The following is a 66994-nucleotide window of genomic DNA, read 5'->3' as shown; positions in this document are numbered from 1 at the left end:
CTAAAATGGGCACAAAAGGCCCCTGCGCCCAGAGAGAACAGGGCCTGCTGAACTGTGATGTTCGCCTAGCGAACATACCTTCGCCTAGCGAAGGACACGCTTCAACCTTCGCCCCAGCGAGGTTGAGAGGTTTTGCTACTGGAATGCTCGCTGGGGACTCGCTAGAGCTTCGCCTAGCGAGTGAGTGCTGGCTGCGTTTTTTCACCAAAACAGAATGAATTCGCTACCACCTTCGCCTTGAGCTCGCCTAGCGAATTAATTTGCTAATTTACTGGAGCTTTTCGCCTGGAACTCGCCTAGCGAACCAAAGCTTCGCCACAGCCTCGCCTAGCGAGCAGGCAGATGAAATGCTTGTATTCTTTGGTTCCTTTGCCAATTTCTTTGTGTCTTCATTTTCAATTAGTTCATGTTTTTCCTGCACAATAACACACAAATCAAAGGCACCAAGCTTGTTTATCAATGTAATGCATTCCATGTAAAACAAATGTGGTTTTGACAGTTTTAGCAAGGAAAAAGAGTGAAAGATGCCCACATATGATAGCTCTAATAAGCACTTTTGGGCATCTAACAGTCCATCCAACCAGTTTTTTAGATGCCAATTGATTCCTTTGTATGTGACATGTGTGAGTATACTATCGATGCATTATTCCTTCTAATGTTTGTTTGTTGGTGTGCAGAGTAATGGCTGGAAGAAACTATCGGACAATTGCGGATGCTTTGGAGTTAGTGGCTCAGACGCTGCAAGGTCAGCAGAATCAGGCTGGTGGTGAGTTACGTGGATTGGGAAAATTTCAGAGGAATAATCCGATAACATTCAATGGTAGATATGACCTGAAGGGTGCACGAGCATGTCTCTGGGAGATTGAAAAGATCTTTAGAATGATGGCTTGCACTAAAGTTCATAAGGTGTAATTCGATACTCATATATTATTTGAAAAGGCCGAATACTTGCGGGATAATACGCGCCAGAGACTGGGGGTTGTTGGTACTGAGATTACTTAGGTTATGTTCAGAGTTCATTTCTTGGAGAAGTACTTTCCTGAGGATGTGCGCTGAAAGAAGGAAATTGCGTTCCTCAAAATAAAATAGGGAAATATGACAGTTGTTGAGTATGTTGCCAAGTTCGAAAAGTTGGTGAAGTTTTATCCATACTATATTGGTGCGGCTGTTAAGGGGTCGAAATTCATCAAGTTTGAAAGCGGATTGCATCGTGAGATTAAGCAAGGTATTGGTTATTAGGATATTTGTCGATTTTCTATGACGGTGAATAAGTGTAGGATATATGATGAGGACATTGAAGCAAGTTTTACTCACTATAAGAGTCTTAATGATAGGAAATGGAATAATCAATATCGCGGGAAATCGTATAATGCTCTAGTTGACAAATGGAAGCATGGAGCTTTAGATGAGAAAAGCCAACGGGGGAGAGACTCATGTTTCTGTCAAGTGTTTCAAGTGTGGCGAGTTGGGTCACCGTGCTAATGAATGCAAGAATAACGTTCTGAGGTGCTTCAAATGTAGGAAGACAGGTCATTGTATTATAGATTGCAAGAGTGTTGGGCCGACTTGTTATAAATGTGGCGAACAAGGTCACATTAGTACTAACTATCAGAAGCACAATAAGGTTTAGTCCGTAGGGGAAGTTTTTCTTTGACTGGGTCAGAGACCACGAGCTCAGATAGATTGATTTGAGGCACGTGTTTTATTAATAGTATGTTAATTGTTATTATTGACACGGGTGCTACGCATTCTCTTAGTTCGATTGATTGAGTTGAGATGTTGGGTTTGAAATTGTCTGTTATGGTTGGGAGTATGATTATTGATACCTTAGGTAATAATTCGGTGATGACTTCATGGGTGTCGTACCTCAATGAAAAATGTGGGAATACGACCTAGCGAGGCACGATCGCACGCTCGCATGATAGACTAAACAGAGTCGCCACCGAAATTTATTTATTCCTAAAAAGGAAAGGGGAAATATCGATAAAACCCAAGAAAGAACGACAATGATTATGGTCGTCGCAACCAAATCAGGGTTCGGGAGTCGATTATGCAAGGGGAAGGTATTAACACCCCTCACGTCCGTTGTACTCAACGGGAACCATTAGGTTAGTTGAAATGTTAGGCTTTTCAAGTTATTAAGTGGGAAAGAAAGAATAAAAGAGAGGAGAGTATTTTTTGGATTTATGACGAAGGACTAAACCTAAGTTTTTTATTAGTGGGCCTGACAAGATTTACAAATCCTGCTCCTACGTATCTCAGATAGAGAAATCAAGGATTACGTAGTTCTGGGTAGAAAAATATTTGTTTGTTGGTCGATTTTAGCGAAAGTTATATTGTATTAATCGACGAAAACATTGTTTTACCCAAAACAGATGAGGAGCGGACGTATACCACACATCGAAGGGATTTACAAATCCACATTCGGAAAGACGTCACTTATCTCAACTCAACAATTATGGGCGAAGCATTGCTTTACGTCACCTTAAGACAAGATATCTTTCGTTTACGAAAAGGTTTTTCTAATTAATCGCACGGCGGCAAGAAAAAGTTTGATTGGTTGAATGTATTTTTGAGTAATGGCGAGAACTTGGATGAGCGAGATATCCATCTCAAATCCCAGTTTCAGGAGTGCGCGGTATCCACCACGTTCCATTTCCATCTTATTTGAAAAAGTGTTTGATAAGGATTAAGTGTTTTAAATTTGATTGAGAAAGGGTTTGAAGAAGCCGCATTGACAATTTTAAACAATGGCGAGAGCTAAGATAGGCGAGGCATCCACCTCGAATCTTAATCTCAGGAGTGCATGGTACACACCATGTTCCATTTCCATCTTTATTGAAAAAGTGTTAAGGTAGTTATTAAGTATTTTTTTGAGTTTGAAAGACGAGTACTTATGACCGGCAAGCTCTTACAACTTGTGTCTAATACTCGGGACTACGTTTGGATATTCCACCCAGGCAGTCTGTTTCTTCCAATTTTATTGATAAAAGACGTTTGAATACTTACAAATATTTGGAAGAGAAGACGAATACATGGGGCTTACAAGCTCTTACGACTTGAGCCTAATATTCGGGATTACGACTGGATATTCCATCCAGGTAACCTTTTTCTTCTAACTTTGTTAAGAAAATGATTTGAATAATGGAGTTTTGGGAAGAGAAGATGAATATTTATGGCTTACAAGCTCTTACAGCTTGAGCCTAATATTCAGAATTATAATTGGATATTCTATCCAGGATAATCTTTTTTCTTCGGATTTTATTGAGAACGAACACAGTAATCAGAAACAGATTTCAACCATAAATTTTGACCAGAATCAAAACACTTATCGGGTCCACCATACCCTTTAGGAAAAGAAAAGTACATAGAAGATAATAAAAAATAAAACAAAAAACATCTTTGTGTCCACAGACAACACCCATTTTCCCAGCAATCATAACATCAGTAGCCCTCATTAAACCATCTGGAAGAGAGTGACGGCATCCATACAAGTTGTCAAACTTGCTCTTGATGACAGAGTCATTGACATTAATAGCAGGGAACAAAAGAGTTCCACTGGCTTGCATCTGATAAAGCCTCTTAACACCAGTTGTAGTCTCTTCCGAAACACTAACAAGTCTCTCCGGTTTTCTCAAAAAGCTCTTCAGCTTTAACACCTTCATGGATCAAAAGAGTAGCATCACCATAAACCCTAACACAACAAAAATAAAACGACACCAAATTACAAAAACACTACTGAGAATTTAGATCAAATTAAAATTCAGAGCCACCAGATAGAAAATGCCAGAACAGTCAACATCTAAGAGAGTTGACCAGAATTATCACAACAGGCTTCGAGGTCTTGCCGGAGCCAGATCCAACCTTCTCTATGTCCTTCACAACGTTCAATCCCTCAATAACTTGACCGAACACAACGTGCTTCCCGTCGAGCCACTCAGTCTTGGCAGTGCAGATGAAGAACTGAGATCCGTTGGTTCCGGGACCGGCGTTCGCCATAGACAAGATTCCTGGTCTAGCGTGCTTCTTGATGAAGTTCTCGTCAGCGAACTTGGAACCATAGATCGATTCTCCTCTGGTGCCGTTCCCGACGGTGAAGTCACCTTACTGACACATGAAGTTAGGGATCACACGGTGAAAGGAGGATCCCTTGAAGTGGAGAGGCTTGCCACTACGACCGACTCCTTTCTCGCCAGTGCAGAGAGCACGAAAATTCTCAGCGGTTCTGGGGGTGACATCGGCATAAAGCTCGAAGACGATGCGTCCAGCGGGTTGGCCGTCGACGGTCATGTCGAAGGAAACCTTAGGGTTTGCCATGGTTTAGGATTAGAGAAGCGATTGAATCACAATAATGGGGAAAGGGTTAGGGGTTACCGGTGTGATATGTAGAGTGAAGAAAGGGTTCTTTTTGAAGGTGAAGAGAAATGGTGAGGGGGAAGGTTTGTGGTTGGTGTGTTTGGGGTGGTGAAGACGAATGATTTTGACGGTAGATGGTGGGTTTGCGGCGGCTTGAGGGTTTGCTCACAGGATTGTTGGTGTCGTTGGGTGGAGGTGCGACGGTGGGTTAAGGCTGTGGCGGCGGATATGGTGATGAGGGTGATTGATGGTGAAGGTGAACAGAAGCGCGGTGTTTCGGAAGGTTGCGGCTGTTGGAGTTGTGTAGTGAGCAGTGGAAGTGAGTCGTGAAGGAGAAGAAGAAAACGCCTTTCTTTATTTTTTTTGGTTTTGGCGTGTGGGAGTAAGAGAGACGGATGTGGGTTTTTGGTTACTGAAGAAGAAGAAAGAAGAAAATCTCCCTCAACAGTCATGTGATGCCTGTCTTTTTGTGATCACTCTCTCTCCTCTTATTATTCTGATTGGAAAATTTGAGTGAGGAGAGAACTAAATGGGGGCGGCTGTTAGGTCCTTGGACTGGCCTCCTCCTAACTTCAACATCCTAAACTATATATACTACTTAAACTAGGGTTTCTGAATTTTATAAATGACGAAAAGGACCATCTATTATAATTTTAGCGTAGAATAAAATAAAATAAATAATTAAAGTCAATAAAATCAAACATATTAAAATAATCTAAACAAAACCGAAATGACATTACAACTAATTCTAAATAATTATTTTGAAAATTTAGTCAAAGAAATAAATATAAATGGACTCAAAATAAATAAAAGTCAGACACAAAAATGTTTGAAAAATTAACATGAATGCACAAAAATGATCAGTGCGAAATAAACTTATTGGAAAAATACAACATTTCTTTTAATTTTGAAATAAATTTTGACCGGTTAAACAGGCTAGAGCTGATCAAAAAATGGTCGAAAAATTAGCTGAAAAATAAATCGAGCATACCAGATTAAACTACGTGAAACGTAGATTAATAAAATTGATATCTAGAAGCTTGATTTTAAAAAATTTCGTCCACTGATTTGATGCACATCCGTTGATTAATTCAACTGGTTTGTCTGTAGGTCCGAAAAAATTGTTTCGACTGATATTTTAGGCACTATGCGGTATGGAATGCATGGTATGCTATGTAGACATGCAATAGCTATGATGAATGTATTGAATAAGCGATTCAGGGTCAAAATTGGGGTGTGACAGTTGCCCCAATTTAAGTATCTTCAACTAGAGAATATGAAAGCAAGACACTCTTCATATGATCATAGTGGGAGATAGTTAAATACTAAGAAGACCCGGATTTTGATCCTGAATCCCTATGACATGATATCATATGATATGCGCTGATGCAAGATTCTCTTTTTTGTAATTTTTATCTGTTAGGGATATGGTGAACCCTTAACAGGAGATGCTACCAGACATACCAATCTGTGGGAATGCTGATGGTCCACAGGGAGGCAGACAAATGGCAAAAACCAACTCGCTGGGGAAAACAATCCTGCTGGAGAATCAGACACACACTGAGGAGTAATCGAAGTGAAAGTTGATAAACGACACTTAGAATACAAGAGATTTCGGCAGTAAGTTCACACATGACTTACTAAACCCGAATAAGAAAAATTTCTACAACGGGTTCATACATGACCTGATAACACTGAAACAATCATAGAGAAAGATTCTTCAAAATAGGTTCATACATGACCTGGTAATACTTGAATGAAAGCTCGACAGCAGGTTCATACATGACCTGACAATGCTGGGGGATATCAAGAAGTTTTAACAACATGTTCAGACATGACCTAACAAACTCAGAAAAATTCAAAAAGAGTGTATCAACAAGTTCATACATGACTTGACGACACTGAAATAATCATAGAAAAAGATTCTTCAAAACAGGTTCAGACATGACCTGGTAATACTGGAATAAAGGTTGAACAACAGGTTCATACATGACCTGACAAAATAGGAACATTCAAAGAATTTTCAACAACGGGTTCATACATGACCTGACAATACTTGACTATTCAAAGAACTTTCAACAGCAGGTTCATACATGACCTGACAACACTTGACTATTCAAAGAGTTTTTAACAACAGGTTCAAACATGACCTAACAACACTTGAATATTCAAAGAATTTTTAACAAATGGTTCAAACATGACCTAACAACACTTGAATATTCAAAGAATTTTTAACAACTGGTTCAAACATGACCTGACCATTTGGAATATTCAAAGAGTTTCAATAAATGGTTCAAACATGACCTAATAATGTTGCGGGATATCAAAAGGTTCCATCAACAAGTTCAAACATGACCTGACAATACTGGAAAACATACAAAGAAAATTTCATCAGGAGGCTCATACATGACCTGACATCGTTGGAATATACAAAACATTTCAACAACGGGTTCAAACATGACCTAAGAATATTAGAAAACCAAAGAATTTTTAATCAACGGGTTCATATGTGACCTCAACATTTGGATATTCAAAGAAAGTTTCACTCACAGGTTCAAACATGACTTGACGATTCTGGAGAAAGTCAAAGAATTTAATAACAGGTTCAGACGTGACCTGACAAACTAGAAAACACAAAGAAAACTTCAACCATAGGTTCATGCATGACCTGAAAATACTGACAAACATACATATCAAGTTTCATCAATAGGTTCATACCTGACCTGACACTTTAGAATACTTTTGACAATTCTGGAGATTTCTCACAAGAAATTCATCCAATCAAAGATTTTGGAGATTCCTAATAAGGAATTTATGCAAAATAAAGATAAACGGGAGTCTTCTTATAAGTAGATCATCCACGCAAAAGGCTACGATGATTCTTTACAAAGAAATCAAACAAAACCAACATCATTGGAGTCTTCTAACACGAAAATCCTCCAAGCTTTTGGGAATTCCTCAAGATGATGAGTCATGCATGACTTTCACGGAACCATCAGGAAAGACAGGGTATTCAAACTCTCTGTATGTGCCAACAACAATTGGACTTTTAACCGTAAGTAATGGATTACAACCAACTTTTAACGGATTTTGCCAATAACAATTTGGACTTTGACTATAAGCAATGGATTACAACCAGCTTTTAACAGGTAGGTGCCAACAACAATTGGACTTTGTCCATAAGCAATGGATTACAACCAGCTTTTAAGAGATAGGTGCCAACAACAATTGGACTTTGACCGTAAGCAATGGATTACAACCAGCTCTTAACGGAGTTTGCCAACAACAATTGGACTTTGACTGTAAGCAATGGATTACAACCAGCTTTTAACAGGTAGGTGCCAACAACAATTGGACTTTGACCACAAGCAAATGGATTACAACCAGCTTTTAACAGATAGGTGCCAACAACAATTGACCTTTAAATGATGTTGGCAACAACCAAACTTCAAGTACCAATTACGATTGGATTTTACAAACAGAGTGACAGTGATGCCAATGACAATTGGGTTTAAAATGAGTTCTAGTAACAATTAAGTTTGGAACAATGCCTAGTAACACCTGAATTTTAGGAGACACCAATGAGTCTTGAAATAATTCCAGGGAGTGGCATAGGGGTTCTGGAAGTGCGTCAAAACAAAAATGACATGTCTGGGAATTCATCAGAGAGTAAAAGAAACAAATTCTGGAAATGCATCAGAATTATAAGTGATATTCTGGAAATACAGTAGAATACAGACACATCCGATAATACATCAAGGAAATTTTGGAAATACATCAAAATTCAAGACAAACATATTCGAGAATACATCAAATAGGTGGGGAAACATCTGGAAACACATCAGACAAGTTATCAATAAACAAAGGAGTAATCCGGAAATTCATCGGATAATCCAAAAAGGAAATGAACCTAATGGAAAATTTTCTGATAGGTGCCAATTGGGTTGGACTTGAAAATGACTGCGAAAACCGGATGATGGTTTAAGGGCACCAAAGACAAACTGGAATTAAAGGTCAAAGGATATGGGATCAACAACAAGACCTAGGTCAATGCAAAATGAGCACGAAGTACATTTCGGCTATGCATGATTTGAATTTCTTTTTATGCATGATATATGAATGATCGTGATATGAAAATGCTGACACCTGAGTGGACTGGGATTTTGTAAAGGCTTTTTATGGAAGCTCATGATTCCTTAACACCGAGAACTCAACCAAATATTTTATGATAGATGTTATCAAAGGAGAATTCTATCCAGCTTGGCAGCCACAACTTTAGTAAATGGGATCCTTTTGTAGGATTAATGAATCGTGCTAGCATAATTTCCGGGCACTCGTCTTGAACTCAAAAGTTCTTGACGTATGGCAGAATTTGTTTGAGCAGTTTGAAAGCATGAAGAAAGAGGTTTTGCCCCTCTGTGGCTCATCTTGCCCCAGTCTGTTGGGTCTTTGAAAATGTTCACCTTGAAAGTGAGTTTGAAACAGCTCGACATGAGATTACCTCGAGATGGCTTGCCCCAAGTGTTTGAGACTTGCAGTGGTCTACCCCTGATTAACCAAATCTTGGAAGGATAGACTTTTGATTGACTGTCCTTGGCTTGTTGGACTCAATGAGCTTCTGAGGTGGCTTGCCCCTGTCTGAGTCTTGAAGCAAATTACTCTTGGCTAGATGACCCTTTAGGGTGATTGGCTTAGATTGACCGATACTCAAAGTGATTTTCCCCTGACAAGACTTCTTTCACTTTATCAAGTTCTTCAACTATATATTGTTGGAATTTCTTTGATGCTAAGTCTTGACTCGCAAATAAGATTGTTCTTTCAAAATTGGTAATTTTAATCCAATGCTTATGCAAAAATTTGAAATCAAAGTTTATTGATATGAATGGGTGAAATACAGTGAATGCGTCATTGATAAGAACACAATAGTGATCAAGTCATTCACAGTATGCAAGTTGGCGCCTGTAACACCTCAAAATTTGCCCTCCTCTTCTTGGGACTAGTTTGACACATTGCATTTCATATCTTAGGACATTAGGCATTGCATTTTGCATATCATACGGAAATGAGAAGTTCATCCTCCAAGGTCTTTTCAGAAATGAGAGGTTACATGATTCAAGCCTGAGGGTTTCTGTGAATTGATCAACCATCTGAGGGTTTGCATTTCAATTAGGGTTTCCTGATCCTTCACAGGTCTTGAGCATCATTTTGGTTGCAAGGATATATTACCATCAGCATGGTTCTATCATCATCAAGGGTTTCAGAGTGCATCCTCAAGTTCCTTTGGATTAGGGTTCTGACCTCCGGTCAACCCTGATCAATGACATTCTTTCAACCAGGGTTTCTCAAGGAGATGCAGTATTTTATTGGGATGAGGATCACAGGATCATATTGAAAAGCTTACATGAGTTAGGGTTTCATTATTGAGCAATTTCTTCAAGTGGTAGAGGCTCAAGCTGATCAGGGCATTTCAAGGTCATTTGAGGACCAAAAAGTCAACTGTGCAGTCAACTGAGGGATATGAGGTGGGGAAATGAGTTTCAACACTTCAATCATGTTCAAAAGAGGTCCATTTGTCACTCTAAACATCTATCTTGAATATTTTGAGGTCATGGCAAAAGTTTCCAAAAATGGAAAGTGACCTGTAATTGAAAGTTTCCAAAAATGGCAAGTTTTTGGTCCACATTCAACTTGACTTTTCAACATCAAAGGAGTTTCAAATGGATTTTTGGTGAACATGAAAGTTGAAGATCTTTCTCTCCTCTTTTCAAAAAGTCCTATTTCATGATCATCTGAATGGTTGAGAAGTTATGGCCAAATGATCACAAAGTATACATGGAATTTCAAAGTGGCATAACTTTTGATACAAGACTCCAAATTGGTCCATCCTTTTTGAAAAATACTCCTCATGACCAATATTTTTCAAATCAAGCCTTGCCAGGCATGGAAGAAGCTCATAGGCTCATTTGTTCATACATGTGCATTTTGGAGGGAATTTTGATAATTCAAATTTGGATGATCATGCAAGCAAAATACCTCTTCCATCATGTTTATTAGTTGGTTTTAAGTGAATTTGAAGCATAACATGGTACTGTTCACGTGCTACATGACCATGCAAGCTCATTTTTGCATTTTGGCATTTTACTTTATAACTCACTAATCTTAATTAACCAAAGCTTAATTGGATTAGCAGCATCATTAACACATCATATAAAAGCCAAACCCTAACTGATTTTGCTCATAACATAATTTCAGATCTAGAATTTTCCATTTTTCCTCCATTTTTCTCTCACTTTAATTTTCATTTTTCTTCACATAAATCTTCAATTTCTTTGCATATTCTTGATTATCATGCACTATTAAGCAAGATTCAACCATTGGATTGGACAATTGAGCTGGTTTTCAAGCAGATTCAAGTGCATCACATGTTAATGGAAGCTTGGAATTGAATCAGATCTAGGAGTATTCAAGCGTTTCTTTGTGCACAAAGCTTCAAAGCAAGGTTCAGGAAGTTGATCTGGAGAGTTTGGAAGCTTGAACACGCGAATTCATCCACTGCCATCTCAAGTAAGTTGAAATTCGATCATCACCTTTTGATGTTTTATGTACATGATTATGTAGATCTTGCATTGTTGAGCACGCTGATATGATTAGTTTTGAATTTGGTTAAGATATGATTTAATGTTTTGATCATGAAAAAGTTTTTGTTCGATCTGGAAAATATAGGATGATTTAGATGAATTTGATAGCATATCTGAGATGTACATTGAAAGATCTTTCGAACAGTACCAATTTCATGAAATTCTGGAAAAATATTTGAAGCTCCGTCGTGGACACGGTCGGAGAAGACGACCGGAACTACTGTTCCGGCATCTGGTTATATTACCTAGGGTTTTGGCCACGTACGCTTCCACGTGAGCGTTGGCATGGCTGTTATATTGGCTTGAATTTGCTTGACTGTTCCACGTGTGCATTGACCAGTGATGTGGTTGCCACACGTTTTAATGGAACGCAGCGTTTCATGAACGCTTTTGGAGCCTTTGAGCGCGCATTCGATACTTGGCTAATGCATTTTTTGAATATTAATGTGAATTCTCATTTACCTGGCGTGCCTGTGTTCGAGCCTAGTTATGTGCATATGCTGATTTCATTTGAATTTCTGAAATTCTGGTATCAGATATAAGATGTAGAAGGAAATGTCACGACACTAATATCTGTTAATACACAATGGATAAATAAACAGAATTGAAAAGCAAATCACACAAGCAATTGTTAACCCAGTTCGGTGCAACTCACCTACGTCTGGGGGCTACCAAGCCAGGAAGGAAATTCACTATAATAGAATTAGTTCAAAGACTATCCGTACACTTCACCAAGTTACAGTCTTTCTCACCTAATCTCTACCCGCGCAATTTCTACCTAAGCACTCTTAGATATGAGAACCCACTCACTTCCCTTACAATCACAGACCCGTGATTTTAAACAACAATCCCTTGTGAAAAGAAAATACTTTTCAATTACAATATTCTTGATTTTACTTCACAGTTTCAATCAAGAAGACACACTCTTGATCTTGCTTCAAAGCTTTGATCAAGAAGACAAATCAGTCCAATTCAAACATCAATGGATGACTTGAATGACCTACAGACACAAACCCTAGCTCTCTCTCTAAATTTTGCTCAGTCTTGGTTGTGTATTCAATCAGGTTTTCTAAGTCCCTTTTTATAGAAGTATTGGACACCTTGAAAACCCTAGATATATTTTCCAATAAAATCTTTTCATATCAGCTGTAAAGATCTCCTTGGAAAATAAACAAATCTGGTTGATATCCCTGATAGAATGCGCCAGCTAGCCATATATTCAATCAACCAATGATTGCCACCAATTGTGCAATCACAAAACACCAGACATTCATACTGAATGTTTTGTGTACAAGATGTCATGACATCGGGTTTGACATCTGGAAAAATCCTGCATAATCCAGTTTCCTTTTATAGCAGGGACAACCATATCAGTTACCATGACACTGAGTATGTCAACTGAAACAATCCTGCAACATATGTCTTCCATTTAAGCTCCAGCAGGTACATCCAATATCAGAAGCCTTGTCAATGTATGTGGCATTCTGAAACAATCGTGCTTGCATATGTTCTTCATCTTCAGCAGGTACATAGGATATCTCATGTTAAGACATTACACATGACATCTTGTGAACACTCTTTGTTTTACCAAAATTGCTGCCAACTCTTAGAATCAACAAACTCCCCCTTTGGCAAATTTTGGCTAAAACATATATCTGTCCTTTTTGTTCACAAGGTAAACTATCAGCAGTTAAACCACATCACAGTAGTTTAATCAGCAGCAGAAGCAAAACAATTACTAGTTATGGCTACTAGTAATACACACATGCACAAGGGTACTTCTCCTCCCCCTAAATCTGTGCAACAATCAATAGAATTACTAGTTATGGATGCAACTAGTAAGACACACAAATGCACAATGCACCAGGGTACTTCTTCTCCCCCTCAATCTGTGCATTCAAAGCAGCTACTGAACTTCAGTACCTGTACCAGCTAGAACGTCATACTGACATCTGCTTCAACATCAGCTCCTGTGCACCCTATCAAGCTCTTCTCCCCCTTTTTAGTCAAAATTGACCAAAGGTGAGCAAATTTCATAGCATCTTTACACTCCTTACCTCTTTCACCATACCATTCCTCACAAATCTTCATACTCTTTTTGTGAGAACTAACCACACACCCCTTTGATTGCTATAAATTCTCATACACACAAATCCCCAATTTTCCTCTTAAACATTCAAATTGATTGGCATCCAAAGCTTTTGTGAATATGTCAGCTAATTGCCCTTCTGTAGGAACATGCTTCAGTGCTATGATCTTCTCTTCTACTAGTTCTCTGATGAAGTCATGCGTGATGTCAATATGCTTTGTCCTGCTGTGCTGAATAAGATTCTTGGAAATATTTATAGCACTCAGGTTATCACAGTATAATGTCATGACTTCTTGTGTGACATTGTATTCAGACAATATTTGTTTCATCCAGACCAGTTGAGAACAACTACTTCCCGCTGCTATGTACTCAGCTTCAGCAGTGGATAGAGATACACAGTTCTGTTTCTTACTGAACCACGAAATCAGATTGTTCCCTAAGAAGAAGCATCCTCCTGATGTGCTCTTTCTATCATCAGCACTTCCAGCCCAATCTGCATCACAGTATCCAGTCAACATAGATCCAGATCCATGAGTATATAACATCCCATAGTCACTGGTGCCATTGACATATTTCAGAATTCTCTTCACTTGGTTTATGTGACTGACTTTTGGTTCAACTTGATATCTAGCACACACACCAATGACAAATGCAATGTCAGGTCTGCTTGCTGTGAGATATAGCAGACTTCCTATCATGCTTCTGTATAGACTTTGATCTACACTGACACCATTTTCATCTTTGGAGATTTTTACATGTGTAGGAGCAGGAGTTCTTTTATGGCTTGCATTCTCCATGCCAAACTTCTTCACAATGTTCTTGGCATACTTGCTTTGAGATAAAAAGATAGAGTCTTCCATCTGTTTGACTTGTAGCCCAAGAAAGTAAGTTAGTTCTCCAACAAGGCTCATTTCAAACTCAGATTGCATTTGTCTCACAAAGTGTTCCACCATCTGTTCTGACATTCCACCAAATACTATGTCATCTACATATATTTGTGCCACCATGAGCTTCCCTCCTTCATTCTTCACAAACAGAGTTTTGTCTATACCTCCTTTCCTGTATCCATTGTCAGTGAGGAACACTGTGAGCCTCTCATACCAAGCCCTGGGAACTTGTTTTAACCCATAGAGGGCTTTCTTCAATCTGTACACATGTTTTGGAAGGTTTGGATCTGTGAATCCTTTAGGCTGTTCAACATATACTTCTTCATTTAGGTAGCCATTTAGAAAGGCACTTTTTACATCCATCTGAAACAGTTTGAATTTCAGAATACATGCCACTCCAAGCAGTAATCTAATGGACTCAAGGCGAGCTACAGGAGCAAAAGTTTCATCAAAGTCAACTCCTTCAACTTGAGTATATCCTTGAGCGACTAATCTAGCTTTGTGTTTAGTAACAACCCCTTGTTCATCAGATTTATTCTCGTATACCCACTTTGTACCTATGACATTTACTCCTTCAGGTCTAGGAACCAATTCCCATACTTCATTCCTTTTGAATTGACCTAACTCTTCTTGCATGGCATTGATCTAGAACTCATCAGTCAAGGCTTCCTTGATATTTCTAGGTTCAATCTTCGACACAAAGCAGCCATGTGAGATTACTTCTCTTGATCGAGTAGTGACTCCTTTATCTGGGTCTCCTATGATAAAATCTTTAGGATGATCCTTCTGAATTCTGATAGAGGGTCCTTTGTTGATCTTGTCATCTTCAGGTTCAGCTTGAGGTGGTTCTTCTTCCTTAGTCTTGTATGAGGAGTCAGCTGGAGAATCATTCAGAGATGTCTCGACATCGTCTGTGACATCAGTCTGTTGATCATCAACCACTACATTAATGGATTCCATCAACACATTAGTTCTGGAATTGAAGACCCTGTAGGCTTTGTTGTTTGTTGAATAGCCCAAAAATATTCCTTCATCACTTTTGGGATCCATCTTCCTTCTTTGCTCACGATCAGTTAAGATATAGCATTTGCTACCAAATACATGAAAGTATTTTACTGTAGGTTTTCTTCCTTTCCAGACTTCATAGAGAGTTGTGGGAGTCCCTTTCTTTAATGTCACTTTGTTGTGGATATAGCAGGTTGTGTTCATGGCTTCAGCCCAAAAATGATAGGGTAACTTCTTAGCATGAATCATAGCTCTGGCTGATTCTTGCAGAGTCCTGTTTTTCCTTTCCACCACACCATTTTGCTGGGGAGTGATGGGGGATGAGAACTCATGATGAATTCCTTTTGAAGAGCAAAATTCAGCAAATTTACTGTTATCAAACTCCTTTCCATGATCACTTCTAATTTTGATAACAGGACTTTCTTTTTCCCTTTGAAGTTTCAAACACAGCTCTTTAAAGACTTCAAACACATCAGATTTTTATCTTATAAAATTGATCCAGGTGTATCTGGAGAAATCATCCACCACCACATATGCATATTTCTTACCACCAAGGCTTTCTACCTGCATGGGTCCCATTAACTCCATATGAAGTAGTTCCAGAACTTTGGTAGTTGTGTCATGTCTGAGCTTCTGGTGTGACATCCTTGTCTGTTTTCCAATCTGACATTCCCCACAGATTTTTCCCTCATCAATCTTTAAGTTGGGAATGCCTCTAACTGCTTCTACTGATATGATTCTCTTCATACCTTTCATGTGTAGATGGCCCAATCTTTGATGCCATATCTTCACTTCTTCTTCTTTGGCTAAGGTACACATTGAGGAGTATCCAGTTTCTTGAGAGCTCCACATGTAGCAGTTGTCTTTGGACCTAACTCCCTTCATGATTACTTTATTTTCTTTGTTAGTAATCAGACATTCAGTTTTTGTGAAGTTTACATTCATACCTTGATCCCACAGTTGACTGATGCTTATAAGATTAGCAGTTAATCCCTTAACAAGTAGAACATCATCAAGGTCAGGAACTCCAGGGCAATCCAGCCTACCCATTCCCTTGATTTCACCTTTTGCACCATCACCAAATGTAACATAACTCATGGCATGGGGATGAAGTTCAGTCAACAGGTTTTTGTTCCCAGTCATATGTCTGGAGCAACCACTGTCAAAATACCAATCTTCTTTGGCTGAGACTCTGAGGGAAGTGTGGGCTATTAGACTTGTGACCTTTGTCTTAAGAGCCCATTGCTTTTTGCTAACAGTTTTGTGATGTTTGGACCTAGATTGGTGTTGAGACTGAAAAGAACCAGGAGAGCCATATAGCTTATAACAGAAGGGCTTCAGGTGGCCAAATTTTCCACAGTATTGGCATTTCCATCTTTGATGGTTCCTTTTCTGCTGTTGTGACATCTGATATGACATCTCAGGTTTGCTTTTACCATGGCTGCTCTTAGCCTTGAATCCAATGCCAGATTTGTTTCCAGTTATTTGCCCAGTCTGGAGAATCTTGTCTAGGGTGGCAGATCCATTGTTAAGCATTTTTATATACTTAGTCATTTCGTCTAGTTTGGAATTCAAGAAAACAACCTCAGTTTCCAATTTTGAAATGGATTCCAAATATTCTTTCTTCTCATTTTTCAGTTGAGCTATTTCTTCCTTCTGTCTTTCAACTTGTCTGCACACTCCTGCTCTTTTGTGGCACCATTCTTTGTAGGTAGTGTCCCGCTCTTCAAAGGACCTTTCATCATCAATTGACTCTTCCTCATACCTCCATCTTCGTGTCAAAGCATTCACATGATTTGTAGCTTCTTCAGTTTCACTACCATCAGACCAAGAGGCTACAAGGCTCCTCTTTTGTTTCCTGAGGTAGGTCCCACATTCCTGTTTAATATGACCATATCCATTACACTCATAGCACTGAACTTCTTTGGGCTTTTCTTCAGACTTTGTGGTCTTACCAAAGCTGTTGGATTTATTGATGTCAGATGTGATGTTTTTGACATTTCCCTTAGCTCTGACATCTACCTTTTTCATTAGTCTGTTGAACTGTCTTCCCAGCATTGCTATCTCATTTGCCAGGTCTTCATCAATGTCGTGACCACCTACCTCATCTTCCTTTTCGGTGTTTGACACAAATGCTATGCTCTTGGCCTTCTTTTCAACTCCATCACATATTCCCATCTCAAATGTCTGGAGGGACCCAATCAACTCATCCACTCTCATATTTGAGATGTCTTGAGATTCTTCTATGGCTGTGACTTTCATAGCAAATCTCTTGGGGAGTGATCTTAATATTTTTCTTACCAGCTTTTCATCTGACATCTTCTCGCCCAAAGCTCCAGAGGCATTGGCAATTTCAAGAATGCTCATGTAAAATTCATGAATATTTTCATCTTCTTTCATTCTTAAGTTTTCAAACTTGGAGGTGAGCAACTGAAGTCTAGACATCTTTACCCTAGATGTGCCTTCACGAGTGGTCTTGAGAATGTCCCAAGCCTCTTTGGCTATTTCACAGTTATTTATCAGCCTGCAAATATTCTTGTCTACCCCATTGAATATTGCATTCGAGGCTTTAAAGTTTCCAAGAGCAAGATCATCCTCCTCCTTGGACCATTGTTCTTCAGGCTTCTTCTCAGTGGTGGCTACTCCTTCTTTAGTAATTACAAGATGCACCGAACCTGTTAGCACAACTTTCCAAGCCTTGTTATCAAGGGATTTTAGAAACGCTACCATTCTAGGTTTCCAATAGTCATAATTAGAACCATCCAAAATTGGTGGCCTATGAACAGATCCTCCATCTCTCTCTATTGTACCAGAAAGTATTGCCCCTAAATCTCACCCAGAACCAGAGCAGGGTGCCTACTCTGATACCAATTGAAATTCTGGTATCAGATATAAGATGTCGAAGGAAATGTCACGACACTAATATCTGTTAATACATAATGGATAAATAAACAGAATTGAAAAACAAATCACACAAGCAATTGTTAACCCAGTTCGGTGCAACTCACCTACGTCTGGGAGCTACCAAGCCAGGAAGGAAATTCACTATAATAGAATTAGTTCAAAGACTATCCGTACACTTCACCAAGTTACAGTCTTTCTCACCTAATCTCTACCCGTGCAATTTCTACCTAAGCACTCTTAAATATGAGAACCCACTCACTTCCCTTACAATCACACACCCGTGATTTTAAACAACAATCCCTTGTGAAAAGAAAATACTTTTCAATTACAATATTCTTGATTTTACTTCACAGTTTCAATCAAGAAGACACACTCTTGATCTTGCTTCAAAGCTTTGATCAAGAAGACAAATCAGTCCAATTCAATCATCAATGGATGACTCGAATGACCTACAGACACAAACCCTAGCTCTCTCTCTAAATTTCGCTCAGTCTTGGTTGTGTATTCAATCAGGTTTTCTAAGTTCCTTTTTATAGAAGTATTGGACACCTTGAAAACCCTAGATATATTTTCCAATAAAATCTTTTCATATCAGCTGTAAAGATCTCCTTGGAAAATAAACAAATCTGGTTGATATCCCTGATAGAATGCGCCATCTAGCCATATCTTCAATCAACCAATGATTGCCACCAATTGTGCAATCATAAAACACCAGACATTCATACTGAATGTTCTGTGTACAAGATGTCATGACATCAGGTTTGACATCTGGAAAAATCCTGCATAATCCAGTTTCCTTTTATAGCAGGTACAGCCATATCAGTTACCATGACACTGAGTATGTCAACTGAAACAATCCTGCAACATATGTCTTCCATTTAAGCTCCAGCAGGTACATCCAATATCAGAAGCCTTGTCAATGTATATGGCATTCTGAAACAATCCTGCTTGCATATGTTCTTCATCTTCAGCAGGTACATAGGATATCTCATGTTAAGACATCACACATGACATCTTGTGAACACTCTTTGTTTTACCAAAATTGCTGCCAACTCTTAGAATCAACAATTTCTATTTTCCCTCCATTATTTCATTTCATTTCCATATATTTTCTTCATCTTAGAAAATTCATAATAAATAGTAGAATGATTCAAATTGATCCCAATTTTTTTTCACATTCTTCTTTTGATCTCTAGTTTTTTATAGGATTTATTTCATGAATTGTTTGATTCTGTTTTTTTTAATTGTGAATTTTTGTTTGAACCATGTGCCAAATTGATATGTCATGATGAATGCTTTGTGAAATGCTATGCTTTAATCCAATTGATCTGAATTTTGGCATGCTTGATCCTCACATGTGATATGATTTTTTGGAATTGGTTTGGAATATTTATGATATGCTATCACTGTTTTTGACACATGAACATGTAGTGTGACAATATGTGTCACATTTTTGGTATTGCATTTGTTCATTTTTGTTTACCTATCATTTGAGATCTTCTGGATCTAATTTTTTGCATGGTGTATGTTCATAACATGAGAAGCTTGCATAAAAAATTTCATAGCCATTGGATGCTTTTCTGTTTTGATTTGGATTTTCTAATTTGATTGTCCAACTTTGTGCACATTGTTTGCCTTTGCTTGACATGAATTGTTTGAAGCATTTACCTTGTGAATGGATGTTGGTCCTTTTGAGGACATCTTGTGACATGTTTAAATGTGCATTATGCAAAATGTTGTCTTCTGTTTTGATCATTTGATTTGCTTTTGAACCTAGTCTTTGTACTAGTATTTTGGACATGAACTAACCTTGACTTGTGTTTCAGGTTTGGACACTTAGCATTAATGGTTGAGTTGCTCACCTTTTGAGATGCAAATTGGATTGTGTTCTGACTTCTTTGTGTTTTGTAGGGATTTAAGTTGATGTGTTTAGATCATTGCTTCATTTGATTGCTTGACCATTGCTTATTGAATTGTGTAACAGTTGGACTGTTTGTCTGTTTGTTTTCTGATTGGTTGTCTGAGATACTAACTAGTTAGCTTTTGTACAGGTACATTAGTTGCTTGCTAGCTTTTGCTTAAGCTTTGGATTGTGGTTGATACACCACTGAGGTAGTCTAGCCTTCTTACTCCATATAGTCTGGAAGTCCTGTCACCTTTTTGGCAGGCATTTGGCTGAAGTCCTCCTTATGAGGCTCTGATTGTGTTTGTTTACATTTGTGCCAAAAACCTCTAAATGAGGCATGTTACTTGATAAGTCCTCCTAAGTGAAGAGGCAATTGACAAATAGAAGGGATTAGCAATCAATCCCCTGTTATTCAGTGAGTCGTTCATTATGCTCGCACTACGTGCTGATGCTCTTGAACAATGTACCCAAGATCTTTGTATAGAGTCAGTCAAGTGGAATAGGGTCCCTCTTTCTGGATCCCTACGCTTTCTTTGGTTTGAGCTCACCCAGGCCAGGGTTAAGAGCATAAGGTCTAACCCTCATTACCATATTTGATCAGCTTCACCCTAACTCTCAATGTTAGCGGTTAAGAGCTTCAGCATACCCCTACAGTTTTGGCTTGTTTGTCGAGGTTGATATGACCCCTCTTGACTAAAGCCCAAACATTTGTCTAAGCCTCTTGCATGGATATAGAGTGTGATGCTTGTTCATTTATGCTAGTATGTTTATCTGCTTTCCACTTCTCACCTCTTTTTCTGTAGGAGTCGTACGATTAACTTTCAAGGAAGTTGAACGTATGTAGAGATAGACTTGAGTTGACTCGCTTCCTGTGTGAGTCAAACTCTTGTTAAAGACCTCAACCTAGGGATATTGTTTGCATGACAACTATTAGGCTCGAGTCAGTCTCCCTATTAGTTTGTTGTTTCCCTGGTCTCTGGTTAGGAGAGTGTTTCTCCCCTGTTAAGGGGAACTACGTCGCCCTGATTCTCATTCCATATGAGATACATAGGCAGGAGATCAAGCGAGATCTCTCTGGGCAACCTTTTTTCAACCTTTTTGTTTCTTTTGACGTCTCAGCGTCTCTTTTTGTTTGTTTGGCAACTAGTAGGCTCGAGCTCTAGTCTCCTTATTAGTTTGTTTGTTCATCCTTTCCCCTGTTAAGGGGAACTACGTCGCCCTGATTCTCATACCAGATGAGATACATAGGCAAGAGATCGAGCGAGATCTCTTCGGGCGCCCTTTTCTCTTTTTGTTTGTTTGCATGACAACTATTAGGCTCGAGCTCCAGTCTCCCTATTAGTTTGTTTGTTCACCCCTTTCCCCTGTTAAGGGGAACTACGTCGCCCTGATTCTCATACCAAATGAGATACGTAGGCAGGAGATCGAGCGAGATCTCTCCGGGCGCCCTTTTCTTCTTGTGTGTGTTTGCATGGCAATCCCTATTGGTTCATCTTTGGATATTTGGTTACCTTGTTGGGGTTCGTACGGAGAACCTTTTTCTTTGTTGTTCGTTGGTTAGCGATTGTTACTTGTTTGACGTCGGATGTAAGTCCAGGTATTGGCATTCTGTTTCCTTTTTCTTTGATGCTCGCTGGTTAGCGTGTGTTTTGTTTGGAGTCGGATATAAGTCCATCTATTGGCATTCTGTTTCCTGTTTGTTTTGAGGAGTTAGATATAAGTCCATCTATTGGCATTATGTTTCCTTGTTAAGTTTTTCTTTTGACGTCTCAGCGTCTCTCTTCGGTGTTTTGTTTCGGCGTGCGTTAGCCGAGCTACGAGTGCTCTGATTCTTCCTCTGGATAGAGAAGATACGTAGGCATAGGATGTGATGTCCTAGCGAGCATGTTCCCCTTTCCCCCGAACTACGTCGACTCTGATGTTTGTTTCTGACAAACTACGTAGGCCCAGGATGCGACATCCTGCCGAGTCCGCTTCCTCCATTTTCTTTCACCTGTTTTATTGTTCGAGTTTGTGCAGATTTCTTTGAGCAGTTTTATTAGCAACCTTTTCCTATTCTTTTGAGCGTCGATCCCGTCAAGTACGACGGACGTGAGGGGTGCTAACACCTTCCCCTTGCGTAACTGACTCCCGTGCCTTGTAATCTGTGGTCGTAAGACCGTTCCTTTCCCCTTTCTTAGGTTAATCCTGCGCTTTCTTTCCGTCATAGGATGAATAGCATCGGTGGCGGCTCTGTAATCTGTATTTTTTCCGCCGGTTGTTTTTCGCGTTGCGACAGCTGGCGGCTCTGCTGGGGACTGAAGTTGACCTCTTGTTGGTCCATCTTCCCTAAGCGAGTCAATCCTAGCGCTCCTTAGAGTAGTTTTGGTTGCTTTTACTGCCTTATTTACTGCATTTGTGATTATTATACCGTGATTGTATATATTTGCATATATATTTGCATGCATCATATTATCACAGTGCTGATTCTGGACAGGTGTGGTTCCTATGATTTGGGGTGGGTGTTCTGAGTGGGGCTAAAACCCAGGCCCGAGTATACACCTAGGATTAGCGTGGTCTCACGTTTCCTCACATCTTGGATCAGCATGTTGTTGCGACGTGACACACCACAGCCGGACGAGGTTCTTCTGAGAGAGCCCTTCCTTGTGGAGTATCCACTATGGTTGGGTTATCTCTTTTGAGATGTTGACTTCGGCGACCGTTCTTTCCCGGATCTTTGGTCTAGATGATCTTATGAGAGCTGCAACGGCACACCCGAAAGGGTAAACCCGTTGAGTATCTTGTCCGATTGTCGAGACCATTATCCGCCTTAGGATGACCTTATTAGAATTCACCTGTGAGGGGAGGGTTTGATTCCTACAGTACAGGTTCTGTCAGTGATTTTGTGATGGTGACTTTGGTACAGTTGGATTTATGGATATTTATTTCTGGCACGCCGAAATGCTGTCTGCGGTATTTATGAGCGGGTTCCGTTTATTTCGGATCCCCTGAGTTGGATTTGAGGGTACTTGTTCAGAGGATCTTGTTGCTCCATTCAGTGACTTTCCTGTGATGATGGTGATGTATCCTCCGGTTCCGTTTATTTCGGAACCCCCGAATTGGATTTGTGGTTATTCGGTTCTTCAGATGGTTGTGATAAGTTCAGAGACCGGAACTTCCGTACTGTTGGTGTTCAGATGACTTGGAGGATGGCATAGTGACTTGCATTCATGCATCTGTATCACTCCCATTTTGCATTCATCCGCATCTAACTCATGTCTATCCATACTCAGGGTACATTCTCGATTGAGATTCTGGTTGAGAGACATCCTGATGTCAGAATGTTATTGTCAAATTATATCCGTCTCGATGAAGCCAGAATCAAAGGACAAAATGTTCCTCATACGGATAGACATTGCATTCATGCGTGAGTCATAATAACCCGTCTTCTGTTTTGTAGGTGTCAGTTTCTAACATGTTTGATTGACTTAGGAATCATTGCTCGCGCACACCGAATCATCCTCTGCACATAACTCGTCCACACATATACTTTACCAGATGCAACAAACCCAGACTGATGGATCCATCCAACATTGACATTCTCGAGCTGAAAGAGAAGATGAGTGAATTGATCAACGTCATGCAAGGGTTCGCCCTGGGGCAGAAAATACTCGCCGAGAGAGTGGAGAAGCCTCAGGCTGGGGAAGAATGATAGACATTGCGGTGAAAGAGGATAGGTTTGGGGTTGGCTATCAGCCGGGCCAAGGCTCGTTTGGACAGAGCAAAGGGCGTCGGCGGCCGCTCACGTTCACCAGTGCTAGAATGCTAGATCCAGATCGCATCTGTGCGGTGGGCGAAGAGATCGACAGTGACTGCGAGCTTAACTCGTGGATAAAACCGTGTGTACCAGGGATGGAGATCCAGAACTGGAAGGCCGAAAAGATCATCACCGTCACTTTGCGTGAAGAGTAATATTTCTGTTTTTCAATTCTTTTTGCATGAAAGCCATACGTTTTGCCCGAAACGTAATGGTTCATTGTAAGGGCCACCTCATGTGTTTCATTTTGCATTGTTTGCATCATTAATAAAAGGATGTTTTTCGCATTAAAGGCGGTGTTCCCTGTTTTTCATTTATTTTTGCAGTTTAATAAAAAAAAAACAATAAAAATGGCAACGTTTTTCATTTTTTTCCTTTTAATTTGTCTCGTCCCAACTCTAAAGCAATGCATGAATCAACATTCATGCAGATGCAATCATCCTCCGGATCTCATTGATAACAATCCTGTTACACCCATATATGACTTCGGCAATCCAATCTATCATGCCGAAGAAGAAGGCGAAGAAGATTGTGAATTGCCGGAAGAATTAGCCAGGTTGTTGAAACAAGAGGAGAAGGTGATTCAACCGCATGAGGAGCAAGTTGAGGTTGTCAATCTGGGTACCGAGGAGGTTAGAAAGGAAGTAAAAGTTAGGGCCGCTTTGGAGGTGAATGTCAAGAGTAGAATGGTAGCACCGTTGAAAGAGTATGTTGATATCTTCGCCTGGTCTTATCAAGATATGCCAGGGTTGGATACCGATATTGTGGTGCACAGGTTGCCATTGAGAGAAGACTGTCCTCCAGTGAAGCAGAAGTTGCGCAGAACTCAACCCGAGATGGCCATGAAAATCAAAGAGGAAGTGCAGAAGCAGTTGGATGTTGGTTTCTTAGTTGTCACTAATTATCCGCCTTGGGTCGCGAACATTGTGTCGGTGCCAAAGAAGGATGGAAAGGTGAGGATGTATGTGGACTACCGGGATTTGAACAGAGCCAGCCCGAAAGATGATTTCCCATTACCTCACATTGATGTGTTGGTAGATAATACAGCTCAATTCTCGGTGTTTTCCTTCATGGATGGCTTTTCTGGCTATAATCAAATTAAAATGTCGCCAGATGATATGGAGAAGACAACGTTCATCACACCATGGGGAACTTTTTGTTATAAGGTGATGCCATTCGGTCTCAAGAATGCCGGTGTCACGTATCAAAGAGCTATGGTGACTTTGTTTCGTGATATGATTCATCATGAGATCAAATGCTATGTTGATGACATAATAGCAAAGTCCCAAACAGAAGAGGGGCATTTGGTAGACCTGGCCAAGTTGTTTGACCGGTTGAGACAATTCAGATTGAGGTTGAATCCGAATAAGTGCACTTTCGGAGTGCGATCCGGTAAGTTGCTGGGGTTTATTATGAGTGAAAGAGGAATCGAGGTTGATCCTGCTAAAGTAAAAGCGATAAAAGAAATGCCTGAACCGAGAACAGAAAAAGAGGTTCGTGGTTTCTTAGGTAGATTGAACAATATTTCACGGTTCATATCTCATCTAACAGCCACGTGTGAACCCATATTCAAGTTGTTAAGAAAAGATCAAACGGTCAGATGGAATGATGATTGCCAAGCGGAATTTGAAAAAATAAAAGAATATTTGCAGGATCCTCCGATTCTGATGCCTCTTGTGGAGGGACGATCGTTAATTCTGTACTTCACAGTCCTCGAGGGGTCTATGGGGTGTGTACTGGGGCAACATGACGAGTCTGGTCGAAAAGAGCGTGCAATTTACTACCTTAGCAAAAAGTTTACCGACTGTGAAACAAGATATTCACTGCTTGAGAAAACTTGTTGCGCTTTGGTATGGGCTGCTCGCCGACTGAGACAGTATATGCTGGTTCATACCACTTTGTTGATTTCCAAGATGGATACGATCAAGTATATATTTGAGAAGCCAACATTGACCGGACGGGTTGCGAGATGGCAAATGATTTTGACTGAATACGATATTTAGTACACCTCTCAAAAAGCAATAAAGGGGAGTGTATTGTCTGATTACCTCGCCCAGGAACCCATTGAGGATTATCAACCGATGAGTTTGAGTTCCCTGATGAGGACATCATGTTTCTCAAATCGAAAGATTGTGAGGAATCGATCCCGGAGGAGGGGCCTGACCCTGAATCCGAATGGATTCTGATGTTTGATGGGGCTGTTAACGTGAATGGTAGTGGAGTTGGTGTTGTTTTGGTTACGCCGAAGGGATCCCACATTCCTTTTGCCTCCCGGCTGACATTTGAGTGCACCAACAATGTGGCTGAATACGAAGCTTGCACGGGTATCGAACCTCGGTGCGTACGTCTACTGGGGCAACGCCCTTCTCGCTTGTGTATAGGATGGAAGTTGCGCTACCAGTTGAGGTCCAGATTCCGTCATTGAGAGTCCTGAGGGATGTGAAATTGGAAGAGGCTGAATGAGTAAGGACTCGGTATGAATAGTTGAGCCTGATTGAGGAAAAGAGACAGGCGGCCATTTGTCATGGGCAGTTGTACCAGCAGCGTATGAAGCGTGCTTTTGACCGAAAGGTGCGACCTCGTGTGTATCATGTGGGAGATATGAGGTTGAAAAGGATCCTTCCTCCTCAGAACGGTCGTCGGGGCAACTGGACACCTAATTATGAGGCCCATTCGTGGTCAAGAAGGTTTTCTCTGGCGGAGCCTTGTTGTTGACGACCATGGATGGCGAGAATTTTCCATCCCCTATGAATGCAGACGCAGTTAAAAAATACTTCGTATAAAAGAGACCCGCTGGACGAAAAGAATAAAATAGTCCAGGCAAAAAGGGGCATCCCGGCGAACCAAAAAAAAATGAAAAAAGGTTCGGGCAAAAATTAGGGATAAAAAGGAAAAAACTGTACACCCGGCAAGTCGAAAACCCCACAAGGGCGACTTGGGCAAAAAAGGGTATCCCGATGGACTGAAAACCCGAAAGGGCGGTCCAGGCAAAAGAGGGAATGAAACGAACAACTGCGCCTAGCTTGATCGTTTGTACTTTGGTTAAGACACCTGGATAATCCCCGGCAGAGATCGGTCGGAAGCGTCTTGTTCAGAAGGCAGAAAGTGTGGAGAGTCTCAAGGACATATGAGGTGTAACCGGATTGGAACTTGATGAGATCACGGGTTCTCATTGCCATTAGGATAGATTTTCCTTTTGTGCGCAATTACCTCTTTTCAGGGATTGCTTCCTGTGTATTGCTCAGTTTCGAGCCACCTTTTTCAATCAATAAAATGCATATTCAGTCAAATAATTTTGTTTTTGTTTTTCATTACCGCTTTGATTGCAAAAACATCTGTTTATTTTGATAAGAATCTTTGCATTTTGAGACATAGGGGTCCCTTCCAATGCATGTTTATAGGATTGAAAACTTGAAATCTTATTCGAAAGGTTGAGTGACCTAGGTGTTGAAATTTTGGCACGCCTGGGGCACGTTTTTATCTAACGATCTTTTTTGCAGGAGCTATTGGTTATTTTCACTCACTTGCAGGTTGTGACGTGAAGCTTTTTGACAAAAGATCCTTCGAGTCCGATCAGGGCTGAGAAATTGACGAATGGTGAAAAGACGGCGAAAGAATTGCGACGATCCTAGAGGGTTAATCAAGAAGACTCTTCAAAGTCTGAGGAAGTGGAAAGTCGACAGTATGATTAGATGGAGAATGCCCGTGTTCGACGAGTCGACAAGTGTTCCGTGTCAAATATTCTGTATCCCCCAGCGGATTCGAGATCGTTGTTTACTCGGCAGCCAGGCCTAAAGTGTGCTATTTCCCCTAGCATGGTGGAGATTGTTATTTCCCCAGCAAGTCTAAAGATTGTTATTTCCCCAGCAAGTCTGAAGGTTGCTGTTTCCCCAGCGGAGGTGTGTTGTTAGTTTCCCCAGCGAAGTCCCCAAGCGGATCGGGTTCAGTGGAGGTCATCCCTAGTAAGGGTTGCTCTTTCCCCAGCAGCAGTGCTATTCCCAGCAGAGTTGGAGATTAGAGAGATATCAGGCTCCTCAGTAGAGTTGCTCGTGACGTCCCCTGAGGGGGATATTTCTTATACATTCATCATTTAGAAAAGCATAGTATATTGCATAATAAATTGCGTAGCATTTCCATGGTTATGGAGCATTACGCTGTAAAAAAAAATCATGCATCAACATTGCAAGGATAAACTAGACTGAAGTCGTGGTTACCGTTTGAGAATTGGTTTAGCTGGTTGGAAGATGTTACTCTGAGGAGTTTGGCATCATAATTCTGAATCAACAGTATTCCCCAGTAGTGCGATATTGGAGGAAAATTCCGTCGGGCAGAGATGGAAGTTGGAAGATGTTACTCTGAGGAGTTCGGCATCGTGATTCTGGATCAACAGTATTCCCCAGTAGTGCGATTTTGGAGGAAAATTCCGTCGTGTGGAGATGGAAGTTGGAAGATGTTACTATGAGGAGTTCGGCATCGTGATTCTGAATCGATAGTATTCCCTAGTAGCACGATATTGGAGGGAAGAAATTTTGTCGGGCGGAGATGGAAATGAAGATCGGAGAACGTTACGCGATCAGCGGGAAAATTAGGGTTCAAATGGAGAAAAGGAAGTGCTAGGCATTTTCTGGAGAACGAGGTTCAAATGGAGAAAAGGAAGTGTTGGGCATTTTCTGGAGAACGGGGTTCAAATGGAGAAAAGGAAGTGCTGGGCATTTTCTGGAGAACGGGGTTCAACTGGAGATTGGAGTTGAAGATGGTATCCGGGATGAGGTCCTCAGGATTGTCTTCTGATCATGTGTCACGTTAGACTTTGGCGAGGCCCAGAGAAGTCGTTATGGGTGTCTTCGAGGGAAGAAATACACATGATTACCTTCCTGTTGGGAAGGTGTACCCTTTGATATGTCGCCATCAGAGTGGTGGTTGGTGTTATTTCCGGCGTTGCCAACGGAATTAGCATGGGAAAATGGAGAACGGGGTTCAAATGGAGAAAAGGAAGTGCTAAGCATTTTCTGGAGAACGGGGTTCAAATGGAGAAAAGGATACACGGGGTGTTTTCTGGAGAATGGGGTTCACAACGACGATCACGAGTTATCGTCAAGCGACTGGGGTTCAAATGGAGAACGAGGTTCATTGTTTGGCAGCAAGAGTGACATGAAGTTGTCGGGGTCCAAATGCGGTGATCGGGGATCACTCGCGCGAAAAATCGAAAAAGTTTTGGGGTTCAAGAAAAGCAAAAAAATAAAATAATAATAATTCCTAGCGGAGCGCAAATTGTTCGTCTGTTCTTGGTATTCAACCACTCTTCACCCTGATCATCTGAAAGTCGAGGTTGTTCATATCGACAGGTTCACAGTGGATTGAATAGGGGCAGCTGTAACACCTCAAAAGTTGCCCTCCTCTTCTTGGGACTAGTTTGACACATTGCATTTCATATCTTAGGACATTAGGAATTGCATTTTGCATATCATACGGAAATGAGAAGGTCATCCTCCAAGGTCTTTTCAAAAGATGAGAGGTTACATGATTCAAGCCTGAGGGTTTCTGTGAATTGATCAACCATCTGAGGGTTTACATTTCAATTAGCGTTTCCTGATCCTTCACAGGTATTGAGCATCATCTTGGTTGCAAGGATATATTACCATCATCATGGTTCTATCATCATCAAGGGTTTCAGAGTGCATCCTCGAGTTCCTTTGGATTAGGGTTCTGACCTCCGGTCAACCCTAATCAATGACATTCTTTCAACCAGGGTTTCTCAAGGAGATGAAGTATTTTATTGGGATGAGGATCACAGGATCATATTGAGAAGCTTACATGAGTTAGGGTTTCATTATTGAGCAATTTCTTCAAGTGGTAGAGGCTCAAGCTGATCAGGGCATTTCAAAGTCATTTGAGGACCAAAAAGTCAATTGTGCAGTCAACTGAGGGCTATGAGGTGGGGAAATGAGTTTCAACACTTCAATCATGTTCAAAAGAGGTCCATTTGTCATTCTAAACATCTATCTTGAAGATTTTGAGGTCATGGCAAAAGTTTCCAAAAATGGAAAGTGACCTGTAATTGAAAGTTTCCAAAAATGGCAAGTTTTTGGTCCATATTCAACTTGAACTTTCAACATCAAAGGAGTTTCAAATGGATTTTTGGTGAACATTAAAGTTGAAGATCTTTCTCTCCCATTTTCAAAAAGTCCTATTTCATGATCATCTGATGAATGGTTGAGAAGTTATGGCCAAATGATCACAAAGTATACATGGAATTTCAAAGTGGCATAACTTTTGATACAAGACTCCAAATTGGTCCATCCGTTTTGCAAAATACTCCTCATGACCAATATTTTTCAAATCAAGCCTTGACATGCATGGAAGAAGCTCATAGGCTCATTTGTTCATACATGTGCATTTTGGAGGGAATTTTGATAATTCAAATTTGGATGATCATGCAAGCAAAATACCTCTTCCATCATGTTTATTAGTTGGTTTTAAGTGAATTTGAAGCATAACATGGTACTGTTCACGTGCTACATGACCATGCAAGCTCATTTTTGCATTTTGGCATTTTACTTTATAACTCACTAATCTTAATTAACCAAAGCTTAATTGGATTAGCAGCATCATTAACACATCATATAAAAGCCAAACCCTAACTGATTTTGCTCATAACATAATTTCAGATCTAGAATTTTCCATTTTTCCTCCATTTTTCTCTCACTTTAATTTTCATTTTTCTTCACATAAATCTTCAATTTCTTTGCATATTCTTGATTATCATGCACTATTAAGCAAGATTCAACCATTGGATTGGACAATTGAGCTGGTTTTCAAGCAGATTCAAGTGCATCACATGTTAATGGAAGCTTGGAATTGAATCAGATCTAGGAGTATTCAAGCGTTTCTTTGTGCACAAAGCTTCAAAGCAAGGTTCAGGAAGTTGATCTGGAGAGTTTGGAAGCTTGAACACGCGAATTCATCCGCTGCCATCTCAAGTAAGTTGAAATTCGATCATCACCTTTTGATGTTTTATGTACATGATTATGTAGATCTTGCATTGCTGAGCACGCTGATATGATTAGTTTTGAATTTGGTTAAGATATGAGCATGTGGTGATGATTTAAAGTTTTGATCATGAAAAAGTTTTCATTCGATCTGGAAAATATAGGATGATTTAGATGAATTTGATAACATATCTGAGATGTACATTGAAAGATCTTTTGAACGGTACCAATTTCATGAAATTTTGGAAAAATATTTGAAGCTCCGCCAGGGACACGGTCGGAGAAGACGACCGGAACTACTATTTCGGCGTCTGGTTATATTGCCTAGGGTTTTGGCCACGTACGCTTCCACGTGAGCGCTGTCATGGCTGTTCTATTGGCTTGGATTTGCTTGACCGTTCCACGCGTGCATTGAGCGGTGATGTGGCTGCCACGCGTTTTAATGGAACGCAACGTTTCATGAACGCTTTTGGAGCCTTTGAGCGCGCGTTCGATAATTGGCTAATGCATTTTCTGAATATTAATGTGAATTCTCATTTACCTGGCGTGCGTGTGTTCGAGCCTGGTTGTGTTCATATGCTTATTTCATTTGAATTTCTATTTTCCCTCCATTATTTCATTTCATTTCCATATATTTTCTTCATCTTAGAAAATTCATAAAAAATAGTAGAATGATTCAAATTGATCCCAATTTTTTTCACATTCTTGTTTTGATCTCTAGTTTTTTATAGGATTTATTTCATGAATTGTTTGATTCTGTTTTTTTTAATTGTGAATTTTTGTTTGAACCATGTGCCAAATTGATATGTCATGATAAATGTTTTGTGAAATGTTATGCTTTAATCCAATTGATCTGAAATTTGGCATGCTTGATCCTCACATGTGATATGATTTTTTGGAATTGGTTTGGAATTTTTATCATATGCTATCACTGTTTTGGACACATGAACATGTAGTGTGACAATTTGTGTCACATTTTTGGTATTGCATTTGTGCATTTTTGTTTACCTATCATTTGAGCTCTTCTGGATCTAATTTTTTGCATGGTGTATGTTCATAACATGAGTAGCTTGCATAATAAATTTCATAGCCATTGGATGCTTTTCTGTTTTGATTTGGATTTTCTAATTTGATTGTCCAACTTTGTGCACATTGTTTGCCTTTGCATGACATGAATTGTTTGAAACATTTACCTTGTGAATTGATGTTGGTCCTTTTGAGGACATCTTGTGACATGTTTAAATGTGCATTATGCAAAATATTGACTTCTGTTTTGATCATTTGATTTGCTTTTGAACCTAGTCTTTGTACTAGTATTTTGGACATGAACTAACCTTGACTTGTGTTTCAGGTTTGGACACTTAGCATTAATGGTTGAGTTGCTCACCTTTTGAGATGCAAATTGGATTGTGTTCTGACTTATTTGTGTTTTGTAGGGATTTAAGTTGATGAGTTGAGCTTATTGCTTCATTTGATTGCTTGACCATTGCTTATTGAATTGTGTAACAGTTGGACTGTTTGTCTGTTTGTTTTCTGATTGGTTGTCTGAGATACTAACTGGTTAGCTTTTGTACAGGTACATTAGTTGCTTGCTAGCTTTTGCTTAAGCTTTGGATTGTGGTTGATACACCACTGAGATAGTCTAGCCTTCTTACTCCATGTAGTCTGGAAGTCCTGTCACCTTTTTGGCAGGCATTTGGCTGAAGTCCTCCTTATGAGGCTCTGATTGTGTTTGTTTACATTTGTGCCAAAGACCTCTAAATGAGGCATGTTACTTGATAAGTCCTCCTAAGTGAAGAGGCAATTGACAGATAGAAGGGATTAGCAATCAAACCCCTGTTATTCAGTGAGTCGTTCATTATGCTCGCACTACGTGCTGATGCTCTTGAACAATGTACCCAAGATCTTTGTATAGAGTCAGTCAAGTGGAATAGGGTCCCTCTTTCTGGATCCCCACGCTTTCTTTGATTTGAGCTCACCCAGGCCAGGGTTAAGAGCATGAGGTATAATCCTCATTACCATATTTGATCAGCTTCACCCTAACTCTCAATGTTAGCGGTTAAGAGCTTCAGCATACCCCTACAGTTTTGGCTTGTTTGTCGAGGTTGATATGACCCCTCTTGACTAAAGCCCAACCATTTGTCTGAGCCTCTTGCGTGGATATAGAGTGTGATGCTTGTTCATTTATGCTAGTATGTTTATCTGATTTCCACTTCTCACCTCCTTTTCTGTAGGAGTCGTACGATTAACTTCCAAGGAAGTTGAACGTATGTAGAGATAGACTTGAGTTGACTCGCTTCCTGTGTGAGTCAAACTCTTGTTAGAGACCTCAACCTAGGGATATTGTTTGCATGACAACTATTAGGCTTGAGTCAGTCTCCCTATTAGTTTGTTGTTTCCCTGGTCTCTGGTTAGGAGTGTGTTTCTCCCCAGTTAAGGGGAACTACGTCGCCCTGATTCTCATACCAGATGAGATACGTAGGTAGGAGATCAAGCGAGATCTCTCCGGGCAACCTTTTTTCAACCTTTTTGTTTCTTTTGACGTCTCAGCGTCTCTTTTTGTTTGTTTAGCAACTAGTAGGCTCGAGCTCTAGTCTCCCTATTAGTTTGTTTGTTCATCCTTTCCCCTGTTAAAGGGAACTACGTCGCCTTGATTCTCATACCAGATGAGATACGTAGGCAGGAGATCGAGCGAGATCTCTCCAGGCTCCCTTTTTTCTTTTTATTTGTTTGCATGACAACTATTAGGCTCGAGCTCTAGTCTCCCTATTAGTTTGTTTATTCACCCCTTTCCCCTGTTAAGGGGAACTACGTCGCCCTGATTCTCATACCAGATGAGATACGTAGGCAGGAGATCGAGCGAGATGTCTCCGGGCGCCCTTTTCTTCTTGTGTGTGTTTGCATGGCAACTATTAGGCTCGAGCTCTAGTCTCCCTATTGGTTCATCTTTGGATATTCGGTTACCTTGTTGGGGTTCGTACGGAGAACCTTTTTCTTTGTTGTTCGTTAGTTAGCGATTGTTACTTGTTTGGAGTCGGATGTAAGTCCAGGTATTGGCATTCCGTTTCCTTTTTCTTTGATGCTCGCTGGTTAGCGTGTGTTTTGTTTGGAGTCGGATATAAGTCCATCTATTGGCATTCTGTTTCCTGTTTGTTTTGAGGAGTTAGATATAAGTCCATCTATTGGCATTCTGTTTCGTTGTTGAGTTTTTCTTTTGACGTCTCAGCGTCTCTCTTCGGTGTTTTGTTTCGGCGTGCGTTAGCCGAGCTACGAGTGCTCTGATTCTTCCTCTGGATAGAGAAGATACGTAGGCATAGGATGCGATGTCCTAGCGAGCATGTTCCCCTTTTCCCCGAACTACGTCGACTCTGATGTTTGTTTCTGACAAACTACGTAGGCCCAGGATGCGACATCCAGCCGAGTCCGCTTCCTCCATTTTCTTTCACCTGTTTTATTGTTCGAGTTTGTGCAGATTTCTTTGAGCAGTTTTATTAGCAACCTTTTCCTATTCTTTTGAGCGTGGATCCCGTCGAGTATGTTGGACGTGAGGGGTGCTAACACTTTCCCCTTGTGTAACCGACTCTCGTGCCTTGTAATCTCTGGTCGTAAGACCGTTCCTTTCCCTTTTCTTAGGTTAGTCATGCGCTTCCTTTCCCTCATAGGATGAATAGCGTCGGTGACGACTCTGTAATCTGTTTTTTTCCCGCCGGTTGTTTTTCGCGTTGCGACAGCGCCATCAAGTGATTAACAAAAATCGTTTGGAGTCAGGTTAACACAACCTTGTTATAGTATGCTTTCAAAATAAACTTTGCCTCAATTAGGTCTTTTAAGGATTGTAGCATGGTCTGGTTCACGGTTTTTTGAAACAAAAAAATATAAGGCTCAAAATTTATTTTTTACCCACCCCTTCTTCTTGATGATCTCCAGTTCCTATGTTCAGTTAATTCAATACATGCATTCGACTTCGAAGGTGCGAAAGCGAAAATGAGGATTCAAGGTGAGATTTTCTTGAAATGGCAGTCACCTTATTTTGTTTTTGTTGAGGATTTAATGACCTCTTTTGATTGATTTCCTTTATCCCTGATTTTGCCTGGACCGCTTCTTTGAAGCTTTCGGTCCATCGGGATGCCCTGACTTTTGCCTAAGTCATTTTGTGGTGTTTGACTTAGCTGACTTTTTCTGTTTTTTTTTACGTGTTGACTGCCAGGTTATTGGTGGATGAGGATCAACCAACACTAATTTTAGCTTTTCTCAACTTCTTCGACACCTTAACATGTGCGCGAAGGATAACATGTGGTGGAACCTAATTGGAGGGTGTACATATGGACGATTTTTTTTGAAAGATCAAATGCATGATCAAACTATCTGAACACAACTACCCTTCCCCAGGTTAAGATTAAGGGTTTCAGATCCGAAATAAACACCAACTTCTAGGCTCAAAGTGGTTGACTAGGGATTAACTCCTTATCTCTTCAGTGTTTGGGGATTTGAAATAATGCCTTACATCATCGACAAGGTTTTACTCAAAAGCATACCACAACAATTTCAGGTGTTTTGTTTTCATCATCCTCCTTCCAATCTTTGTTAACACAACGGTTTGATAAACAAAAGTGAATGGCGAGGAGTATTTTAGTTTTTAACATGAATGAAAAACGAGTGAATACGAATGGATCAATTCAAAAGATGCATAAACATTTCATTAATCTTACAAATTCAAAGAAAACAACAATGCTTAAAAGCAATTAACAATCAACATGCAAAGAAACTTCAAAAGAAATGCTGAAACAGCCAAATGGTTGCCAGCTTTAGGGAATTGACTTCTTCAAACTTGATCCATTAACTTATGGGGACACCCCTTGAGATCTTCACACTTGAAATTCTGGTATAGTCAGAGTTCAGATGTTTTACACGAAGTCATGACATCTGATCCAACATTATTCCTAATACAGCAAGACAGTTAGGAAAAATAAAACCCAGTACTCATATGCACACAGTCCCAGATGTCACGACATCTGCTAATCTACCACCATGGACAGAAGAACATCCAGTTTTGTCCATCTAGTACAAAGACACAGTAGAGATCAAACATAACCCTTTTGTTTATTGATCCTGCCCAGTTTTCAGCATGATGTCTCAACATTGATATGAACATCACATGTTCCAACATTACAGAAGGATGAACTGTAGCAGACCAACCAGTCTATCAGTAACAGCAGTCAATAATGAATGTCATAACATTCTGTTTTGCAATCAGACTTCAGGCTATGTGTTAGGTCTGTTATTCCCTTCATAAACAGACTAAAATCAGACTGAGTTATAACATACAGAATATAGTGTGCAGAAGGTAAAAACACCAGTAATTGTTAACCCAGTTCGGTACAACATTACCTACTCTGGGGGCACACCAAGCCAGGAAGAAGATCCATCATTAGCAGTATTAATTCAGAGTTAAACTCCACCGTTTACAACTCCTCACTTAATCCCTACCCAGTGCAATTTATACCTAGGCACTCCTAGATAGAAACCTCCAGTTTCCTTTCCTATCACTACAATTACCATGTAATGCTTAGACAACTTGAACATGCTTCACAGCTTCGTTCAAGAACATAACCACTCTTGCCTACAGGCTTTGAGTTACAAATAATCTCATGCTTTCAAGCATTGAGAAACACCTGGTAACCTTCCCACAGATTGGGAGGTTTACCTCACACATACCCCTAATTTTTACATTGTTTGAGGCTTACAAAACCTAGGTTACAATCTCCTATTTATAACCTAATCACCCAACTGGATTTGGGCCTTCAGAAATCGCAGCAAATCTTTCCTTTGCTGTTACAGAGCTGGCAGAATCCTTCTGCTACAATCATGGTCTTCAATCTTTTATTTCCTAAAAGATCTCCATATTTGGAAACTGTATATTCACCAAATATTCTGATTGAGTCTTCAAGATCTCCTTGGAAAATAAGTAAATCTGGTTGTAATCCATGATTGAATGCGCCAGCTAGCCATATCTTCAATCATCCAAAGATTGCCATTAATTGTGCAATCACAAAACACTAGACATTCATACTGAATGTTCTGTGTTCAGGATGTCATGACATCGGGTCTGACATCTGGAAAAATCCTGCATAATCCAGTTTCCTTTTATAGCAGGTACAACCATATCAGATACCATGACATTATGTATGTCATCTGAAACAATCCTGCAGCATATGTCTTCCATATAAGCTCCAGCAGGTACAACCAATATCAGAAGCCTTGTCAATGTATGTGGCATTCTGAAACAATCCTGCTTGCATATGTTCTTCAACTCCAGCAGGTACATAGGATATCTCATGTTAAGACATCACACATGACATCTTGTGAACACTCTTTGTTTTACCAAAATTGTTGCCAACACTTAGAATCAACAACACTTATCCGGCCGATGGGTTAACGTTTACCACCAAGCTTCCTTCTTGAAAGGCTATGTACCTGTTGTCAATCAACTATTGTACTTTGGCTTTATAAGCGTTGCAGTCTTCGGTTGAATGCCCTTCTGATCTAGCATGATATCCACATTGCACATTTGGGTCATACCCGGGTGGGTAAGGTTGTGGAACCAACTTAAGAGACTTGGGAACCACCAACAAGTTTTGAATCAGAGGCTGCAGAAGTTGGCTATATGTCATGACGATTGGATGACGATGAGCATTTCTTCTTTCCAAGTTATTTTGAGGCCTAAGCTGATTTTGACGTTGATTTCGATATCTTGGGCCTTGGGCTTGTTGATTTGGATGAGGAGCAAACCAGGATTGTTTCTAATGAAGACCAAAAGGTAGTGTTTGCTGGTATGGCACTTTGGGCATTGCTAACTGCACATTTTTAGCCACTTGAAGGTTGGGATCAACGAGCTTTTTGACATTGGCACGATGATCTTCAAATTCTTTTCCTTCAATCTCATCGTTGTATGCAACCCTCTTGGATCCACTACTCACTTCTCCTTTTCTTTCGTTGGTATGGGTCGTGACATTGGAAATCTAAGGCGATATCTCAATGCTCTTACCAGGAAACGATGATATCTCATTAGCCACATCCTTGACCTCTTCCTTGTGGTACAAAACCTTGAGGGGTTTCAGGGGCCCTTTCTCTTTCACATTACTTGGCCCAGAAATCAAGATATATGTACCTGCGCCTTCCTCCTTCAATGCTTCTTGAATGGTTCTTTGTTCTAAACGCGTGTCAGGAATCACTTTGCTGATCAGGGACAAAGGATGGATGAGTTTTTTTTTGTATTTTGTCTGGAAAATGACATGCATTATGATGAGATGCAGATGCAATGGAATGTGAATGAATGCAATGCAAGCCATGCATATTTGTTTTTTCTCAATACACGGGTTCAAAAGTCTGAGATAGTGATGAATCTGATTACTTTCCAAGAATAGGTTCTCACCGGGTATGATCTAGGGTTACAAAGGTTCCCAGAGTCATGGATCCATTAGACTGTTTGCTACCTGCGGCAACTTACTTGCCGGGCGTCAACTCCATCCAAAGAATCTACTCTAAGTGAGGTTCTCGCATCGATCTAACGAGAAATTCATCTCGTAGACCCATACTACACAACCATCTTTCCTAGTTGGACACATGATTAAGGTTCTACAAATGGTCCTTAGAGTCATGGATCCTTATGAAAATATCGAAGCTTACGGCAACCTACTTGCCGAGCGACAACATCCTCTCAAGAATCTACTCTAAGTAAGGTTCTCGCACCGATCCAACGAGAAATTCATCTCGCGGACCCGCACTACTCAACCTTGTCATATCTTATGTTTTTACTCGAGACTGGGGTAAAAAGTCTTTCCCTCAAGGTTTGCAATCCAAGTGCCAGAGCATAATCGAACCAAAACAACAGATTTATATCAATATGACAATAAAGATAGCAAAAGTAAGAAAGAAAATCCACACAAGTAAACAAACAAAAGCACACAAATGACCTAATTAGGCTTGACTCACTTAGGGATCTTAATATTCCCCAGCAGAGTCGCCATTTGTCGTACCTCAATGAAAAATATGGGAATACGACCTAGCGAGGCGCGATCACACGCTCGCATGATAGATTAAACAGAGTCGCCACCGAACTTTATTTATTCCTAAAAAGGAAAGGGGAAATATCGATAAAACCCAAGAAAGAACGACAATGATTATGGTCGTCGCAACCAAATCAGGGTTCAGGAGTCGATTACGCAAGGGGAAGATATTAGCACCCCTCACGTCCGTTGTACTCAACGGGAACCATTAGGTTAGTTGTGTGCATTAGTGTTAGTTGAAATGTTAGGCTTTTCAAGTTATTAAGTGGGAAAGAAAGAATAAAAGAGAGGAGAATATTTTTTGGGTTTTTGACAAAGGACTAAACCTAAGTTTTTTATTAGTGGGCCTGACAAGATTTACAAATCCTGCTCCTACGTATCTCAGATGGAGAAATCAAGGCTTACGTAGTTCTGGGTAGAAAAATGTTTGTTTGTTGGTCGATTTTAGCGAAAGCTATATTGTATTAATCGACGAAAACATTGTTTTACCCAGAACAGATGAGGAGCAGACGTATACCACACATCGAAGGGATTTACAAATCCACATTCGGAAAGACGTCACTTATCTCAACTCAACAATTGTGGCCGAAGCATTGCTTTACGTCACCTTAAGACAAGATATCTTTCGTTTACGAAAAGGTTTTTCTAATTAATCGCATGGCGGCGAGAAAGAGTTTGATTTGTTGGATGTATTTTTGAGTAATGCGAGAACTTGGATGAGCGAGATATCCATCTCGAATCCCAGTCTCAGGAGTGCGCGGTATCCACCACGTTCCATTTCCATCTTATTTGCAAAAGTGTTTGATAAGGATTAAGTGTTTTAAATTTGATTGAGAAAGGGTTTGAAGAAGCCGCATTGACAATTTTAAACGATGGCGAGAGCTAAGATAGGCGAGGCATCCACCTCGAATCTTAATCTCAGGAGCGCATGGTATACACCATGTTCCATTTCCATCTTTATTGAAAAAGTGTTAAGGTATGAATTAAGTATTTTCTGAGTTTTAAAGACGAGTACTTATGACCGGCAAGCTCTTACAACTTGTGTCTAATACTCGGGACTACGTCTGGATATTCCACCCAGGCAATCTGTTTCTTCCAATTTTATTGAGAAAAGACGTTTGAATACTTACAAATATTTGGAAGAGAAGACGAATACATGGGGCTTACAAGCTCTTACGACTTGAGCCTAATATTCAGGATTACGACTGGATATTCCATCCAGGTAACCTTTTTCTTCTAACTTTGTTAAGAAAATGATTTGAATAATGGAGTGTTGGGAAGAGAAGACGAATATTTATGGCTTGCAAGCTCTTACAACTTGAGCCTAATATTCGGGATTATAACTGGATATTCTATCCAGGATAATCTTTTTTCTTCGGATTTTATTGAGAAAAATACGGTTGAATATTTACAAATATTTGGAAGAGAAGACGAATACGTAGGGCTTGCAAGCTCTTACAACTTGGGCCTAATATTCGGGATTATGACTGGATATTCCGTCCAGGATAATCTTTTTCTTCGGATTTTATTGAGAAAAGGATTTGAAGTGAAGTCGTGATGAAACATATTTTGAATCACTATAAATATTAGTGAAGTTTGTGAGTATGATTATTTACATGTGCAAAGGTATAGACATGTATTACTTCATTAAATGATTAAGCACGGTTAAACAAATAAAAATATTTAGCAATTAAACATAAACAATTAATTAATTATGATCTAATCAACCAAACAAATAAAATTTATAAATCAGCTAACTAATATTTTAAATAACCAAATTAGTCAAGAGAAATAATTAAAAAACATAAATAAAAGAAAATTAAAATTAAAAGACTAGAAATAATTTAAAGCAAGTTTCTAGAAACACCATTTCTAGAACTAGGAAAGTTAATGCTACTATCCATTTTCCTAACAGCAAGTTTCTCTCTAAAATGTGAACGACCATTGTTCAAATTCAAAGCAACCTTTGGTGGAACATGAACACCATTTGAAATTCCACTTTCATCATCTCTTACCTCGTTGATCATACTAGGACTAGGATACAACAACAATGATGATGGCGACGATTGTGTGATAGAATTTGAAAGTGAAATCAATGACTTAACATTGTTCAACAATTCAAAGCTCTGAGGTAAGATTCTAACGGAACCCAATTCAAGAACACCAAAATGAGTAGGTAGTAAAACAACTGTTTAAATTCCAACAGATTTATCCAAGAAAGAACGAACACAGTAATCAGAAACAGATTTCAACCATAAATTTTGACCAGAATCAAAACACTTACCGGGTCCACCATACCCTTTAGGAAAAGAAAAGTACATAGAAGATAATAAAAAATAAAACAAAAAACATCTTTGTGTCCACAGACAACACCCATTTTCCCAGCAATCATAACATCAGTAGCCCTCATCAAACCATCTGGAAGAGAGTGACGACATCCATACAAGTTGTCAAACTTGCTCTTGATGACAGAGTCATTGACATTAATAGCAGGGAACAAAAGAGTTCCATTGGCTTGCATCTGATAAAGCCTCTTAACACCAGTTGTAGTCTCTTCCGAAACCCCAACAAATCTCTCCGGTTTTCTCAAAAAGCTCTTCAGCTTTAACACCTTCATGGATCAAAAGAGTAGCATCACCATAAACCCTAACACAACAAAAATAAAACGACACCAAATAACAAAAACACTACTGAGAATTTAGATCAAATTAAAATTCAGAGCCACCAGATAGAAAACGCCAGAACAATCAACATCTAAGAGAGTTGACCAGAATTATCACAACAGGCTTCGAGGTCTTGCCGGAGCCAGATCCAACCTTCTCTATGTCCTTCACAACGTTCAATCCCTCAATAACTTGACCGAACACAACGTGCTTCCCGTCGAGCCACTCAGTCTTGGCAGTGCAGATGAGGAACTGAGATCCGTTGGTTCCGGGACCGGCGTTCGCCATGGACAAGATTCCTGGTCCGGTGTGCTTCTTTATGAAGTTCTTGTCAGCGAACTTGGAACCATAGATCGATTCTCCTCCGGTGCCGTTCCCGGCGGTGAAGTCACCTTACTGACACATGAAGTTAGGGATCACACGATGAAAGGAGGATCCCTTGAAGTGGAGAGGCTTGCCACTGCAACCGACTCCTTTCTAGCCAGTGCAGAGAGCACGGAAATTCTCAGCGGTTCTGGGGGTGACATCGGCATAAAGCTCGAAGACGATGCGTCTAGCGGGTTGGCCGTCGACGGTCATGTCGAAGAAAACCTTAGGGTTTGCCATGGTTTAGGATTAGAGAAGCGATTGAATCATAGTAATGGAGAAAGGGTTAAGGTTTACCGGTGTGATGTGTAGAGTGAAGAAAGGGTTCTTTTTGAAGGTGAAGAGAAATGGTGAGGGCGAAGGTTTGTGGTTGGTGCGTTTGGGGTGGTGAAGACGAATGATTTTGACGGTAGATGGTGGGTTTGCGGCGGCTTGAGGGTTTGCTCGCAGGATTGTTGGTGTCGTTGGGTGGAGGTGCGACGATGGGTTAAGGTTTTGGCGGCGGATATGGTGATGAGGGCGATTGATGGTGAAGGTGAACAGAAGCGTGGTGTTTCGGAAGGTTGCGGCTGTTGGAGTTGTGTAGTGAGTAGTGGAAGTGAGGCGTGAAGGAGAAGAAGAAAACGTCTTTCTTTATTTTTTTTATTTTGGCGTGTGGGAGTAAGAGAGACGGATGTGGGTTTTTGGTTACCGAAGAAGAAGAAAGAAGAAAATCTCCCTCAACGGTCATGTAATGCCTGTCTTTTTGTGGTCACTCTCTCTCCTCTTATTATTCTGATTGGAAAATTTGAGTGAGGAGAGAACTAAATGGGGGCGGTTGTTAGGTTCTTGGACTGGCCTCCTCCTAACTTCAACATCCTAAACTATATATACTACTTAAACTAGGGTTTCTAAATTTTATAAATGACGAAAAGGACCATCTATTATAATTTTAGCGTAGAATAAAATAAAATAAATAATTAAAGTCAATAAAATCAAACATATTAAAATAATCTAAACAAAACCGAAATGACATTACAACTAATTCTAAATAATTATTTTGAAAATTTAGTCAAAGAAATAAATATAAAAGGACTCAAAATAAATAAAAGTCGGACACAAAAATGTTTGAAAAATTAACATGAATGCACCAAAATGATCACTGCGAAATAAACTTATTGGAAAAAATACAATATTTCTTTTAATTTTGAAATAAATTTTGACCGGTTAAACAGGCTATAGTTGATCAAAAAGTGGTCGAAAAATTAGCTGAAAAATTAATCGAGCATACCAGATTAAACTACACGAAACGTAGATTAATAAAATTGATGTTTAGAAGCTTGATTTTAAAAAATTTCGTCCACTGATTTCACGCACATCCGTTGATTAATTCAACCGGTTTGTCTGTAGATCCGAAAAAATTGTTTCGACTGATATTTTAGGCACTATGCGGTATGGAATGCATGGTATGCTATGTAGACATGCAATAGCTATGATGAATGTATTGAATCAGCGATTCAGGGTCAAAATTGGGGTGTGACAATGGGTGTGTTTGAATTATCCGCTGACTATTTATGGTAAGAGATTTGGGACATACCTGGTTTGTCTACCGTTGAATCAAATCAATGTTATCCTTGGAATGAATTGGTTGGATATCAACCATGTTCATATCAACTATTCCGACAAGACGATATCATTTCCAAAGTTTGATACAAGTGATGAGTTTTTTATGTCTACAAATTAACTAAATGACTTCATGAGGGATGATGTTGAGGTATTTATGATATTAGCTTATATGGAGGCTGAAATTAAAGTTGTGATTGGTGAGTTGCATGTGGTGTGTGATTTTTCGGGAGTGTTTCCAAATGATATCAGTGACTTGCCATCTGAGCACGAAGTTGAATTTGCTATAGACTTAGTACCTGTTACTAGTCATGTGTCGATAACTACTTATAGAATGTTTGCTTCAGAGTTGAGTGAGCTGAAGAAGCAATTGGAAGAGTTGCTTGAAAAGAAGTTTGTCTGACCAAGTGTTTCACCGCGGGGAGTGTCGATGTTGTTGGTAAAGAAGAAATATGGTAGCACTAAATTGTATGTTGACTATTGACAACAGAATAAAGTTATAATCAAGAATAAGCATCCTCTTTCGGGATTGACGATTTCATGGATTGGTGTGTGTGTGTGTGTGTGTGTGTGTGTATGTGTGTTCAGTAAGATGGATTTACGTTCAGGTTATCACCATATTCGTGTGAAATCGGAAGATGTTCTGAAGATTGGGTTCATAACAAGGTATGGTAACTATAAGAATTTAGTGATGTCGTTTTGTATGTCTAATGCGCCTGGAGTGGTCATGGAGTACATGAATAGAATATTCCATTCGTACTTAGATCAATTTGTGGTTATGTTCGTCGATGACATCTTGATATATTCCAAGTCTGAGGAAGAACATGTGGAGCATCTGAAAGTTGTGTTATAGACCTTGAAGGTGAATAAGTTGTACCGAAAGTTGTCTAAGGGTGAATTATGGTTGAAGAAGGTGATTTTTCTTGGTCATGTAATTTCTAGTGGGGTATTTTTGTTGATCCGTCGAAGATATATGCAATGTCACAACGGGAGACTCTGAAGTCTGTTACAAAGATCATAAGTTTTGTTGGTTTGGCTGGTTATCACAAGAGGTTTATTGAAGGCTTATCGAAGTAAGCATTGTCTTTAACTCAATTGACTCGAAAGGGTCAAGCTTATGTTTGGTATGTGCATTGTGAATAGAGTTTTCAAGAACTCAATGAGAAGTTGACGTCTGCGCCAATTTTGATTATGCTGAATTTGAGTGAATCTTTTGTTATGTGCTATAATGCTTCAAAGATGGGTCTAGGCAGCGTGTTTATGAAGAATATTCAAGTTATAGCTTACGCTTATAGACAATTGAAAGATCATGAGAGGAATTAGCGTACGTATGATCTGGAGTTGGAAGTCATGGTGTTCGTATTAAAGATTTGGAGACATTGTCTATTTGGCTCCAAATTTGAAGTGGTCATTGACCACAAGAGTTTGAAGTACTTGTTTGATCAGAAGGAGTTAAACATGAGATAGAGGAGATAACTCGAGTTTCTGAAGGATTATGATTTTGACTTGAGTTACCATCTTGTTAAAGCCAATGTTATGTCTGATGTGTTGAGTAATAAGTCGTTGCATATGTCAATGTTGATGGTTCGAGAGTTTGAATTGATCGAGCAATTTAGATACACGAGTTTGGTGTGTGAAGAGACTTTTAACAGTGCAAAGTTAGGCATGTTGAAGCTGACCAATGGTGTTATTGAGGAGATCAGAGAGGGTCATAAGATCGACTTAGGATTGGTTGACCGTTTAGTGTTAATCAATCAAGGAAAATAAGGTGATTTCATAATCGACGAGAATTATGTGACGAGGTTCAGAGACAAGGTTTGTGTACTAAATGTGCCAAGAAGAGTATTATTTATGAAGGACATGGAATTGGTATGAGTATTCATCCCAGTGCCATTAATATGTATCAAAACTTGAAAAAATGTTTTGGTGGTTAGAAATGAAGAAGGAAGTAGTTGGATTTGTTAATGCTTGTTTGACTTGTCAGAAGTTTAACTTTGAACATCAGAGGTCGTTGGTTCTGGTGCAACCATTGAACATCCCTGAGTAGAAATGGGACAATATTTCCATGGATTTTGTGACAAGTTTGCTGAAGACAACGAAGGGATATGATTCCATATGGGTTATTGTTGATAGACTGACTAAATCGGCTCATTTCATTCTGATTAAGGTTAATTATCCCTTATAGAAGTTGGTCGAGTTGTATACTGAGAAGGTTGTTAGCTTGCATGGTATTCCATCAAGTATTTTTGCAGATAGAGATATGAGATTTACATTGAGGTTATGACACAGTTTGTAGGAAGCAATGGGTACTAAGCTAAATTTGAGTTTTGTTTATCATCCGCATGTGGACGGTCAAACAGAGAGAACCATCCAATCCTTGGAGGATCTGTTGAGGGCTTGTGTGATGGAATAATGAGGTGTTTGGGATAACTACTTGTCATTGATTGACTTTGCATACAACAACAATTTTCATTCTAGTATTGGTGGCATCGCACAAGGATTTGTATGGTAGGAGGTGTATGACGCCTTTATGTTGGTATGAATCAGGTGAGAGTGTTGTGCTTGTACCTGAGATCATCCATCAAACCTCTGAGAAGATCAAGATGATCCAAGAGAATATGAAAGTGTCACAGAGTCACCATAAAAGTTACCATGATAAGAGGAGGAAAGCACTTGAGTTCCAAGAGGAAGGTCATGTCTTTTTGTAAGTTACGCAGGTAATTGGTGTTGGTCAAGCTTTGAAGTCTCTAAAGCTCGCTCCATCTTTTATTGGTCCATATCAGATCTTGTAAAGGATAGTAGAAATGGCCTATCAGATTGCCTTGTTACTGCCGCTTGCTAATATTCATGGTGTAGTTAACGTGTCTCAATTAAGGAGATACATTTTGGATTCGTCTCACGTGATCCCAGTGGATGATGTACAAGTGAGAGAGAATCTAAATATGAAGGCATCACCCATATGGATAGAGGACCGGGAAGTGAAACAGTTGTGTGGTAAGGAGATGCCTTGGTGAAGGTAGTGTGGGGCAGACTCGCTGGTGGAAGCATGACGTGGGAGCTGGAGAGTCAGATGAGAGAGTCGTATCCGACTATGTTTCCTTCAAGTGATTTTCGAGGGAAAAAGTTCTCTAAGTGGTGGAGAGTTGTAACACTCCAGAATTTGATTAAATTATTTAATCAGATTATTTCATATTTTATTTAATTAATTAGTGCTTGGCGTGTTTTTTTAATTAAATATGTATGGTGATTTATATGTGCATGTGAGGCATAGGAGGGTGTAGTGAGAGTGTTGGTAGGGTGGTAGAAGGACTAGAATAAATAAATAATTAGAATTGTAATAATTTTGATTTAATAATTAAAATAAAATAGAAAGGAGATTTTTGGTGGAAAATAAAAAAGTAGAGAATAACGAGGGATATATTATTAGTAATATTAAAATAAAATAAAAGTTAAGGATGCTATTGTGGTGAATAGGGGAGTAAGTGAGAGCATAGTGAGAAGCATAATTTTTAGGAGAATTATATAACTAATAAAAATGTTAGCAGAGAGGTTTGAGATTATTCTACGTAAGAGGTTAGGGCTAGGAGAACCTCCATCGTTAGAGCTTGAAGTTGTTTTGCTGGAAAATCCAAGGTAAAGGAGAATTACTCATAATATAGTGTAACTTGCATGATTATGCAGAGGGAAATCCTTAATCTCATTAGTTTTCTTTATAACTTTTCTCTCTTGATATGAATGATGAACATAGATTGAATTTTGAAATAGTATGATTATTTGTTGTGTTATGTTCCTTTCATGCACTATTTTGCCATGAGAACTATGTGTTCTTGTTGAAGAAATTGGTATGAAAGTGTGTTCATATGTGTGTTGTGGAATTGATGAATAAAGCATATAAAATCCATGATTTACTCTAATAAGATTCATGTTAATTGATGGATAAATGTTGTATTGATGTTAGAGTATGTTTTCCCGATCGTTGTTGTTCGATTTGGGGCCAGGGAAGGGAAAATTGGAGTTCTGAATTAAACTCCAATGGAAAAAATGCATATTCTATTCTACTTCAGGGTGATGGGTGTCACCCCAATGATGACCAGGTTGTTATGACCTTAGAGGCGCTAACATGCATCAAATTTATGACGGGTATACTGTCATGGTCCGCATGCATAATTTTATGGGATGGTACTCATAATGATGACATGCAAGGTGACGGGTAACCCGTCATACTTCCATAATGAGCGTTGTTCGCTTTGTTGCTTGGAATTGAATGTCGATTCTAATTTTTGATATTATGTTGTGATTAGGCTAATGTGTGGTCACTGTTTGAAGGTTTTTTATGTTGTTTATCATGTTATGTTGGATTAATTCACTTGTTTTGTATGGAGAATGATGTTGTGCATAATGGTGATAATTTGGTGATCCTGCATGTTGTTGAGATCATGCATCATGGTGTACGAACTTCGGTATAATTTTGGTGTGCCCTAGTCCAATGGTGTGGATTTAGGAGTGACAAGATGGTTCTAGATGGGAACCGGTGAAGCGTTACTTATGGCGATAATAGCGAATTGGTGTGCTCTAGTTATATGGTAGGGATCTAGGAGCGAGATGGACATGTGTTGTGCATAATGGTACCAAATTCATTGTAGAGTCTTGGTGTTAAGTACATTGCATCCAGTGTTTGATATGTAATTGAATGATTATGTTGATATTAGCGATTGAGAATACCTATGTGGTGTATGCGAAGGAATTGTGTTGAATAATTGTTGATGTTGCTTAGGCTACCCTGGCATACTTTTGCACCATTATATATTATGAGCGTATTCTCACACCTTTGTTTTTGGTGTGGTTATGTGCTCCTTCTTGGGGTAGAAACGAGCAGATAAACGAGTAGATGCTTAGAAGCTGAAGGAAGGCGTTGAAGTTGTTCTTCTTTTTCCCGTTTTATGTGATATTTAGATTTCTTTGCTCTGGTGTGTAACACTGGGTGGACAAACATTTTGGTCTCATTATTTGTTATATGTTTTGAAGTTATTGATGTTGAAGGCATGTTTCCATAACAATGTTTTATGTTATGAGACTTATTTGGTTGTTAAGTTGCTTTAATTGATTTATTTCCGCTTCGATGAGCACGTGTAAAGGCGAGCAAGTGATGTCAGGTGTTTAAATTGTGACATTTTTATATAATTCGTGTTATATAGCAGGTTTATGTTGTGTTTGAGTGACACTTTATATGTGTTGTTGTCTTATATTCGCATTATTTCGTGTTTTAGGGTTTAAGGTGCTACATCATAAGGTTTTGTGTTTAATATCGACAATTGAACAAAGTTATTATTAAGAATGAGTATCCTCTTTTGAGAATTGACGATTTGATGGATCAATTGGTTGGTGCTTGCATATTCGGTAAGATTGATTTGTGGTTGGGTTATCATCATATTCGTGTGAAAATATAAGATATTACGAAGATGTGTTCAGAACGAGATATGGTCATTATGAGTATTCGATGATGTCTTTTGGTATGTCTAATGCGCCTGGAGTGTCTGTGGAGTACATGCATAGAATGTTCCATCCATACTAATATCAAATTGTGGTTGTGTTCATCAATGATATTTTGATATATTCTAAGTATGATGAAGAACATCTGAAAGTTGTATTGCATACCTTGAAAGAAAATAAGCTGTATGCAAAATTATCTAAGTATGACTTATGGTTGAAAGAAGTGAGTTTCCTTGGTCATGTGATATCTAGTGATGCTATCGTAATGAGCTTCTATTGCGGTAAGACAAGACACTAGAAGAGAAACTGCCCAAAGTACCTGAAAGATAAGAATGATGGAGTAGAGACTTCAAATTCATGTATTTTTGTTATAGATTTTTTTTTCTACTTTTACATCATTGGTATTGGATATTGGATGTGGTTCTCACATTTTTACTAATGTGCAAGGGATGAAAAGGAGTAGGAATTGACAAAAGGTGAAGTTGATCTATGAGTTGCTAATGGAGCAAAGGTTGCTGCTTTAGGCGTAAGAACTTATGTATTGACTTTACCTAGTGGTTTAATAATTCAGTTAGAGAAATGTTATTATGTACCTGCAATTAACAAGAATATTGTTTTTTTTCTTGTTTGGACACATTTGATTTTTCATTCATAATAAAGAACAATTGTTGCTCAATTTATTTGAATGATGTATTCTATGTTACTACACAAATTAAAAATGAATTGTATGTCCTTGATGTTGAAATGCCAATTTATAACATTAATACTAAAAGGATGAAATCTAACGAGTTAAATCCAAGTTAAAGTTGTCATTGTCGCTTAGGCCACATAAATGAGAAACTCATTCCCAAACTCCATAAAGATGGACTCTTGGACTCTTTTGATTACGAATCATGTGATACACAGATCTGAATCCTTTAAAAAGTTCAAGGAATTCAAGAATGAAGTACAATACCAACTAGGTAAGAATATTAAAACTCTTATAGCAGTCGAGGCGGTGAATATTTAAGCCTAGATTTTGATGACCATCTAAAAGAGTGTGGGCTTATATCCCAACTTACTCTTTATGGAACACCACATTAGAATAGTGTATCTGAGACAAGAAATCAAACATTGTTAAACATGATCCGATCCATGATTAGTCACGTCGATACTCCAAACTCCTTTTGGGGACATACTCTATTGACAACAGCTTGCACACTTAACCGTGTTCCATCCAAAAAGGTTGTGAAGACATCATATGATATATGGATTGGTAAGAAACCACATTTTCTTACATGAATATTTTTTGTTGTGAAGTTTATGTGAAACAACAAATTTCAACTAAGCTTGAGCCAAAATTGACAAATGCTTATTTGTGAGGTATCCTAAAGAAACAAAATGGTTTTACTTCTACAATCCTTCTAAGGGCAAAGTGTTTGTCGTCCAAACTAGAGTATTCCTGGAAAAGAGATTTACTTCCAAAGGGATCAGTAGAAGGGAAGTAGAGCTTGAATAAATTAAAGAATCACAAAACATTGATACTCCTATGAAGGAATTAGAGCAGGAAACACAAGTAATTTGTGAAGAGGAAATTGCTCAAGTAGAACGGCCCAATCAATTCAGAGGCTCTGTTCTAATTTTAAAAATGGGCATATATATATATATATATATATATATATATATATATATATATATATATATATATAATATATATATATATATATATATATATATATATATATATATATATATATATATATATATATTATATATATATATATATATATTTATATATATATATATATATATATATATATATATATATATTTATATATATATATATATATATATATATATATAATATATATATATATATATATATATATATATATATATATATATATATATACACACATATATATATATATATATATATATATATATATATATATATATATATATATATATATATATATATATATATATATATATATATATATATAATTTTAATGATTAAAAATGACAAACAAAAGATAAAATTATATATTAACCATATGAAGTATCAAAAAGTTCAAAGGTATTGTTTAAACTACTAACACCATTTCTTACAACTTAAATTATCTAATTACATAAAAAGAGCCTTCCTATGAACACTTTTTGAAGCAAAATCGTCAACTAAGTCTTCATATTTTATTGTTTCCAAAATATTATTTTCAATAGCTATTAATGCCAATCCATTAAGCTTTTCTTGTGACATGGTAGACCGCAAGTAAGTCTTTAACAACTTCAATTTTGAAAAACTTCTTTCTGCAGAAGCAACTGTCAGAGGAATAGTCAATAAGATTATATATGCAATAATTGTATTAAGAAAACAATCCAAGCCTTTTAAAAATAGTAATATATCAGTAGGTCTTATGGTTTCTTCAGGCAACATTTCTTTTAGTAACTTCAACTCTGCAAAAAATTCATTCCCATCAATATCAGATTGCTCATTATGTTTCAATGTCTGCTCAAAGTTAGTACAACAAGACTTCAAAGTTGCATCATCTAATGATTGTAACTTGTGAGAAGTAAACAAGAAACAAAAAATACTTTCATACTCTTGGTATTGCTCAAACCTCTTATTAAGAGAAACAACAACTTGATCAACAAGGTAAAGAAAATAATTAACTCTGAATGATTCTTCTTCTGATAGCTCGACTGATGGGATATTCAAATTCTCATCAATTTGCCTTTTTCTTTTAATTATACGCCTTTGAGGAAATATTAGGGCAATATTCAATTCCACCGTAATTTCCTTAGCATTAATTAATACCTTATAAAAATCTGTTTCTCTATATCCCTCAAAATACGAAATCAACCCCTTAATTTTTTTCATAGCAACATCAATAAGAATATCTTTTTCCTATAAAAGTTTGCTAACAGAATTAATTGCAAATAATATTTCAAACCAAATGATTATAGCCATCAAAAACTCAAAATCACCAAATTCATTTGTTGCTAAGAATTTAGCTTCATTTTGTATTTTAGGATCAAGATCATTTTCTGACACTTCAACCAAAGCTTTTGTAAATTCTAACATTTGAGTTCTTATAGCTTTGGCACTTTATACACGACTCTCCCAACGAGTGAATGACAATGATTTTGGAGTCAACCCTTTTACATTATCTTTTAAAATTTGCCATCTTTTAGTAGAATTGGCAAAAATTGTATAAATGCGTTGAACAACTCCAAAGAAATTCCTAGCTTCAATACAAGAGTTAGCCATATCACACAATGCCAAATTAAGACTATGACAACCACAAGGAGTATAAAAGGCTCTCGGATTTATGTCTAAAAATCTCTTTTGCACACCTTGGTGTTTTCCTTTCATATTGGACCCATTATCATAACCTTGCCCTCTCACGTCAAATAGGTCGAGACCAAGTTCTTTCAATTCATTTTGTAAAACATCAAAAAGCCCTTGACCACTTGTATCATTCACATTCAAAAATCCTAAAAATGATTCATCAATACTAACAGAAGCTAAATAAATATCCACATATCTTATTATCAAAGACATCTGCTCTTGGTGACTAACATCAGGAGTACAATCAAGTATCACTGAAAAATACTTTGCCTGTTTGATTTTTCTAATGATTTCAATTTTAATCGCAGAACCATGCAATGAAATCAACTCATTCTGTATGTTATGCCCAAGATAATGAATATGAACTTTTTGAGTTGTAACACGTCTAACATGTTCTTGGATGATTGGGTCAAATTCAGCTAACATTTCAATCAAACCCAAAAAGTTTTCATTGCTATCTTCGTATGATTTCTCCTTAGAACCACGAAAGGATAAATTATGTTTAGCAAGAAATTTCACTATTGAAATAACTCTTTTTAAAATATTTTTCCAGTGATCCTTTTCTTTCTCAATTAATCTTTGAGTTGTTTTATCAATAGTTTGAAATTTTTGCAGCCTTTTGCGATACTCATACCAAGTAGTCATACTTTTAACATGTTCCATGCCCAACTCGTGCTCTTTAATTCTTTCATCAACATGTACCCAATCATTATAACCCTCATTTGCTAATTATCCCCTAACAATCCCATTTTTAAAAACTTTACAACAAAAACAAAATACTCTATCAAGCTCTTTCGAATAAATAAGTCAATCTCTATCACACACCTCTCCATTTGCTAAAGCTCTAGTATATAAATTAACCGTAAAACGTCTATTCAAACTATCTCTAGGACCCTTCACAATAGAATTATCTCTTTTAGGACCTTTCACAACTAATAAATCAATCAGTTTAGGTTGAAGACGATCCCAATTTCTTGGATCAAATATATCATAATCAACATTATCATCATCATCATCATCATCGACATCATCATCATTATTAACTTCATCAACAATTGACACATTATCAAGATTATCATTTTCAATGGGCACACTATTAAGATTATCATTTTCAATGGGCACATTATCAAGATTATCATTTTCAATGGGCACACTATCAAGATTATCATTTTTAATAGGCAAACTATCAATATTATCAACATAACGACTTTCATTTGAAACTTGTGGTTCTTTGATTAAAAATTTATCAAGAGCTCCTACTTGAGATTGAATTAACTCTTCAATTTTTTTCTTTTTCTTACGTTTATCATTTCCACATTCAAATTTTCTATTCTTATGAGGCATCTTAGGAGACATAATAAGAAAAACCTGAAATTTCTCACAATGTCTTTTGTGTCCGTCGATGATCTACTAATTATCCTGTTATGAAATTGTGTTCCTACATCAATAACAAAAAAAAAATCAATTACATTAAATAAAAGAAATTATAAATTAATCATCAAAAAATATTAATAATTAAATCATGGAGAAAAGACTTTAATTAATATTCAATTATATTTTATTATGTTGTATTCTTCTCTAATATAGTACCATAAAAAATTAATAATTATAAATTAAAAGAAAATTATAAATTAATAGTAAGAAAATAAATTACATTTAATAAATTATAAATTAATCATAAAAAATATCAATACTAATACATACTAATTTTGCTTTGAAAGATTCCAAATTGCAATTTGATCTTATGAGAAAAAGTAGGTATAAAAATCGTCACTAATACCAACAGTATTCTTGTTTTGAATTTTGATACTACTGAGTAGTATATACAGTATACTAGTATCCCATTTCACCATAAAATTTTATTTATTTATATATTATAATTTTATAAAGAACACAAGTTACCCTCATTTCCACCCTAAAATCTAAAATCTAAAATCAATATTGATACAGGAACTAAAATAGGATTTCACTCTAAAATTTAAAATAAATCTAAAATTACTATTTTTTCTACCTTCAAAATCAAATAATCACAATAAAAAAAATGGAAAGTAACTAATTGAATAAACTAACCTGATAAAAGAGAGGATTGAAAAGGAAAAATAAGATTTTTTTTCCTGGTTTCAAACAGCTCTAACAGAGAAAGAGAGAAGAGAATAACGTTTGAGAAGAGAGAGAAGTGAGAACGTGTGAGAAAGGAGAAAAAAAACGTTTGGTTTCCAAATATCCTATTTTTCAGCATTTAATATTTTATTTATTATATGTGATACAAAAATATTTTTATTTATTAATTTTTTTATATTCACTAATAATAGTTAATTTGAGGCCCCACAAAAAGTGAGGCCCTGTGCTACTGCACAACTTGCACAGGAAAAGAACCGGCCCTGCCAGCGTAGGTCAAACAGAACATGCTATTAACCTGAGAGATATGGTTGTCTCGTAACTGATCAAGGTGATGTATTACTCGTAGATTAAGACGAGCATGCGACCTATAAAGAGGCCACCATTGGTCATGAGTCTGAGAAGTGGCTAGAAGCCATAAAATATGAAATGGATTCCATGTACATAAACCGGGTTTGGACCATGGTAGAGCTTCTTGTTGGAGTTAATCCTATAGGATGCAAATGGGTCTTCAAAAAGAAGATTAGCATGGATGGTAAGGTACATCCTATAAGGAAAGATGGGTTACTAAGAGTTATAAGTAGATTGATGGTGTAGACTATGATGAAATATTTTCACCATGGTCAATGCTTAAATATGTTCAGATTTTACTTACTATCGATGTATATCATGATTGCGAAACATGGCAGATGGATGTCAAGATTGCTTTCCCTAATGAGAATTTTCTTAAGGATGTGTACATGACACAACCTGAAGGATTTAACATACCAAATAAGACCAAAAGATATGTAAGTTACATTGATCAATATATGAATTGAAGCAAGCTTCAAGATGTTGGAATCTTAGTTTTGATGAAACAATAAAACAATGTGGATTCATGAAAAATGAAGACGATCCTTGTGTCTATAAGAAAGTTAGTAGGAGCTTGATCCTCTTCTTGACATTATATGTAGATGGCATATTACTCATTGGAAATAATATAGCTACATTGCAACAAGTGAAAACTTGGCTAAGGAAATGCTTTTCTATGAAAGACCTGAGTGAAACAACCTATATATTAGGAATTAGGATCTATAGAGATAGATCATAAAAACTGTTTGGCCTAAGTCAAAGTATATACGTAGAAAAAGTGTCAAGACACTTTAATATGCATGATTCCAAGAAAAGATTTATACATATGCAACATGGTTTGTGTCTATAAAAAACACAATCCCCTTTAACTAAGGAAGAAAGGGATCACATGAATAAGATTCCATATGCATCTGCAATATGATCTATCATGTGGAGCATGTTATGTACTCAACCAGATGTCTCGTATGCTTTAAATGCAACAAGTAGGTACCAATCTGATCTCGATGATGCTTATTAAGTAGTTGTCAAGATTATCCTTAAGTACTTGAGAAGGACTAAGAACTCATTATTGATATATGGAGGTCAATAAGAGCTCGTTGTAATTATATACACCGATGCTAGCTTTTAGATAGACAAAGATGACTTTAGATTTCAATATGGTTAGGAGTTATGCTTAAATGATGGTGTTGTAAGATGGAAAAGTTCAAAGCAAGATATAGTTGTTGATTCTACAACTAAGGCCGAGTATATTGTTGTCTCAAATGCAGCAGAGGAAGTTGTTTGGATCAATAAGTTTATTAGTGAATTTGGCATAGTCCATAGCATTATGGATCCCATTGATCTATATTGTGATAACAATGGTGCTATCGTACAAGGTAAGGAGCATAGATCTCACAAGCGATCCAAACACATACTTAGCCGATATCACCCTGTCATACGGTGAACTGACTTTTTGTGTTTTTATCGCAATGTCGCGGATAGCAAGAGTCGCCACCGACTTTTCTTTTATCCAATAAGGAAAGGTGGAAAAGAACAGGAAAGACCTTAATTTAGATTCTTAGGTACGGGAGGTACATTATACAAAGGGAAGGTATTAGCACCCTTTGTATCCATGGTTATCCATGGGCTCTTAATTGTTGGATCACTTATATTTTTGTCTGAAAAAGTGTCGGTGAATTGTTTAGAAAATGTTTTGAAAAAGAGAATTTAACTTTGTAATGATTCTCGTATGAATGTATACAAAGTGGTTATCTCGTTTAGTTTTGAAAATGGTTTAGAAAAATATAACTTGGTAATGATTCTAGTATGAATGTATACCAAGTGGTGATTTTCTAGGATTTGCAAAGTGTGAGGGGTGGAAAATGTTTTAGGTTATGATCCAGTAATTGAGAGTTATACCTTCCTAAGGTTTTTATGAACGTTTCCTATCCTTATGAGGGTAAAACTGTCCTTACTATTGAGAAGTAAGTAATTTTATCCTTTGGATGCAAAAGGGTCATCGTAGGGTCATGGATAGGTCATTGAAGGCAACAGTTGTAAGGATACCTTAGCATTCGAAGGGACGATCATCATTTAACCGTAGGCTACACCGAAGGGTCATCGAGGGACGAAATCATATATTCGAAGGCAACATCCGAGGGACCATGATTTATTTTTATGATGATTTAATCGAAGGGCCGTTGCTAAGTGTATCCCCATATTCGCGGGACATGACCGTAATACCGTAATATCGTAAGGCACAAGAGAGGTCCAAGATCACATATTTAAGGGCCACATTTTAAAGTTAATTAGGTGATTATGATGAATCTCCACATTAAAATCAATACATTAAAAATAATACATTAAAATTAATACATTAAAATTAACACATTAAAATTAATTATTAAAATTAACACATTAAAATTTATTAAGCAATTTAGGGTGAGCCTCCACAAGGGTATCCCACAAATAAAGTGGAAGACCTAACGACGATCTTTTTCTGGGACATATGAACCTTTGCAAAATTCAGCAAACGGGTTAGCATACCAAATCAGGATGCAATCAAGAGTTGCACCAAAGCAGTAATAGTATCAGGTAAACAGAGCATGGTTATGATAAAACAGGTCAGATGGGCAAAAATCAAAACAGAGCGAAAAAACAACGGCATTCATTACAACAATTCAAGGTATCTAGGCATACTTAAGTCCACATGCAAAACCTCAAATATATTTATGCATTCAATTATGGTATCACATGTGAATTCGGAACATAAAGCGGCGATAGTAACGCAAACCTGTTTGCAATTGAATTGCAACCTTGAATTGGCCGATCGGATCGAATTGAGCGGTGCCGCCGGCTTTTCCTTCAGGGTTTCCTTGAGGGTTACTCGGAATAAGTTAAACAGTAGTCCTGAACACTCCACCACAAGCCGGTAGGATTTGTTCTTGGATTCTTCAACTAAAAAAACAAATTAAAACGAAGGAAATAAACTAGATCCTAACGTAAGGTTAGATCCGGTAAAAAGGTACACAATAGTTTCCGTTGTAGAAACTATTGTGCGAAAAGAATTAACTAAATGCTAAAAAGGAAATAGGAAATTGCAAGGGAAATAGTGTAGAACTCGTAGGAAAACAATGCCTAAGCTGCTGGAAAAGGAAATAGGCAAAAGTGAAAACGGCAAAGGAAAAATGTGGAAAAGCCCCCTCTTTAGGTTTTCTTGTGGCTATTTATATTGGTACCATTAAGTAACTACTTGCTGCCAAGAGGTCTTCAACGTGGCTAATTTCATGGCGTGGATATAGGGCCCAACACTCCTCAACGTCTCTTCAAGTCTCTGAGGCGTTACTTGCGCCCAAAAAGTAGGGGAGTGGTGTGACGCTCGTCACACCACGTGTGACGTCCGTCACAAGGCTGTTTTGCGTGACGCTCGTCACGCCCTCTGTGACGTCCGTCACAAGCACAACATTTGTGTCTTGCGCTTTGGGTTGGGCTTTGCTATTTGGTTCGCTTTCTCTCCTTTTTGCACCTCTTTTCCTCCATTTTTACTTGTGCTTCCAAATAAGCCACCTGAGACAAATAGGAAGAAAATACCGCGTAATATCTAACAACATAAAGTGAACTGAAATAAGTAATGATAAAATTTAATTGAATTAAGTCCTAAAATATGATATAATTTCATGTTATCACTAGGCGAGCGTGTAGCGAACAGGCCAGTTTGGGTCATTCGTGAGCTGGGCCTTCGTTCCTTTAAGATCAGTGTCATAAAAATGAGTCGGAGTGCCCTGAAAAAATGTCTTGAAATATTAATGGGCAAATTTTGGGGTATGACAGCTGCCCCTGTTCAATATTCTTGAACCGAGAGAGTCAGAATGGTATGTACGCCATTCGTGGTCTGGAGGTGGAAGATTATTGAACACTAAAATGCCCAAAAATTTGCGCTTGTCAATCAGGAGCTAGTCTTGATGGAGATGGGCTTAAAGATGCCATCCAGGGAATTTGATGATGAGAACTTCAGGGTGCGTCGTTCATTAGACGATATCTGAAGACGTGGGTGTCATACCGGGTCGTATGTTAGACCATATAGTGAGTTATCCATTATGCTGTCGACTTCGTTGGGGAGTCAGAGTGTGTCATATGCTGCTGGGGATAAAGGATCAGAATGGATCATGCGCTATATCGTATCTGAGTTGAAGAGAGGGCCGTACGTTAGGCTGTGTCTAATGATGAAAGGGGGTAGTTGTACACTAGACTACACTTCAGAAATGTACCTTACACTAGGTAGCATCTGAGGAGACGAAGGTCTAATTGGGTCGTACATTAGACCGTATCCGAGCAGAATGAGCCGTCCATTAGGCTGAATCTGATGATAAAAGGGGGTAGTCGTACACTAGACTACACTTCAGAAATGTACCGTACACTAGGTAGCATCTGAGGAGACGAAGGTCTAATTGGGTCGTACATTAGACCGTATCCGAGCAGAATGAGCCGTCCATTAGGCTGAATCTGATGATAAAAAGGGGGTAGTCGTACACTAGACCACCATTCAGAAATGTACCTGTCCGAAGGTAGCATCTGAGTAAGGGAGTAGCCGTATACTAGACTACCATTCAGAAATGTACCTGTCCGAAGGTAGCATCTAAGTAAGGGAGTAGCCGTATACTAGACCACCATTCAGAAATGTACCTGTCCGAAGGTAGCATCTGAGTAAGGGAGTAGCCGTCTATTAGACTACCATTCAGAAATGTACCTGTCCGAAGGTAGCATCTGAGGATTTGAAGGTCTAACTTGGTCGTACATTAGCCTATATCTGGGCAGAATCCGAGGACTTGACGGTCTAACTTGGTCGCACATTAGACTGTCACTGAGCAGAATCTGGTCTAACTTGATCGTACATTAGACTGTATCTGGGCAGAATCCGAGGACTTGACGGTCTAACTTGGTCGTACATTAGACTGTCACTGAGCAGAATCTGGTCTAACTTGGTCGTACATTAGACTGTATTTGATGACTGGAAGGTCTAACTTGGTCGTACATTAGACTGTATTTGATGACTGGAAGGTCTAACTTGGTCGTACATTAGACTGTATTTGCAGAATCTGACTTGAAGGTCTAACTTGGTCGTACATTAGACTGTATTTGCAGAATCTGACTTGAAGGTCTAACTTGGTCGTACATTAGACTGTCTTTGAGTGGTTGAAGGTCAGAATGGATCGTACGCTAGATCGTATCTGAGTTGTTGAAGGTCAGAATGGATCGTACGCTAGATCGTATCTGAGTTGAAGGAGTCATATGTTGAGATGAATCAGGATGAACCGTACGCTAGGCTATATCTGATAGTATTTGTGTATGCTGTATTTGCAATGCATATTTGGGATGAACTTATAGAGGCCATCGTTAGGAGGATGTCTGACTGAATGTTGACATGGAGTATATCTGAAAGATGTATCTGAAGAAGAAAGTAGTCGTACACTAGACTACACCTCAGAATATACCATACGCTAGGCAGTATCTGAGGGATATAGTTGAATCTTGAAAGTAATTGATAAAGATGTCCGTCTGAATGGACCTTTGTTTTGACTGTGTCAGGAGGATAATTGACCTGAAAAATAAAGTTAGCTTCATGCTATGTCATGATGCATGAGATGCAAATGTTGTATGCATGCGTGTGCTGTGAAATGATGTAATGAATGAATTATGCGTCTGAAATAAATGCGAACATTGTATGCATGTATATGTTATGAAATGAATGAATTATGCGTCAGGGGACGCTACTGGGGAAATAAATCTCAGTCTTCTGGTCGGAGATATTTGTATTGATGACCCTTTCTCAGCTGGGGGTATTTGATTTCTGTCTGATGGTGAAAACACTCGACAGAGCCTGGCTGGGGATAGAAGAGATGACCAATTCGTCTAGTGATGCCCATTTCTTCTGGGGAATAACTGGCTTAGCCGGGGAATAGAATTGGCAACAGATTCATTGGAAAGCCTGGTTAGACCTTCTCCTCGATCCTGAAGTCCTTTAGTAATTGTCATTGTTATTTTATGCATGTATTTTGATAAACATTGATCATATTCGAATGCATATATCAATTCAAGTTAAATCAACGCACGTTTACGCAAACAAAACAGAGAAAGTAAAACAAAAGCATCTTTTTGGAAGTAAAATTGTATTGATTTTGCAAGAGGGACTATAAATAGGCAATTTGAGTACAAGGAGACAGAAATCCTAGTAAGAGGAAATTGTCAGGCAAACCAAGAGAAGCTATGAGGAAAAATCCTGTTGATTTTAACTCCACTACTGTCATTATGTCTTCAAGCATCTCATCTCCTGCTGTCGGATAGAAGTGATCGGCTTGTTCAGTCCCTTGAACTTGGTTGAAGCAGACAGAGAATGAGGCATAGTCATACGCTTTAATCCCTAATTTTTGCCTGGACCGCCTTTTCAGGTTTTCAGTCCACCGGGATACCCTTTTTTGCTCAAGCCGCCTTTTCAGGTTTTCGACTTGCCGGGTGTACGTCTTTATATGTTTATCCCTAATTTTTGCCCGAACCCTTTTGGTTCGCCGGGATGCCCTTACTTTTGCCTAGGTACGTCGACCTAGCGGGTCTCTTTTACGCGTAGTATTTTTTAACTATGTCAGCGTTCACAGGATGCGGGAACTCTTCGCCATCCATTGTAGCAAGTATCATGGCTCCACCAGAGAATACCTACAAATGGCCCTTCGTATGTGGGAGTCCATTTGCCCCTGGGATCACCTTGTGGTAGAATGATACGCTTGATAACTAAGTCGCCGATTTGGTACACTCGTCTCTTGACCTTTTTGTTAAATGCCTGGGTCATGCGCTTCTGATATATCTGCCCATGACAAACAGCCGCAAGTCTCTTTTCATCAATCAAATTTATCTGATCGAGTCGAGTCTGAATCCATTCATCCTCGTCTAAACCCGCCTCTTTCATGATCCTTAGAGAGGGAATCTGAACTTCCATCGGTGGGACGGCTTCCATTCCGTAGACTAAAGAGAAAGGGGTTGCCCCTGTCGAAGTGCGCACTGAAGTGCGATAACCATGAAGAGCAAATGGTAACATCTCATGCCAGTCTTTGTACGTTACTGTCATCCTTTGTATGATCTTCTTGATATTCTTATTAGCAGCTTCTACAGCGCCATTCATCTTTGGCCGATATGGGGAAGAGTCATGGTGTTTTATTTTGAACTGCATGCAGCGTTCAGTTTAGTACCATTATCAGTGATAACTCTTTCAGGAGACAGCAGGTTTCTCGAATGTATATTTGATAAGATCCATCTTAGAAATCAATAAAGCGGTATGATTCAACATAGACTGTCTTAGTCGGCGAGCAGCCCAAGCCAAAGCGCAGCAAGCTTTCTCGAGCTGTGAGTATCTTGTTTCACAGTCGGTACCTTTTGCTAAGGCAGTGTATGACATGCTCTTTTCGACCAGACTCGTCATGTTGCCCCAGCACACCCTATTGAATTTTCTAACACAGTCAAATACATGATGAAAGGTTTTTCTTCAACTGGTGGTATCAAAATTGGAGGTTCTTGGAGATACTTCTTGATTTTGTCATTCATCATTCCATACCCTCTCTTGATTTTTCTTTTTTTAGTAATTTGAAGATGGGTTTGCAGGTAGCAGTCAAGTGTGGAATGAATCGGGCAATGTAATTCAAGTGTCCCAAGAAACCTCTGACTTCTTTCTTGTCTAATTCAGTACTCAGATCTATAGTTTCAATTGATTCCTCATGCGGCTGTATGGTCTTTTCTTCTTGTAGTACCAGTCTGGCAGGTTCTCCAGGGACTTCACAATCTTCCTCACTTCCATCCTCGGCTTGGTAGATCGGATTTTCAAAGTCATAATGAACAGTAGCAGAACTATTATCAACAGGATCCAGAGTGGATATGGATCGACAAATTGTTACGTGAGTGTGTGCAAGAAAACATAGCTTGTTTGAAAAATGACAGGAAAGATAAAGAGCGCAATATTTGAATGCAAAAGGTCCATTGATTTATTGAATATGAATATGCTTATGAAAATGACAAAACCCTTGAAAAATTAGCTATTGTGCCCCGGGCATAGACACAATGCTTTGAAATGCTAAAATAGCAATAACAATTACTCCTGACTAAAGGAAATCGGGATAGTGTCTTCAGCCTTCCAATTGTCGAGTCTGTCACCCATTGTTGGGAAAATCCGGCTATCCAAGTCATAATCGTTATCAGTGTCTTCCACAGCATTGACCGTCTCGTTATGGTTAGGCAGAGGGGCAATGATGACGTTAGGAGTAACCGGAGAATCAAATTCAATTGCCCCATCGTCGATCATATCCTGAATCTTATTCTTCAGCGGCCAACAATCGTTTGTATCGTGCCCAGGGCTGTCGGAGTGGTACGCACACCTGGCGTTGGGATTATAACGATGAGAAGTAGTGTTGGGCTTCATAGGAGGATCTCTGAGGGTAATTAAATTGGCCCTTAGCATAGCCTGCAGTGCCTGTGCTAAAGTCATATTGATCTTGGTAAACTGCCTTCTCGGCCTGTCTTGTCTGTGTTGGAAGTTTTGAGATGGTGGTGCTGCAATCGTAACTGCTCCAATATCGTGGTCACGGTTTTTCCTGTCACGACCCTTTTGACCGTACACAGCATTGGATTCATTCTTTCCCTGATAGGACTTTTTGGTGCTTGCAGAGGTAGCTGCCTGTATCTTTCCACTTCGAATGCCGCTTTCAACCCGTTCACCGGTCAAGATAAGTTCAGTGAAACCTGATGAAGAACTTCCCAATAGATGGCTGTAGAACGGGCCAGTCAGTGTGCTCATGAACATGTCCACTAACTCTCAATCAGTCATAGGAGGTTTGACTCTGCCAGCCAAATCTCTCCATTTTTGAGCATATTCTTTGAAGCTTTCTTTAGAGCCCATGGTCATATTTTGTAGCTGTAGCCGAGTAGGTGCCAATTCAGAATTATACTGGTAGTGCTCGTAGAAGGCCGTCGCTAAATCAGTCCAGGTGCGGATGTTAGAGCTCTCAAGCTGATAATACCACTCTAACTGGGTGCCAGACAGACTCTCTTGAAAGAAATGGATCCATAACTTCCTATCAGTGGTATGCGGCTGAATCTTTCTCACATAAGCTCTCAGATGCATCTGAGGACAAGACGCACCATCGTACTTAGTGAAAGTGGGGATTTTGAATTTGCGAGGAATGGTCACATCGGAGACCAGACCCAAACTTTCGAAATCCAGACCGGGCGCCTTCTGACCCTCCATAGCTAGCATACGTTCTTCCAGCAACTTGTACTTATCATCTCTTGGAGAGTACTGTTCATTTTCATAATCTTCATCGTCATCCTCAGGGTTGGAGAAATCAGTATTCTCTTCCTCTGAATCATTCTTCGCCCCCTCTTCTGGACCATTCGGGATTCCAAACTTGACTCCTGCGGCCTGTCCTTTACGCCTTCTTCCTGGGTTAATGTAACTCACAGCTTTCTTGTCTTTCTTCTTTTCGAGCAAAAGAGCCTTCAGTTCCTCCTGCCCCCTGGATAAGTTCAAGATTATCTTCTGGAGTTGAGCATTCTGAGCCTGGAGGTCTTTGACAATTTGTTCGAGGTCCATTTTTCTGTTTGGAGGAAAATCGTGAGAATACTGATCCCTTTAGAACACCTGTTATGCAATGTTATGCTATGCAATGTATGAAATGTTTTCAAGGACTTTTGGAATTTAACTTTGCATAAACCACCAAAAAAGGAAACTTTTCTTTTTCTTTTTTTTTTTTATTTTTTTTTTATACAAAATAGAGCAAAGTTAAATCCCTAAGTCCTCGAAATGGTTAGTTCAATGTTATGATGTCATGATGTTATGATGTTAAGATGTTATGATGTTAAGTAAACAACAAGCACAAGCAAGTCGCACAACCATCATTCCTAGGTTTTAAGGCTTGCATGAGTTCCATAGGTAATTACCCTCCCCACTGAAGTTTGGTTGGTTCGACCTGTCCTAGAATAGTAACTGGGTTCTAGAAGGATCTCAAATCATTGACCTTTCTTTAAGTCCACTTCAGTGCAACACCAAGTGGTTGACCAAAGCTTCCCTAAAGTCCAATCTCAAAGAGTGTAGTATCGAGTCTCAACCAACCCAAGTCGGAACCGAAGTCAGTTATCTCACTACTTTCTAATGGCCAGGATGAGTCAATTAGGGTTCTAAAGGTCTGGTTAATGCTTTAATGACACCACGCGGAAGCCAAATTTTTCCTCAAGTAACATGAGGAACATCAGGACAACCAAAGTGTCACATTAACCGTAGCCATCACTTTAACCATTCCAGTATACGCCGGATAGTCGCGATGATCTATTGCTACTTACCTAAGGTACACTAGATCCGGGTGTAGGATCTTTCACTCAAGAATACCCAAGCAGTCCCTTAAAAGTAAATCAGACACTTTTAAATAAGTGATCTTGTTTTTTAAGGTAACCTCTCTTGTAATCATTCCCCAGCAGAGTCGCCAGTTCTGTCATACGGTGAACTGACTTTTTGTGTTTTTATCGCAATGTCGCGGATAGCAAGAGTCGCCACCGACTTTTCTTTTATCCAATAAGGAAAGGTGGAAAAGAACAGGAAAGACCTTAATTTAGATTCTTAGGTACGGGAGGTACATTATACAAAGGGAAGGTATTAGCACCCTTTGTATCCATGGTTATCCATGGGCTCTTAATTGTTGGATCACTTATATTTTTGTCTGAAAAAGTGTCGGTGAATTGTTTAGAAAATGTTTTGAAAAAGAGAATTTAACTTTGTAATGATTCTCGTATGAATGTATACAAAGTGGTTATCTCGTTTAGTTTTGAAAATGGTTTAGAAAAATATAACTTGGTAATGATTCTAGTATGAATGTATACCAAGTGGTGATTTTCTAGGATTTGCAAAGTGTGAGGGGTGGAAAATGTTTTAGGTTATGATCCAGTAATTGAGAGTTATACCTTCCTAAGGTTTTTATGAACGTTTCCTATCCTTATGAGGGTAAAACTGTCCTTACTATTGAGAAGTAAGTAATTTTATCCTTTGGATGCAAAAGGGTCATCGTAGGGTCATCGATAGGTCATTGAAGGCAACAGTTGTAAGGATACCTTAGCATTCGAAGGGACGATCATCATTTAACCGTAGGCTACACCGAAGGGTCATCGAGGGACGAAATCATATATTCGAAGGCAACATCCGAGGGACCATGATTTATTTTTATGATGATTTAATCGAAGGGCCGTTGCTAAGTGTATCCCCATATTCGCGGGACATGACCGTAATACCGTAATATCGTAAGGCACAAGAGAGGTCCAAGATCACATATTTAAGGGCCACATTTTAAAGTTAATTAGGTGATTATGATGAATCTCCACATTAAAATCAATACATTAAAAATAATACATTAAAATTAATACATTAAAATTAATTATTAAAATTAACACATTAAAATTAATTATTAAAATTAACACATTAAAATTTATTAAGCAATTTAGGGTGAGCCTCCACAAGGGTATCCCACAAATAAAGTGGAAGACCTAACGACGATCTTTTTCTGGGACATATGAACCTTTGCAAAATTCAGCAAACGGGTTAGCATACCAAATCAGGATGCAATCAAGAGTTGCACCAAAGCAGTAATAGTATCAGGTAAACAGAGCATGGTTATGATAAAACAGGTCAGATGGGCAAAAATCAAAACAGAGCGAAAAAACAACGGCATTCATTACAACAATTCAAGGTATCTAGGCATACTTAAGTCCACATGCAAAACCTCAAATATATTTATGCATTCAATTATGGTATCACATGTGAATTCGGAACATAAAGCGGCGATAGTAACGCAAACCTGTTTGCAATTGAATTGCAACCTTGAATTGGCCGATCGGATCGAATTGAGCGGTGCCGCCGGTTTTTCCTTCAGGGTTTCCTTGAGGGTTACTCGGAATAAGTTAAACAGTAGTCCTGAACACTCCACCACAAGCCGGTAGGATTTGTTCTTGGATTCTTCAACTAAAAAAACAAATTAAAACGAAGGAAATAAACTAGATCCTAACGTAAGGTTAGATCCGGTAAAAAGGTACACAATAGTTTCCGTTGTAGAAACTATTGTGCGAAAAGAATTAACTAAATGCTAAAAAGGAAATAGGAAATTGCAAGGGAAATAATGTAGAACTCGTAGGAAAATAATGCCTAAGCTGCTGGAAAAGGAAATAGGCAAAAGTGAAAACGGCAAAGGAAAAATGTGGAAAAGCCCCCTCTTTAGGTTTTCTTGTGGCTATTTATATTGGTACCATTAAGTAACTACTTCCTGCCAAGAGGTCTTCAACGTGGCTAATTTCATGGCGTGGATATAGGGCCCAACACTCCTCAACGTCTCTTCAAGTCTCTGAGGCGTTACTTGCGCCCAAAAAGTAGGGGAGTGGTGTGA

At 38.7% G+C, this 66994-nt stretch overlaps 3 pseudogenes; all 3 read right to left on the bottom strand.

Moving 5' to 3' along the window:
- Positions 1–3678: 3678 nt before the first annotated feature.
- Positions 3679–4366, bottom strand: LOC127093962 (peptidyl-prolyl cis-trans isomerase 1-like; annotated as a pseudogene).
- Positions 4367–41231: 36865 nt separating this feature from the next.
- On the bottom strand, positions 41232–41947 carry LOC127093961 (peptidyl-prolyl cis-trans isomerase 1-like; annotated as a pseudogene).
- Positions 41948–50864: 8917 nt separating this feature from the next.
- On the bottom strand, positions 50865–53432 carry LOC127093965 (uncharacterized; annotated as a pseudogene).
- Positions 53433–66994: the final 13562 nt, after the last annotated feature.

Source organism: Lathyrus oleraceus, chromosome 6 (assembly GCF_024323335.1).
Source record: "Lathyrus oleraceus cultivar Zhongwan6 chromosome 6, CAAS_Psat_ZW6_1.0, whole genome shotgun sequence".
In the NCBI taxonomy this organism is placed as follows: domain Eukaryota; kingdom Viridiplantae; phylum Streptophyta; class Magnoliopsida; order Fabales; family Fabaceae; genus Lathyrus; species Lathyrus oleraceus.
This window is presented reverse-complemented; position numbering and strand designations above follow the sequence as displayed.